This window comes from Lytechinus variegatus, chromosome 1 (genome assembly GCF_018143015.1).
Source record: "Lytechinus variegatus isolate NC3 chromosome 1, Lvar_3.0, whole genome shotgun sequence".
In the NCBI taxonomy this organism is placed as follows: Eukaryota; Metazoa; Echinodermata; class Echinoidea; order Temnopleuroida; family Toxopneustidae; genus Lytechinus; species Lytechinus variegatus.
The window spans coordinates 91,640,705-91,709,743 of record NC_054740.1 but is presented as its reverse complement, the minus strand read 5'-3'; the positions used below and the strand labels follow the sequence as shown (position 1 = coordinate 91,709,743).

At 34.7% G+C, this 69,039-nt stretch overlaps 3 protein-coding genes across 3 annotated transcripts in view; all 3 read left to right on the top strand.

The window, feature by feature from the left end:
• Positions 1-11,793: 11,793 nt before the first annotated feature.
• Positions 11,794-19,533, top strand: LOC121405638 (atrial natriuretic peptide-converting enzyme-like). Its single transcript, XM_041596545.1, has 5 exons — positions 11,794-11,856; positions 16,312-16,540; positions 16,940-17,080; positions 18,734-18,841; positions 19,361-19,533. Exons 1-5 carry the CDS (start codon positions 11,794-11,796, stop codon positions 19,531-19,533), a joined length of 714 nt encoding a protein of 237 aa, XP_041452479.1.
• A 1,658-nt stretch (positions 19,534-21,191) lies between these two features.
• Positions 21,192-29,221, top strand: LOC121406589 (G-protein coupled receptor GRL101-like). The gene is made up of 7 exons (XM_041597600.1): positions 21,192-21,257; positions 21,571-21,642; positions 23,126-23,200; positions 25,259-25,330; positions 26,057-26,128; positions 26,712-26,789; positions 28,055-29,221. The coding sequence occupies exons 4-7, from the start codon at positions 25,278-25,280 to the stop codon at positions 29,148-29,150; spliced, it is 1,299 nt and encodes a 432-aa protein (XP_041453534.1). The 5' UTR covers positions 21,192-21,257; positions 21,571-21,642; positions 23,126-23,200; positions 25,259-25,277; the 3' UTR covers positions 29,151-29,221.
• A 29,448-nt stretch (positions 29,222-58,669) lies between these two features.
• LOC121405622 (G-protein coupled receptor GRL101-like) overlaps positions 58,670-69,039 on the top strand; it is a 20,252-nt gene continuing 9,882 nt past the window's right edge. Inside the window, exons 1-5 of the mRNA XM_041596544.1 lie at positions 58,670-58,793; positions 62,032-62,257; positions 65,014-65,154; positions 66,684-66,791; positions 67,356-67,524. Of these exons, the coding sequence (XP_041452478.1) occupies positions 58,704-58,793; positions 62,032-62,257; positions 65,014-65,154; positions 66,684-66,791; positions 67,356-67,524 (734 nt within the window). The 5' untranslated portion in view covers positions 58,670-58,703. The remainder of the gene's footprint in view (positions 58,794-62,031; positions 62,258-65,013; positions 65,155-66,683; positions 66,792-67,355; positions 67,525-69,039) is intronic.

Here is a 69,039-nt window from a genome sequence, read left to right as displayed (position 1 = left end):
CTAGCAGTTCCACAAAGCTAAAGTTGAGAAACTCCGAAAGGATGTTACATAGTTCTCAATGAAATTTCTTTGATCATCACGACAGTTGAGATCAGTTGATGACAACTGGACATGGATTACACAATTTTATAATAAATGAAAGACTTTATATTTATCTCATGAAATATTTTGAGAACCAGAAGAAACTTGCTATGGATTAGGCTACCATTTCCCGTTTTAAATCTAATACAACGCTATTACTACATGAAACTTCCTGAAATGGTGATAGCGGTTAAAAATCTATGCTTAATTTATTTAGAATTATAATTATATCAAAATGAAACTTTGTTTTTGTAGATTTAATACACTTGCTTAAACCGTACAACCGCTACAAATCTGACGAGGAAGAGAGAAGTGAGAGAAGTGAGGTCAACATTGAGATGCACCCCCCCCCCCGATTCGGGGGGGGGTGCAGGTGGACCACTACACCGGGGTTATTATGATGAACCATCATAATAACCCCGGTGTAGTGGTCCACCTGCACCCCCCCCCCCGAATCAGTTATATCGGGAGGAGAGACCTGTGGGTCATATAGTAATTCAGTTCGCTTTTCGCCTCCCAGGCACAGGTGGCGGGGTGACGCCAAACAAATAATAATAATAAAAAACAGCGTTGTATTTAAAAAAAATCTAAATAGCGTTTTTATTGTGTGGTGGCGTCGTCTCTTCAAGAACAAGTCACCCTAGTATTCAATTAAATTCAGCACAAAGTTATATTTCAATCAATCTTGTGCCATTGTTTTCAAGCAATTTGTATTTTGTTATGATAATCATGTTTTGTATTATAGCATATATGCACTGTATGATTTTATATCAATATTTTTATGGTTGAATAAATTGAAATTAAAACACATACAGATTTAGATGCAAAAACACATCATGGGATTAGGATCCCCTGGAAGTAAAAAAAAAGGAAGGAGAAGCATCACCATGATACTTTTATATACAAATCATTATAATCATACAGAAAAAATAAAACAATAAATAACATTATCGCACAATGTAAAGACGCTGTCAAAAATAAAATGTTCAATTGCCGCTATACTCAGTTACGCCAAGGCACTCAAAGACAGCATGTTTACATCCATAAAACTAACGTCGCTTCAATTCAAAGATAGTGATCCAGATAAGAAACATCCAAGAAACTCACCCTCTCACGTGCATAACGAGTCTTACAATTCCATCTTTGCAACCATAGCAACCAGCGGGTACAAACCCCAAAAACAACATACACATTACTTTGGGATAAACCGGTCAAGCTATACTCGCACGATTGAGCCGGCGAGGTCTTTATGCATTGTCGAATATTCCATATTCAATATAATAATTTGATATAATTTTGGCTTGCAAATTATTAAAATGCTTCACAAACGTGAAAATACCAGGGGCGGATCCAGCCTTCGCCAATAGGAGGGGAGGGGGCGGAATATTTTTTCAGCCAAATTTTCCCCGATCGGCCGCTCGAAGATGATTTTTGTTTGTTTCTTTGAATGGGCAGTCGTAAAAGTCACTTCTTAGCTTTATTCTTAAATACAAATCGATTTTTTTTTTAAATGTATTTTTGTCCTAAAATTTGAACATTCTAGGCAATATTTGTTATCCTAAAAAAGATGTGTATGCAACTATATAATTACTACGAACGCGAAGCGCGAGCAGAAATTTTTAATACACGTAATACTCCTTTCTCTCCTCTCCTTCCCTCTTTTTAATTTTTTTTTTTGGGGGGGGCTCCGCCTATGGAGGGGGGGAGAGGGGCGGATCCCTCGGGCCCCCTTGATCCACCTATGAAAAACTACACGTCATCAATATTACGATACGGTGTATTTGTAACCGGAGAAATTTGACTCTAAAATTTCTCCGTGTTCTTAAGAAAGACTTGCTAAACATGCAGTAGAAAGCTAAAAAGGATTCACGGCGATCTCTACACCCAAATCGATAATCTACTCGTTTCAAATTACACCAAGTCCTACTCAAACTACCCCACGTCATCACGACCGCTATGCTTGCCTGACTTAGCATTCCTCAGTTGCCGTATCAGAAGACTTTTGACGCAGTCACATTTCCCCTACGGCGGTCGCAAAGGGAGTCGAAAACAGTTTTTAACATTTATTTGTAACAGCTACATAATTATAGGTGGTTTGAAGAAAAATGAATAAAGTGCTGTTTTCTACTCGCCATACGGCCGCCGTAGGAGGAAGGTAGGAGTAATAGCATTATCAGCTATACTTCCTAACGCTGGAAAATAAATTTCTGAAAGATGCATGTTAGTTCACGCATGGACCTAGAAGGTCCATGGTTCATGAAATAACCCTTTTCATGTTAGAGTTATATTACAGGGTATTCGCCCAATCGCCCGTAAGACTAACAATTGGAATGCCTCTGGCCGTCTCACCTGCATCACGCGATTCAACATAGCAGCTGCAGTGCTGACTTTGAAAACTACTATAACTCGCACAAGATGTTCAGTGATACCTGGTTACTCTTATTTCCACGTTTTATGAACTAGACCAATACACTTACAGAGATAGGATGGTACATGTAATTCAACAAATACCCCCAATGTGGCCAAAATTCATTAACCTCACATGACCTTTGACCTTGATCATGTGACCTGAAACTTGCACAGGATATTCAGTGATACTTAATTACTCTTATGTCCAAGTTTCAAAAGTCAGATCAATAAACTTGCAAAGTTATGATAATAATTTAACAGATACCCCAACTATGGCCAAAGTCCATTGACCTTTGACCTTGGTCAAGTGACCTAAAATGCGCACAGAATGTTCAGTGATACTTGATTACTCTTATGTCCAAGTTTTATGAACTAGACCAACATACTTTCAAAATTATGATGGTAATTCAACAAATACCCTAAATTCGGCCAAAGTTCATTGACCCTAAATGACCTTTGACCTTGATCATGTGACCTGAAACTTGCACAGGATGTTTAGTGATACTTGATTAACCATATGTCCAAGTTTGATGAACTAGGTCCATATATTTTCAAAGTTATGATGACATTTCAAAAACTTAACCTCAGGTTAAGATTTTGATGTTGATTTCCCAACATGATCTAAGTTCATTGACCCTAAATGACCTTTGACCGTGGTCATGTAACATGAAACTCTAATAAGATGTTCAGTTATACTTGATTAACCTTATGGCCAAGTTTCATGAACTAGGTCCACATACTTTCTAAGTTATGATGTCATTTCAAAAACTTAACCTCAGGTTAAGATTTGATGTTGACGCCGCCGCCGCCGCCGTCGGAAAAGCGGCGCCTATAGTCTCACTCTGCTATGTATGCAGGTGAGATAAAAACGTGGACTCATATCCATGAGTCAGATCATGGACCCTACTAGATGATTGATGTTGGCAAATCACAGACCTATATCAGATTTATTTATTTACCAACAATATCATATTCACATATTTACAGGTTACTATGAAACAAATCGCACAAAAATTAACACTGAAACATTACTTTGTGGGATCAGAAAATATCACATAATAACTAATCGGGCCTAAAGTCCCACGAATTTGGTGACGGAGCATGATGCTTAGACACATTTTCAAACATGTTGCAAATAATGACATCATTATCAATGAAAAATCATTTCAGATGGACCCTCTTAACATTGACACAACTTGTGCCAAACATTTGGTGGTCCAAATTGACTTCCAAAACACATTTGATACCGTATACCGAATCAACATCTTATTTAAAAGAAAACTAGACTAACCATTTAGAATTAGAGGAGATTTTCACAGATGACTATAGCAAAAGCACTTATCAACAAACTAGGATTAAAATGTCCTTCACGATCGCATGCTTCTTGTACAAAGACCACCAAATGAACATGCCTTTATATACCCCACTCACATTGGATGAAGAGATCATCTTCTGAAGAACGCAGAACCATTGTCTTTCAATGACAGCTATACTAGATAATACTCCTTAATAATCCTCGCATCATCAAGATGTAAAATCATTTGTTAGTTATTGGTCTTAAAGTTCTCCCAAATGTTCAATAACATCTCCACAGTGACCTTCTTCAAGGAGGTTACTCTACCTATCATCAGAGAGCGTTCTCCTCCTATTGGATCAAAATTACTCTACGATACAGTTTTATTGGAAACATCAGAGGCGTCTGGGGATCGCATTCCGTGAGGAAATTGTTTATTATTTATGATGAGTTGCATAATAATGACTCGGATTTAAGTTGGGATTAAGCTCCGGGGATGGGCGTTGTTCCTCTGTTTGAAAGTTGAATTTTCTTGTTGAAAATTATCATTTTATCCTTCTCTTTCTTTTTTTCTTCAAAATTTGGGTTCAAACCAATGGTCTATCTTATAATCTATTCTAGACACGCCCTCCCCTTGTGAAAAACATCAGTGATCCTACATGGGAAAATATTAACCTCTATTGTAAGTCGCAATGATTTATGGGAATAATTTTTTGGTGTGATAGGACATGTAGGACTTTGAGCAAGTCTACAAAAGTGACAGTCCAAACGAAATATTGATATATGATACATCCAATTAACTTATCCTTTGGAAATTATTGAGTGAGAAATAGTAAAAGAGATGAGTAAGAAATAGCTATGCTTTTGGGCGCATGCGCGGTACTTTTTTTATGCAAAAGAATGACCTGTTATAAAAGTGGTAGTTGCGGTCTTGATCATTTCATTTGATATTGCTCTATACTACACCTGGTCTCGCAAGTACAGATGTGTTGATTTTGATTGGATGAAACATCATGTTTACTCGATCGGATGTCCTGATGGTGATCTTCACCTTCTTTTGCTTTATCGGTAAGTTATTTCATTAAAATTGTCATTTGTTCTTTTTCGAAAAGACTAAATAAAGGATTGGGAATGGAGTAACAAAGTTCATTCCCCGGGTTTATTCTCAACTTATTAAGCCTTTGAAACCATCATGTCACTGGCGGAGACGATGGGGCTGAAGCCCCCTATTCATCACCAAAAATGGAAGGAGGAATTAAGGAGAGGAGAAAATGAAGATAGGAAGAAAAATGTGGATAAAACGAGAGGAGGGGAGTGATTGAAAGGTAAAAAGATTGCCTTCGTGGCCTTGGGAAGCGGGGAGCACCTCAAAAGATTTTTGTGGAGGTGCTCTTTGAAGTTGGTATGCTAAAATGTAAAATTTTGACAAAGAATATCCCTTATTTATTTTTTTATTTGCTTGTCAAATTTTGTCTGAGGTAACGTTCATGATTGCTGGGTATTGCCCCCCCCCCCCATTGGGCATGTTTTAAGGGTAAATCTCAACGCAACAGTGCGTAAAATCTACAAAAAAAATTACCCAACAAACATGCATGTTCCCATTTTGCAATATTGGGGAATTTCTTTTCTGTCTCATTCAAATTTATTCATCCTTTCATAATATCATTCTGACAATCATTGAACAACAATTTTTCTTCAAAGCTAACAGGGAATTATGGGATGTTCCTCAAAATAGATCTCTGAAGGTTATTCATGATGAAATTCGTCTCTTTTCATCAAACAAAAAATAAAGATATGTTCTTATTTATTTTAAAAATTTCGTGCACTTGTGCCTCGTAATTGACATGGTATATTTTTCAAACATGATTTATTTCAAGTTTGATTACTAAATTTTATGACACGTTATATTTGGGTCATGGAAATGAACAAAGGTCTACTACAACCGAGATGAATGTTTTTCTTTGATTACATTATCTGCAGTGCTTTTTACGAGATGAAAAGTCAGGGAGCTTTCAATTTCAATATAACATTTTCATCACTGTAATAGGTGTCAAAAGCAATCTGATTATACCTCTCAAATTCAAGTTGCAACACAGATCAAAAATAAAATTTCTGACATACGCAATTTATCTGATCTATGTATACACTGTAAAAAAAAAAGACTTACAGTGCTTGTATAGTGACTGCACTACCAGTGCTGATTTTCTAGTTTGTAATTTTCAAATTTGAACACAAATACCTTTCAAATAGATGGAAGCATTCATACATCAACAACAGTATTATTTTGCCGTTGTGAATCCTCTTTTCCACTTAACTATATTTCTTTTCTAACTATATTTCTTTTCTAAAACATGATAATGACAACCATAATTATGTATTTTATATTGTCTATATCTATTTCTATTGCTTCAATGTTTATTTCTTTTAGATATATCTTGAATGTAAATATGTTTTTATGACATTTAAATCTATTTATTTCAATGTTAATAATTATGTTTTTAAGCTATCGACTGGTGACAGGAGAATCTTTGAAAGGAACTGGTTTTTGTCTCACCTGCATAGCAGAGTGAGACTATGGGCGCCGCTTTTCCGGCGGCGGCGTAAACATCAAATCTTAACCTGAGGTTAAGTTTTTGAAATGACATCATAACTTAGAAAGTATGTAGACCTAGTTCATGAAACTTGGCCATAAGGTTAATCAAGTAATACTGAACATCATATTAGAGTTTCATGTCACATGACCGAGGTCAAAGGTCATTTAGGGTTAATGAACTTAGACCATGTTGGGGGAATCAACATCAAAATCTTAACCTGAGGTTAAGTTTTTGAAATGACATCATAACTTAGAAAGTATATGGACCTAGTTCATTAAAATTTGACATGAGGTTAATAAAGTATCACCAAACATCCTGCATGAGTTTCACGTCACTTGACCAAGGTCAAAGGTCATTTAGGGTCAATAAACTTTAGCCGAATTGGGGGTATTTGTTGAATTACCATCATAACTTCGCAAGTTTATTGATCTGACTTTTGAAACTTGGACATAAGAGTAATCAAGTATCACTGAATATCCTGTGCAAGTTTCAGGTCACATGATCAAGGTCAAAGGTCATGTGAGGTCAATGAACTTTGGCCACATTGGGGGTATTTGTTGAATTACAATTCTATCTCTGTAAAGTTTATTGGTCTAGTTCATAAAATGTGGAAATAATAGTAACCAAGTATCACTGAACATCTTGTGCGAGTTATAGTAGTTTTCAAAGTCAGCACTGCTGCTCTGTTGAATCGCGTGATGCAGGTGAGACGGCCAGAGGCATTCCACTTGTCTTTTGGCTATATCTCTGGCCTTCGGTCGATGGGTCTTTCAATTTTCTTGTATTTTGTAATCGTTAGTATTCCTTTCGCCAGAAATAGAATAAAATAAATATCTAAAAATTATCTTATTGTACGAGATCCACAGTCCATATTATTTTCATTGAAAATATACAAAACAAAATTATTACTAACGAGTACTGTACCCATATCCAGGCGGCTGGGAAGAATTTCAAAGAAGGTGTGCTGGTTTGGAAAGCAATGACAAGCCCCAAAATAGGGACGGGCAAGAAAAAATTTCTCTAGCTTTTCATTTCCATGGGGCGCCTCATGGACCAAAATGAATGTTGCTATCCCTAAAAAAAACCCTTTTAAAGACATTAGCGCTCAAATGTACCAATTTTGGTGTAGATACCGTCCCACGTGCTGTGTCTTGTGTTGGAAATATCATTTCTTGCAAAAATGCACCAAGTAGTTCTAAATTAAATTTCATTTCATAATCTAAACTTTAATATAGGCATCAAATAGCTTTCAACTACATATTCTCATATTTGGGGAGTAATCTTTCATTTTGATCATGTTAAAAATTGAATAATTTTGGGATATACTTGGCCATTTCCCTGCACAGCACTATGTAATAGTGCACATACATGGCGTGAAGGGGGGGGGGAGTGGGTCCAGTCAATTCATCTACGTTTAACGCTTCATGCCAACAAAAGGGGAAAGGACAAAAGCGAATCCCCCTCACTTCCGCCACCCACGTGGGAAAAAGAAGTGTCAGAACCTAAAAGAAGAGAGAAAAACACGGAGAAAACAGCACCACTTAATAACTGCACACCCAAGCTACACATTCACCAACAATATTTACATGTCAGTACACGCTCGAAATCAGAAATGAATTATTGATATATTCTTGATATCAAGAAATCTAATTCTTGATATCAGAAAAATAAATTCTTGAAATGCATTCTTGATATCAAGAAAGGAATTCTTGATGTCAAGAAATGAATTCTTGATACAAAAAAAGATTTTATTTTATGTGGTTAATAAATGGAAATTCTTGATATCAAGAATTGCATTCTTGACATCAATCAAGAAATCTAATTCTTGATATCAGAAAATGTGAATAAATGTTAAAACGGGTTGCCACAAGGGCGTCTACGGGAGAGGGTGTTGATGTTTTTTTTTCTTAAACATGTTAAATGTATCCCTACAAGAGTTAGGTAGATCTTTCCCCCGAATTGTAAACGGCTAACAACTCTTGCTTACCAGCATTGGTTCGAATCTTGTGGATATCGGTGCTGGTATGTATGTGTGTTCTTTTTAACTAAGTTATAGATAAGTAAACAAAAAATAGCACAAATATTCAATATTCAAATCTTCAATTCGCAAATTCATATCAGTCTTATGATCTCATCTTTCACAAATGCGTATTAGTACTTACTTATCTGACCTTGCAATCATCGGCGGAAATCCCAGGGGGACATATCCCCCTACAGTGGCGTGACTACGGGGGGCATGGGGGGCACGTGCTCCCTCCCCCAATCGGCTGGCAAAAAAAAAACGGGGAAAAGGAGAAAAGAGAAGGAGAAAGGAAGAGAAACGTAGTAGGGAAAGAAGAAATTATTGTTCAATATAATATTTTATATTACATTATGTTTTGTTATATCACAAAAAAAAACATTTTTTATTTCATCACTTTATGATACATTATTTGCTCAGGGCCTATGTCTTCATTGTTCGTGGTGCTCGCATAGACTATTTAACGAGATCTATAACCCTGTTGTACTAAAACCTCCCGTTTCAGTATCAATATACTGTACGCCAAATATATTTCCTCGCAATCCGAGTTTTATGTTTTATGTAGTGACATTTGCTTCTTTTCATGACCACTTACATGTAAAGTGATTGCCGTATTTTAAGGTCTTAATATAAAACATTTCCTGTCCGTGCTAACGTTCACATTAGTTGATTGGTGAGATATCTGCTCTTCATAAATTCTTAAATCAGTCCATAAAATGTGAACGTTTCTGATCTCAAGATAAAAATTTTCAGCTCGCGCTTAGCGCTCGCATCGTTTGGTAAGTGAAACACATACGGTCTTAGTGAATCCCTGCAAACAAGCCTCTTAAGGTCTGAATTTCCTAAATTTTCAGCTCGCGCTTCGCGCTCGCAGTATTTTATTAGTGAGATGCGTATGACTATGTCAACAAAATGTGCTGTATGTGTTTAGATGTAATTCTAACAAAATCAGCAAAGGATGGCACTATAGCATTAGATGACTATGATAACATATGTATACTCTTAATGGATTCCTAAAATATAGTCCTTAAACTGTCCCTGTTTGGGGTCAATATGTACAAAAATTTCGGCTCCCGCTTCGCTCTCGCATTGTTTGTTTAGCTAGAGGTACGTATCATGATTACAAACAAATTGCTCATAATGTCCCTTTTAGGTCCGAATGTCAACATTTTTCAGCTCGCGCTTCGCGGTCGCATTATATAATTAGTGAGATACATATCCGTTTAATGGCACTGCATGTCCTTAAAATGTCTCTATTAATTAGGTCAGTATACCCGGCAACTGAGCGCGCTTGGCGCGCTCCCTATTTGACTCAAAATTTTTGCTGGTGCCCCCAATGCCGTGACCCACGGTACGCCACTGCCCCTACCAAAAATATTAATATCAAATGTCCCCGTAATATTTCTAATGTAATATAATATTATATAGCACAATATAATGTGATAGACAATAATTTCTTTTATGATGAAGAAAAATACATATCTTCACAATCGAAATAATACATGTCTTTTGGACTAAATGACCTTACATTTAGGGTGAAAACCTTTGGTTTTTTTTTTTTTGGGGGGGGGTTTGCTTGTCAAATTTTTGTTTGGTTTAAAATGACCATATTTTGGGAGTAAAAACATTTTTTGAGTAAAAAATTGTAAAATTGTAACATTTTCCAGGCCCTGGTCCCCCTACCATTGGGGCAGATTTCCGCCCATGCTTGCTATGTATCAACAGTTTGAGAAACAGATATTGGCTTTATATTTACTAAGACTATCCCAGTCAAAAAGGTGAGCTTTTTGAAGATGGAGATTTTCAGAGGTGGTATCCATTTTGACCACCTAAACTAATAGAAAGATGTACATTCATTTAGACCTTTTGAGGGGTGTATGCCCAGCCTCATCGCATTTCAATTTGTCATCCATCTCCTGCTGCTTTTAAAATTTTGCTTTTACCACATAAAATCATTTTTAATTTCTTCCCGATGTAAATCCAGCTAAATAAAAATACGATTCTTCCCATCATTTTTAATACTTTTCCGTAAAAACGATTTTCCTTTACTTTAGAAAGCATTGTCCTTAAACAATATTCCCCAAAATGATCTATCAAAGCGCACTCCCATTCCAAGAGCACTTCTGTAAAAAAAAAATCTGAAAGCAATAAAGGAAGAAAAAAGAGAGAGAAAAATAGGCATCAGTATTCTTTCAATAGGCACTCTGTTCTCTCTCTCTCTCGCATGCTGGTCTGAAGAAATAATTAAAATGTCTGTATTCATATCAATTTTGAATGAAAAATAATGAATCAATGAACGATGAATGAACTGCAAACTTTACGATGAATTCTATGAACCTATATTCTTAAGTAATTTTAGAATCCAGTTTGATATACCTCAATAATAAAAATAATGAGAACAGAAAACTTTTAAAATGTTATCTGAAATTAAAGGCGAACATGAAGAAATAAAGGAAAGTAATATCACTTTTCAATTAAAATTGGGTGGTGTGGTTTCTCCATTTACAATTCATTTGTTAGCACAGTTAAAAAAAACCCTCTGGTCTATAAATAAATGAATTTTAAAAAATCGATTGCATCGTTGCTGCTAAATGTATGTTGTTGGATTTTAAAGTAAATTTTGAAATGTTAATTGTTACCATTTCCTTTTATCTTTTTTTTACACGGCGTGCGCTTTACAATGGATTGCATAAGATGCAATGAACATGGTAAATGAAAGGTAATATTTAAGTGCTTTTGTATAAGTTGAGCAATACACAATATGAACCGGAAAAGAAAAAAAGGAGGAGGCCCTTTATCCCCGTTTTATACTTTTCTTAATTCTTATAAGATATTTTATTCGAGTCTTTCTAACGTTTGAATGTACGTCACAAATACTAACTCTACACTGCGTATAAAAGAAGTTTACACTGGGAAAAAATTCTGTAAAATTCCGTATATTTGTAATATCCTGAAGATTTTTCCACATTTTAACATTGGCACAGATCTATTTAAGCAAATGACGATATAACTGTCGAAAAATATTTCCGCTTGAGTGAGCACCACTTACTTTTGAAAATGATTTGCGCAGAACTTTTATATAGTATGCGAATAAAAGTATAGACCTTAATCATGAAGATCACGTGGAATTTTGCTAGTAAAATTAATTTGAAGATATCTTTTACCTTTAACTTGTTTCCTTGCCCAAAGCATTTCACACCGAGCAAACACACCGAGGCCTTCGTGACGATATTTGCTTTACACTGAGCTGTGATTTACATGAAATGGCTTAGGCTTGATTTTCATTTTGTTAACCATTGTCAAGCTTGGGAAAAGAGTGGAGAAACAAGTATTCAACGAAAAATGAAATGTAAATCTTCTTTAAGTGATAAAACCTTAGTGAAAAAATGCTTGAAATGTCTGATATAAACTTTGGTTCAGATTCAGCTATGTCCTCAGATCCGGCTGGCACAAACAGGGTAAAGGTTGTGCTTAATACTAAGTGTGGGAATTTCAATTTGGGTGGCAAAATTGTTGCAAAATGCTTGAATGTATCCGTTTTATTTCAATTGACTAAAAGTGCAAGGGATATGTATGAGAAATGTTTCGCAGGGTAAGTTTGATTTCGCCCTTTCCCCTTGACATGATTTCTGCGCAAACAGATTTCTGCGAACTTTACAAAAATGGACAGTGCTCACTCAAGTGTAACATTCCGTCAAAACTTTTATTTTCATTTGATAGATGAGACACAAACCCAAGATTATATGTGAAAAAAATAACCACATGTTGTATCTTCTTTAATTCCCAGGTCTTTTTCAAAGTGTAAACTATTTTTGATACGCACTGTATAATTATATTTCATTCGTGGTGATGCATTACACGCGCAACTCAAGAATAATCTTTGTCTAAAAGCAACTTTCGACCATTACAGCATCTGAATCTATATCATTAAAATTTAGTTTCGCATAAGAATATTGCAATATGGGAGATTAAAAAAATGATATTCTTGGAGTGAACCAAACCCCTTTTGCAACCAAACTCTTCTGGGGAGCGTTTCATGAAAGGACTTGTCGGACGTTTTATCCGACAGTTACCATGGTAATCATTATCAAGGAAAGTTGTCAGATCTGACAACTTGTCGGACGAAAATGTTAATGAAACGCTCCCCTGAAGAGCTCATTTGTCAGAAGGGGTTCGGTTTATTTTTCATAAATTTTATTGTTTTCTGTTTCAAAACCTCTAAATTTTTAGTCGCTCTGATGATACCAAAGGAAATCTGAAATTCACATGAAAACGTAGCTAAGAAAAATTACCCTTTTTAACCAAAAGAAATTGGTTTAATTTCAGTTTGCTTGCAAGAGGGGATAGGTCCACGATGATATTTTTTTAAAGATATATAGAAAAAAGTTGAAGACAGGTAGATTTCTTTTACACGCAATTTTATGTTCACATGAATCTAGTGTCTCATAAAAATATTGCAATAAGTGAGAATAAAAACATGTTTTTTCTCGGAATGGTTGAAAGTGGACCTAACCCCTTCTACAACCAAGCTCTTCACATATATGAATCAAATCATATCAGTCTCTATAACACCTTTTCGATATTGATGTGTCTGTCTCTCTCTCTCTTTCTTGCTCTGTCAATCTGTCATGCTCTCTCTATTTTTTTTCTCTTTCACACACATGCACATCCTCACAGGCATGTACTGATAGACTTTATATACACTGTATAAACGCTGTTTAGAATTTGAAGCACGTTGTTTAAGCCCAACACTCTAACAACTATTGTTTAAATTTTTTAAACAACTGCTTAAAATTTTTAAACAACTGCTTAAACTTTTTAAACAACTGCTTTAACCTTTTGAACAAGTTGTTTGAAAAGTTTAAACAATTACGAAAAAAAAGTTTAAACAACTTGTTTTTAGAGTGACAGGCTTAAACAGTGTGCTATTTTTTACTGTGTATGTTTAAAAGCGAACAACACGAGTTGCCTGTTGTTGTTTTAGCTTATTCGGCGCGTATCATTCAACACTGAATATTTGCGACAGTTTTATTTCCCAATGTAGCCTGGATTACAGGCGCACGCCTTTTTTCGAAGCCAATCATATTTTCACAATTTCAAGTACATTTTTACCAAGTACAAAAAGAAGATTGCAAACTAAAACATGACTAAAAGCCTGACCTACTTTTCATTTTGGAGTACTGATTAAAAAAACACCTCGATCACAATTACACGAAGTCGATACTTTTTTCTTCTTTTTAAAAAATATAAAATTGCGTATATTACATTTTCGTGTCCCTTATTAAGTTTTCAATACTCTTAATAATATGCATGTCAATCTGTTCTATACTGACATTAGAATTGGGTCGTTGTGACTGCAGTAGTGAGTATATGACGACCATAGTTTCACCCGGCTTTCCCGACCATTATCCTTCTCTAACACACAAGGAATGGACTGTGGATATACCTCAATTTTACAAGGTTTGTTACAGGATAATAAAATATATTATCTTCCTCCTTCCCCTTTTATTCATTTTCATTATCATTTCATGAAGTTCACGAATCTTTGCTGCCTGTCATTGTATTTTGCTGTGAATTTGGACGTCAATAATTTATATCCAATTGTCTTTATTCCGGGTAATATCAAGTTTAGCTAGTGTCGAGCTAATTGTATTCTGTGTTAGGTCAATGTTTGTACGAGTATAACGCCAAACAGAAAATGAAGATAGCAGTCCTAAAAAGTTACTCACTGGGCATTCAGCTGTTAATTTTGTGATCTAAATCATTGTGTAAACCCAGAATATGTTTTGGCGCTAGGAAACACAATCTTTATTGTGCTTCCAACACCAAATCTGATGTGGCTGCTTCAGTTACTTGTACTTGTGCTATTACCACTACATTACTACGACTGCTACCACCACCTCTATGACATCTAATACTACTTCTACTTCTACTACTACTGATACTACTACTACTACTACTACTACTACTACTACTACTACTACTACTACTACTACTACTACTACTACTACTACTACTACTACTACTACTACTACTACTACTACTACTACTACTACTTCTACTTCTACTACTACTGATACTACTACTACTACTACTACTACTACTACTACTACTACTACTACTACTACTACTTCTACTACTACTACTACTACTACTACTACTACTATTACTGCTAGTACGGCTACTACTACTACTACTACTATTATTACTGCTAGTACGGCTACTACTACTACTACTACTACTACTACTACTACTACTACTACTACTACTACTACTACTGCTACTACTACTACTACTACTACTATTATTACTGCTAGTACGGCTACTACTATTACTGCTCTACTTCTTCTACTCTACTACTGCTGCTACTACTACTACTGATTCTACTACTACTATTACTACAACTACTACTTCTACTACTGCTACTACTACTTCTACTACTTCTACTTTTACTAATACTACTAATAATGATAATATGGCTAATTCTACTGCTACTACTACTACCAATTCTACTGCTACTGTTACTACTACTATACTACTACTACTACTACTACTACTACTTCTACTATTACTACTACACTACTACTACTACTATTACGACTACTACTACTACTACTACTACTACTATATACTACTACTACTACTACTACTACTACTACTATACTGCTGCTGCTGCTGCTACTACTACTACTACCACTATTACTACTACTGCTAGTATTACTACTTCTACTCTTACTACTACTACTACTACTACTACTGCTACTACTACTCTAACTACCTACTACTACTTCTTCTATTGTTACTGCTCATTTTACTACAATGCAACTTCTGCTCTTAGTTTTACTTCTATTCCCGCTACTACTAAGCAAAATACTACTACTACTGATACTACTGATACTACTACTACTACTACTACTACTACTACTACTACTACTACTACTACTACTACTACTACTATTATTACTGCTAGTACGGCTACTACTACTACTACTACTACTACTTCTACTACTGCTGCTACTACTACTACTACTACTACTACTACTATTATTACTGCTAGTACGGCTACTTCTATTACTGCTCTACTTCTTCTACTCTACTACTGCTGCTACTACTATTACTGATTCTACTACTACTATTACTACAACTACTACTTCTACTTCTACTACTGCTACTACTTCTACTTCTACTACTTCTACTTTTACTAATACTACTACTACTACTAATAATAATATGGCTAATTCTACTGCTACTACTACTAATTCTACTGCTACTATTACTACTACTATACTACTACTACTACTACTACTACTACTTCTACTATTACTACTACACTACTACTACTACTATTACGACTACTACTACTACTACTATATACTACTACTACTACTAATATATACTACTACTGCTACTACTACTACTACTATACTGCTGCTGCTGCTACTACTACTACTACTACTACTACCACTATTACTACTCCTACTATTACTTTTACTATTACTACTACTACTACTACTATTACTACTACTGCTAGTATTACTACTTCTACTCTTACTACTACTACTACTACTACTGCTACTACTACTCTTACTACCTACTACTACTTCTTCTATTGTTACTGCTCATTTTACTACAATGCAACTTCTGCTCTTAGTTTTACTTCTATTCCCGCTACTACTAAGCAAAATATTTTTCAGAGATCAAAGTAAGAGTAAGATAGGAGTATAGATTATAATCGTAAAAAGTTAACTAAATAATTAGTGAAAAGTAAGGTGCCAAATACTATAGAATAAAATAAAGACACTAATGTATGATTAAGCATCATTAATATTTTGTGTTAATGAAAAATAAAATTACCTTTCTTTTAAAGAAATATAATCTTATACTCCCGTCTCTTTTTTATATTTCTCTTTTAGGTCCATATAGTCGTCAATGTTCTCTCTCTTGAACGTGTATGGGACACACTCACATTGATACATATCCCACTTGCTCTCCCACATGATGGTGGTATTGAATTTCTATTGGTTAGTGCTAATGTGACGTCATTGATTTTACCTTCTGGATCGGTAGTGATCGAATTCTGTAGCGATGACCGTGTGGAAGATGATGGATTTGCGTTCGATTTCCGACTTATGCCAATACGCGGTAATATGAATCATACCTAAAGGAAGTATCCGGGGAAGAGGTTCGGGGTTGTTTAATGACTATTCTTTAAACGTTCAATTGTTTATATATCTTACATGGCTCCTGCATCCAGTCAATTTCAGTTGACCAAGATATAATACAATTTGAAATGTTCATATTCATGTAAGAATTCATTCATTTTGATAGTCTTTCGTTCTAAAATGTCAGGATGATGATTAGTGCTTAACGTGTGCAAACATAATGTAAATTTATTAATTTTCATTAAAACCTCAATGTCTTGCCTTTTCAGCAATATATTTGAAAGTGGAAAAGTTATGATTTAAACAGAGATCGATATCACTGCTTAGACAAGTGCTTTTCAACATTAAAGTTGTAATTTTATAATTCATATTTTTGTAGATGGTAATAACATGTCATGTGAAAAGATGGCTGAGGACACGGAATTCGCTTGCTCATCTGGAATGCAATTCGTCGACATCATCGCAAGGTGTGATTGGAAGGTTGACTGTCATGATGTTTCAGACGAAGTCGGCTGTGGAAGTAAGTATAAGTTAATAGAAATGAAGCAAACGTCTGATAAATCATTGCAATTTTTCATTTGTTTTTATTTCCCGTTTTCATTTTGTATGTCAATATCATTCTTAGAAGTCCAAATTTATTCAATTTTTTTAAGTGTATTATGACGCAAACGTCCAGACGTTTCCTTCCAGTAATATACAGACATGTTTAAACTCCAACTCTATTGTTATAAGATATAGCAACCGTAGCAAACAGTATAAGAGAACAATGCTAAAAGTAAGGAAGATTATTAGGGATGTGAAAATAGTCAGGGGCGATGTTCGACCATTTCGGACGTTGGCGGCAAATCCATCGAAAATGTCAAAGTCTGCATGTATTTTTTTTTAAAGGTGTACTCCGGGCCGAGAATATTTATATCTAAATAAATACACTGTTAGAAAATTTATCCTTAAACTAAAAGAAGTTCCTGCAGCAGAGTCTCGAGAACACCTGTAATCTTACCAGATTGCGTAATCTTACAGAAAATTGGTATTTGGTGTGTGTAATCTTACAAATTTCCTTAAATAAAACACTCTTTTCCCCTTTTTCTAACAGACCTGTTCTGTTAAATTGCAGAAAAATTCCTGTTTCATGAATTTAAAGAATGATTCTGGTATTGCTTTCTGCAAAATCTTCTTTTATTTTTCTGTAAAATCAGGTTTTTTTTAACAGTTTAGAGTAAAATTCACAAAGGAAAATGCTAACAATTTCATTAAAATCAGATAACAAATCATTTTAAAGTTCAGCAATATTTTATGAAAACAGTTATATTCACATCGTCATGAATAGTCATTAAGTGGGCTGATGATGTCACACCCCCACTTTCCTCTTTCTTATATTACTGTATTACATGAAATCACAATTGTTTCATTTTTTCATACCTTTGTAAATGGTGTGTCTCCATAATTTTTGATGAAACAAGCTGTAGCAATAAATAACTAATGCACTTAATCAGTTGTCAATCCAACTGTTATAGTTCGTGGTATGACAATTTTGAATAAACCTAACTTCATATTACAAAATACAAAAGTACAAGTGGGGATATGACATAAGTTATACCATCACCATCATCATTTTCATCATCATCATCATCACCATCATCATCACTATCATCATCATCATCATCATCACCACCACTATCATTGGTAACGATGATGGTGGGGGAGATGATGATGATGGTGGTGGTGACGGTGTTGGTGATGATGATGGTTGTGGTGATGCCGATGGTGTTGCTAATGTCGTTGGTACTGATGGTGATGGTTGTGATGGTGTAATACTGATGATAATGATGACGGTGGTGATGATAAAGTCATAGAGATGTTTTAATTCATTTTACTGGAGGGTATATGTCGGAAAGAATTATTTAGATAGGAGATCATCATCTGATGTCACTATCCAAAATATGTATTAACACCGGTACACCACTATAACTGTTTAAAAACCCGCTGTCATCTTGATTACAGGTTAACATCACAATTCCCTAGCCTTCATTTGGTCAAAGGATAAGTCAATGTATGATAGTACATTATTGTAGATAGCTTTCGCTTCTGATAGAGAAAGTGATAAGCGCTATATGAAAAAATGTTATTGTTATCGTATAATATATTGACGTTTTGCTATGACTACTCTATGCAGGTTGTCCATTGAATGGCTACCAGTGTAAAGGGAGTGATATCTGTCTCCTGATGGAGTTCCTGTGTGATGGTTGGTCTGATTGTCCTCTAGGAGATGATGAACACAATTGTAAGGAGACTTCATTTCTTTTCTTCAGTTGCGATGTTCTATTGGTTCTATATATAATATCATGTGAAATAACTCCCGACTTCTTTGACTTGTGAATGTGTGGAATGAGAGAGTGTGTGTGTTCTAAATGGAGAGTTTGTGTGTGGGCTGCGTGCGCATTACGGAGAGAGGAAAGGTGCATTGTGTATGTGTGTGTGTGTGGGGGGGGCGTTTGTGTGTTGTAGATGGTGGGTGTGTGCAGGTGTACTTGTGTCTTTTTGTTGGTCTATCTCTACCCCTCTGAAAATTTAGGTTCATTTTTAAACGTACTTGATTTATGTGAGATTGTGCGTATAAGTGTATGTTAATACATGCGAAGGTGTGTGTGAGGTCTATGTGTCGGTAAGCAAATTTGTGTTAATGTGTGATTCCTGATTTAATAATTTTAAGTCGGAGAGAAAATAAAAACAATAGTAATTGTAATAGCTGCCACACATTGCTGTTTGAAAACTGAAACCATTCATATTTTCATGATACGAGGTTCCCTTCAATGTCCCACCGGATACACGTGTGGTCACTCACCATATAACATCAAGTATGAACCGAGACACGACTGTGGACCATCAGACTGGTTACCTTTCTGGGTTAATGCTTCAAGTGGCTGGAGAACAGACTACGGTAACATCACCGCTAAACTTGCAATTATTCTGTGAGTATTTGTGAGTTACAATTCTCAACCTGCTCATTTTGACTTTTTCTCAGTTACTGATTGTTTATTATATATCCATCATCTATGTGAATATGTAATGGGTTTTAGAAGATAATTGAGTTAGTATTTTGTTTGTTTTTATTGTAGCAACCTCCGGGAAGTTTATCATGAAACGTTGGAAGTTGGAACATTTCTCGGTCTTCCTAATCTTAGCTTGCTGTAAGTTACCTGTTCTTATCTTAATTTATCCCCATATTATCTTGGCACAGACTCTCTGCAGACAGCAGTGTACTCTTGAATATTTATTGATTTGGTTTGTCCAAATTCGTCCATGTAGGACCCAAAGTCTTGTCCCTATGCCAGTTTATAATAACAATAATAATATAGGGTATATTGCGCACATATCCACCTTGTTAGGTGCTCAAGGAGCTCCTATATTACCCGGCTAAGCTAGGCGTTCATAGCGCACACAGCTTTTTAAGGAATTACTTCCTACCGGAATTACGAAATTACGCCATGGCTGGGATTCGAACCCACGACCCTCTGTTTCAAAGTCCAAAGTCTAATCCACTGGGCCACAGTTATTATTCTAATAGTTTGAACCAGGAATGGAATTTTATTACAATCACTGTAATAAGTGTAATTATAATGTCTATATCACAATACCCTTAGTATCATACTAGGTTTCCAATGAATTGAATTATTAAGAATTCGATTCTTATATCAAACTATACTAATTAACGTATGTCAATGATGCATCATGATCCCGGGATCATGATAAACATGCAATCAATTACTGATATCGATGAGTCATAAATCATATATGTAAGAATAAAATGATATTCTGCACAATAATTGAAGCCTGGTGGAAGGGAAATTGAATACAACATAATGTATTTATTTTATATCAATGTAATGTTTCATTCCAATCAGTGATATGACACATTGTGGATTAACACACCTAACCCCTGGAGTTTTCGATGGCTTAGTCAGACTCAAAAAACTGTGAGTGCTCTATCATCATCCTTCATAACGCACTATTCTGTTTCTAGCTATACACCTTATTGGCGCCTCCTTCCTCCAAATCATACTCATGTGATTAATTTTATTAATTAACTTGTGATTAATTAACTATACCATTGCACTCTCTTACCCTCTCCTCCCCTCTCTCACCAGGGCCCCTGGGAATTATTATTATTTTTTTACAGGGGGTGCTGGTTTAGATTTGACAAGCCCCCCTCCCCCCCAAAAAAAAAAAATGTCGTTACAAAAAGAAGGTAATTTTATTCCAGGACAACTTTGACAAGAAAAATAAAAGGTTTATGTAGGTTACTTGGTTTCATTTCTGCCATGAGCATTACTTCCATATTTCCAGGGTGTGAAGCCTATGAAAAATAAAAAAAGAAGCACCGCCTCTTTTCAGCAAGGCCTTGTCTCTCTTTATACTGCTTTGCGTCTTCTTCTTCTCATTCCTCTAAGAATCTTTGTTATAACTTGTATGCTTTTTGCAAATAAATATATTTGCTTGACACGAAGTATCACCATATGCTAATAATGTCAGTCTTTACATTTGAAAAGTATGTCATTTAATTATACATGCGACAAACGTTGGTGATCATAATGTATGAAATTAATTATTTATTTCGATCTTTACAGAATCCTGGCGCACAACAAACTAACTTTTCTTGAGGCCTGGACGTTTAAAGGTCTTTCTTATTTAAATTTTTTGTAAGTACATTTTCCCTTCTCAAACATTTCCAAAGAAGAAAATGAAAGTCTAAGTACAAGAGGCATAACCGTATTATGAGTATAGCCATAGTAGTATAGATAAGTGTCAGTATAGTGGCAGTAGTAGCGGTGGTGAAGTAAAAGCATTCTGTACTTTCATTATTTTTGCCCATATTCGCCTCACGTTTTAAAAATGTACTCGCTCCATTTAGTGTGATTAAGAGTGAATGTACATGAGTGCGTACAGCAATTGTTCTTTTGTCTGTTGAATTAATTTTCTCATTTATATTCTAAACTTTTCTTTCGTTCATAGGTACTTGGAATTTAACGCGATTCATGAATTCAGTGACGATTGTTTCAAAGGCCTCGCCCGTATAAGGTCTATGTAAGTAACGATACCTTAACCAGTAGATTGTTATACTTTTATTTCCAGCGTTTTTTTTTTTTTTTTTTGGGGGGGGGCTAGTTTTTACTGTGAATTAATTTGTGTTGCATGTTCGTTTGACAAATCGGCTCTTTGAATACCGATATATTGCCCAGTTTTATATCGATTTAAAATTCGCACTAACTCCACAATAAAGTTTAGAAATCTGACTTTGATCGATAATCCCTCCTCAATTTTAGTAAATATCAATGTGTAAGTAATATTAATGAATAGAGCATCTAATTTTCTTTAAAATGATACCCTACATGATATGATTAAACTTCACATGAATGTAAAGTGCCTTGAAATGTGGGGCAAGGTCAAAATTCAAAAGTTGCAAAATGACACAATATTGAAAGTCACTGATCTTTCTTTTCAGCGGTGATGAGTGGGTTTCTCATTGGTTTCTTTTGATTATTTTCATGCACCTTAACGTCAACATTAATATGGAAATCAAACAAAGCTCTGCACAAGCAAACACATAACAAACAAACATGCGTGATGATTTCAAACCACGACTCAAACCATGTTATATTACAGTCACAGAACCATCACTACAGAGCAGGGGCTTGATTTGAATGGATTTTCATATTGACACAGACTAAGGAATTATGACTATTTCTGCTCGTTTTGCAGTTTTTTCAATTCAGACATCATCCAACACTTTTGAATCCTGCTCTTTTTGTGATGGCATGATCATAACAAGCATGATATCATCTTAAAAAGAATTAAATGATAATTCGAATGATATCAAATATGTATTGTGCAATATTGGTAGTTGGGAGAAATTAATGGCCAAACTAAGATTTCCAATTTTTTGCTCGTTTTGCAGCTTTTCAATTCAGACCTCATTCATCACTTTTGAATTCTGCTCTTTTTGTGATGGCATGATCATAACAAGCATGGTATCATTTTAAAGAAAATTAAATGATCTTTTGAGTGATGTAAAATATGCATTGTGTAAAATTGGGAGTTGGGAGAAATTAATGGCCAAACACAGATTTCCAAACTTTTTTTGAGGGGTTTATATATAAACTTTGAAAAAATGGTTAGAGAATGAAATTTTAGAGAAAGATATTTTCATTTGCGACTTTTTAAGGTAGGTGTGGTATGTTTATAGATACTACAAAAACACAAAACATGCCTCACACACGCAAATCATATTTTACACACACACACACACACACATAAATATTTTTCTTATCTTCGTATTGTTACGATTTAATAATGAAGATATTGTTGATAGCTCGCAATACAAAGAAAAAAATCCCTGAGAAAAAAGTATATCCTTGAACATTTTTCTGTTTTTTTTAAATATAATTATGACTACGTTTGATTATATATTTAAATGGACATATATTGAGGAATCCATATATGAAGGTGTCTAAAACTGTCAACAATTATTATATGGAGTATAACAAAAAAACATTCCTTTTCTATGTAGAGACTTGGAAAACAATACAATAACTCATGTCAGGGCTGGTGCCTTCAAAGATGTTGGTCAAACACTCGAAAGATTGTAAGTATTCATCATCAGCAGCAGCAGCTAAATTATCTTCTTATTTATTTATATATATATCATAAGTCTCAGTCTTATCTTCGTCCTTCCCATGTCATAAGTTTGTTATAACATTCTTCGTCTTCTTGTTCTTCTCTTCTCCTTCATCACCTTATTTTTCACCTTTCTTCCCCTCTTCTCTTTCATCATCATCATCATCATGGTCATCATCACCACCATCATCATCATCACCATTATCATCATCATCACCACCATCATCATCATCTCCTCCTCCTTCTTCTTTCACTTCTTTAATTTTGTTCTTCTTCTATGTTTTTGAAAAAAAAAATTCCCTCATCTCCATATTCATATTTTGTTGTTATGGCGAATTATTTTCATTTGCCACAAACATTATTCGTTTGTAATTTCAATCATTTCATTTATTTCTTCTCTTACATTTCTTTTACGAGCAGATGGATCTTGCATCTATCCTAAAACTTCCTAATATAAGATGTGTTTTAAGATAATGAGATTATTAATAAATTGCACTTTTGAAACCATATCACACGCCGGGCCTTGGATAAAAGAAAATTTGATGCCATTTACTCTCTTGTGATTCTCAGGGACATATATTTTCCCCATTATCCTCAAATATTTCATAATCCAATTCTATCGTACACCGCATTTTCCCCTATCAACTACATTTCGAATAAAATCCATTTGATTAATTTGATCAATCAAATTAATTTGATTAATCTGATTGTCATGTAGCTATATACCATCCTGATAAATCGATTTCACTCTCCTAAGATGTGGTGTTTCTTTAAATGAAAAAAACCCCATAGTTTATCCCTTATGTTATTTTTAGTCTACCATACTGAAGAAAGGAGTATCGCGGATCAAAATTGATTGAAGATCTAAAATCTGTTTTGAAATATCTTCGATTTCGTTCGTGCTGCAAGGACAAATCCAAATAACAAAATTTCCCTTCCAAACACGTGCTGAAATAAAAATATTTCAATATTCATTATTTTGTTGATCAAAATGTCTCGTGTCTTCATTGAGATGTTTAATCGATTTCTCACGCGAGCTTTGAAGTTGTAGGTTGAAGAGTACAATAGGGTGAATCTGACCATTATTGCACCCCCACCATAATATAATTCTTATTTGAGATGTAATAAAGCCAACACGGGATTAAAAATGATACAAAAATGTAAACAAATTCTTTGAACATTGTCTTTTTAAAAAAGTTTTCAATATAATTGATAAAAATTGCTTTTATTTGACAAGCAATATCAGATAGGTATTTCATAGAAAAATACATTATTGTTCACACTATTAAATTTGAAAGGGTAAATTGCTTTTTTAAATTGAAATTAAAAAATATTTTATTCAGACAAGTATAAATCTAACATTCTCTCGGGGAAAGATAATTAAGATTGAATGACCCTTACAAAGTTGCTTCCATAAAAAGTAGAGGCTTACATATTAAATACATATACATTAATAATTTTAAACTTAAAACATACATAATAAGCATAAGTATGATAAAATATGCATATATCATTAATCATTAAGATTTTTTTGTAAGAATAGTATTCATATAGGAGATTGTATGATGGGGATAAAATGTTTTTTTAAGTCTGTATTGAGTAAGAAAATTGAAGTGATCTATTTCATGGTATATTACTTATTCTCCTTGTTTAATGCGACCCTCTCCGCCCCCTCTCTGTCTTTCTCTCTCTCCCTTTCTTAAACCCCGTCTTTGTTGTTGTTTATGTTGTTGTTCTTTTTCTTCCCCTAGCTTTAATTGTGCCATAATTTGGGGGGAGAGGCAAACACTTAAACTTGATTTACATTTTTTCATAGCTGTAAACTTGTCGTTTGTTTCTGTTGTTTATTTAGGCTTTAAAGCGCATACCATTCAAATGTGAATATGTATCCCGATGATTTCTTTCCAAACTTCCTCTTCTGCTCCTCTAGTTTATGTATATTGTCTGCTTAACAATCTTATTCTTTTTATGTTTAAATTTGTCTACATGATACGTAATCCATGACGTCATCACGGTTACACTAAAGCCTACTGCATGGAAACCTTATGACTTCAATTAATGCTTCAATGTTTACTGGCTTACGAAACCTACAGAGGATGTAAGTAACATTGCTAAGAGGCAATAACCATGATAACATACATAAAACAATGCATAAAAAAACGTGAGATGAGTGAAAAAATGTTCTTCTTCTGATATTCAAAATTTCGTCGTATATAATGATAATTACATAGAAAATCGTTTTAATTACAAGCTTTAACATGATGATATGTAGTTGAGGGAAATTTATCAGATAATTTGTTATTTTGCGCGAATATTGTTAAAAAAATTATACTTTTAATTATTGCGCGAAATTACTTGATATAAATGTCTTCGAATAAATAGCCTAAATATTTGTTTACATAGATTACAATGAATAATAATTTGATTCAATCTGTTTTTCTTGATTATAATTTCTAATGTCACTTCATTTAATATCTGATTTCCCCACCCCCTCTTCTGTCTTCCCCCTCTTTTGTTTTAAGCCTCTATGTGAATATTAATTTTGTAAAGTTATGTTTAATATACAAGTATTCATGATCACAGTAAAAATGATTTCTCTAGAGAATTAATGTAATGTAAATGATTTGGAATTAAAGATTTAAATTGAAATAAAAACTAATTCCTTTCCATCTCTCACTCCTCTCCAGATACAAATATTTCCTCTTTACTGTGTTTTCTCTTTAGAAAAAAAGAAAGAAAATGTTTCACTCTGAATAATTAAATCGTCAAATTTTCATTGTAAGCTTACTCCCTCTCTCATATGGCATTTTATTGTTTTAAACAGAAATTTTAACAACAATCAATTAAGATACATTGAACCGGGAGCCTTCCACAATCTATCTACTGTGACTGATTTGTGAGTTTTGACCGAGTTATTCAGTCTGTGTGATTTATTTACGTCTTTTAAACCACATGTGATCATCAAGATCTTACTGTTATTAATCTTTGTATACAACAAAAGACGAATCTTGATAAAGGGGGTTAATTTACATAGTTGCAACTGAAAAATCTAACAATTTAATCTTTGAGAGATAACGCAATAACATGCATTTGCTATTAAGTGTATCCTCCATTTCCATAGATATTGATGTTTGACAAAAAAATGCTCTGAAATTTTGTTTTCTTTACTGATAAACTAATATGTAGATTATATACAAAGCATCTCAATTCATAATTTCTTTTATGATACACATTGTCATTGTATATATATCACTTCATATTTTTTCTGGTGAAAATGGAATAAACATAAATCTAAAATGAATTTTAATCGCGGTGGTACTGTCCTCAATCACCAGTAAAATAAAGATCACGCCTCTAAACGCTTCTTCATTGCGAATTTGTTTGTAGGCGACAACAACAACAATGATGATACGGTTGGATTGTCCTTCTCTCTAAACGTTTCTTCTGTTTTTGCCCCTGTTTTTCCTCTATTATGTTAGAGTAATTTCATCGCTGAGTCCAGAACCATACCTTCTTTACCCCGGCATATTTGATGGACTGGATTCCTTGACGGCTTTGTAAGTACCTTTTGAAAATATGTTGTATATTAATGATTACATCAGTGGTTGAGTCGAAGCAATATTGACCAGGGGCCGCGGAAGCGGGGGAGGGGGGGGGTGCTAGGGGGCGTCATCCCCCCATTTTTTTTTCCAAAACCGTGTACAAAAACGTAAAAATTACCATATGATTGTGATTTTTTTCATGATCAGCCCCCCCCCCCCACTTTAAAAACGGTTTCGCTGCCACTGTTGACCTATGCCTGCATGATTGTCCATCTGATTCACATGTATTTAAAGGTGACAATTTTATAAATCCACATGGGACTCTCATATTCGACACTCAGCTGTTCAAAACAAAATACTCGTCGGTTCAGTATAACTCTAGAACTGCTTGATTGATTGATTGATTTTATTTGTCAGGTAACTATGAAAAAGTACTTGAAAATATGAACAGTAGTGTATACCTTGACAGGATTGCCCATGAAAGCCGAGATGTCTTATTTCCAATGGGGTCCTTACATCAGTAATTGACAACAATGTACATCTATGAAAAAAACACCTATAAAAATCTACAAACTACATCAATTAAGTCTAGACAACTAAATTTACACGAAGAATTGTAAAACTTAATATATAAAAAGACAAAAACAAATAAGTTTGCCATGAAAAACCATTTACGCAAAATATGATTAAAATAATTGTAAAACAGGTTGAGTAAACGATCAGTACTTCAAGGTTACATATGAAAATTATACTATAATCAGTTTTTAAGTAGCGCTAAATGCATCGTAACTAATACAAGATATAAAAAAGTACAAATAAGTTTGACATCAAACTTTCACGCAAAAACAATAGATGATGAAACAATGTAAAACAAGTTGATAAAATAAATCATAACTAAAAAGTTATATATCAGACTACATGATACACATGAAATTAGAAAGAATATTTAACATTACAGAGTGGGGACATTTTTTAAGTGTTGTTTCAATACTCTTTTAAATTGTTTAAAAGTCTTAACCGATTTAACATGATTAGTCTAGTGCAGTTGACTCTTCTCACTTCTGATTTCACGTGCAGCCTCTAAGAAGTGGTTTCAATATACCAATCAATCCGGTTAATGGACTTGAAAAGTTAATGGGCAAGATGGGAAAAATATACAAACAGATTTCCTCCACGAAGTCACTGATGAATAAAGAACTGTCAGTTCGATAACTTTTGTTGTTTAATTAAAAAAAAGTTTTGAAAGTAATGTATGAATTTTCTTTATCCTTGCTTTATAGATATGTATATGATCAGCGTTTATGCTGCCTGTTACCGACTTACGTTCTTTGCGTTGTCCAGAAGCCTGCTCACCCTCTCTTCACCTGCCGAAAAACCTTTCTTCAGAACACAACCATCAAGGTTTTCATATGGATCCTTGGTTTGAGCGCCCTTTTCGGTAACATCTTTGTCATCACCTTGAGAATCAGAAGCCGTTCAGTGACAACGGTTGGTAAGATCCAGTCCATGTTCATCACTAACCTAGCTGTGTCTGACTTCTTTATGGGAATCTACATGGTACTCATTGCAGTCATGGATATCTACATTGGGGAATCCTATTTCTGGGAAGGTCGTGCTGATGAATGGCGCTCCAGTGTCACTTGCCAGATTGCAGGATTCCTATCTGTCCTTAGCAGCGAAGCATCGGTCTTTCTCCTGACCTTGATAACAGCTGATCGTTTCATTTCCATAGTATTTCCCTTCAGCCAACACCGCCTTAGTACCACATCTGCCCGTGTTGCTCTTATTGTCATCTGGCTAGTCGCAATTTCTCTAAGTCTTATCGGTGTCCTGCTGAACAATGTTATACCCGATGCCTATGGTCTCAGTGATGTCTGCGTTGGTCTCCCATTCATCAGGAAGTCAACGGACATCTCTACTGTGATTGACCTGCGTTCATCTGCCCAGTACAACACAGTGACCTACAATGTTGCATCAGGATCCACAGTCTCGACATGGCAGTTCTCCATTTTCTTGTTCCTTGGAGTAAACCTCTTAAGCTTCATCACTATCCTCTTCTCTTATATCATTATTTTCATCAAGATTCGTCTGGATCAGGCCGAAGTCGGTCGCAGGGCAGAAGCTTCTAACGAAATCAAGATGGCCTTTAAGATGTTCGTGATCGTTGGCACCGACTTTTGCTGTTGGATGCCCATTATCATTCTTGGTATCCTCGTCCAGACGGTTGGGGTCGATGTTACACCAGATATCTACGCCTGGTTGGTGGTGTTTGTTTTACCAATCAACTCGTCACTCAATCCCTATCTATACACCATCATTCACATGTCATCGAAGAGATCTGCAAATGAAAAGAGCAAGCAGACGGCTAGGATTTAACACAATGACACTAAGAGGCACATGTGATTGGGAAGGGGCGCTTGTGGAGCATGGAATCTCACCCCCCCCCCAAAAAAAAAAAAAAAGAGAGAGAAGATTTTCATGAACCAAATATAGAAAAAGGGAGAAAATAGAAAGAAAGGAAAGGTAAAAGGGTGCATTTTCTGGACATTATGTCAAAATTAATCACGAAATTATGTTATTATACGCCACCACTCAGAGAAATTATTCGTTTGGATATAACAAGTACTACCATGACTACTAAAATTGTGTTGCCTCATTATTATTTTCGGTGACTATTTAACGTGTTCTTGTGTTTACTTAAAAAGAAAAAAAAATAGTTCATTATTATTAATAGCTTGATTGATTTTACATCGTATAAATATATTCAATTTTATAGACCATATATGAGTCTTAAAATGCCGTATATGTCAATATTGTTCATGAATTTCTTAAATTATTTTCTGAGTTTTCAGTTCAAGCGTTTTTCTCATGTATGAAATGAGCATTTGGAAAATACAATATGAAACATAACAAAAAGTGGTATACTTCAATATTGGAGTAAAATTTGAGTAAATTATTAATTAATCTTAGATACATATAAAAAATCGATAGCTTGTTACACATAATTGAGAAATGAGACATTAAAAAAAAGCAGAGCTTGTAGAAAATTTAGTGCCTCTGAGATTAAATACCATTTCTAAGTAATATAGTCAAAATAAGATTGTATATACTGTATATAAAATTGTTGATCATTATACATTGCCTTGAAAAAGGAAAAATATCAATTTAAAAACAGAGGGCTTTGAAAATAAATATTTAAAAAAGACGAGAAAGGAAGCAAGAAAGAAAAAAAAGATTAACAAAAGATGGAATGTATATAATTATATGTGAAGAGAAGGATTACCCCACGTGTCAAACATTCATTTTTGAAGATTGAATAGCAGTTGTATATTAAAAAAAGTATTGGATGTACAGAGGGCTTTGAAAATTAATAATATTTTAAAAAAAGAAAGGAAGCAAGAAAGAGAAAGAAGATTAAGAAAATATTGAATGTTTATAAATTTATGTGAAGAGAAGTATAATTCAAACATTCATTTTTGAAGATTGAATAACAGTAGTATATTTTGAAAAGTACTGGATGTACTATTGTATAATTAATCGTTTTAAACTTTTTTTTTATTAAGGGAACGATCGTTTGAATCAATTTGACAGTTTGATGAATTTCAATCCAGTGTGGTAGGTCCATGGTTCCCATAAATACTATTTTTTTTAACTTTTGGGGCAAGGGATGTCCGCAAGAGCGGAGAATGAAATTGATCAAATTGCCTAGCGGGATATGATGGAATTTCATATTCTTGTGAAAAAAAGGCGCAAGACGAGAGGGCAGTGGAGTAGACTTTGTGACAGGAAAAAGATGACAATTCCTAAATGCCAGTTACAGAGATCTTTTATCTCTAATATTTCATCGTTGAAAAATGAAGTATCGGTATGAGAATAAAAATGAACATTACGTATTATTCTGGGGATTTTGTAAAAGAAGCGTGTTATTTCTTTTTGAGGTCATGGTACTTGGTTGTGGTTCCTCCAAAATACTCCTGTGGCCTGTTGCATAAAAATTTTTACCTGAGAAAACTCTGGTAAATACTGAAAAATAAGGTTAGTCTGTTTTCTGCCACTGACTTTAACACAGGGCAAAAACTCCGGTAATAACAACCTGAGTTTTCTAAGGTAAAAAGTTTTATGCAACGGGCCCCTGGTGGAATTTTAAATGGAGGTTGTGGTGGTTGAGGGTGGATTTAAGGAGTTTTTAGAATCGCAGCTTTGAATTTATCTGGGTCGGTTTGACATACCAAGGTAGGCATGGTAGGGTGGATATCATTCCCGGGGATCATTCCACGATGCAATTGTGCGGGGGAAAGAAAGAGTTCTTGTACACATCGAGCCTGGAAGATGGTACCTCAAACTGGAAGGAATGTCCCCGTCTGTTCCTGTTTGGCTTAGGTTTAGTGTTTGCCCGGGCGTCTATATCCAGTTTGCAATGTAACATTTTGGAAAAACAGCTTAAACGGTGTGCTTCGCGTCTCTCTTGGAGAGAGTTCCATTTGAGTGAATTTAGAAGTTGGATAACACTTGATTCTCTTTCATATGTAGGGGAAGGCGGGGTAAGTTGAGCATAGGGGCAAGATGAGCCACCAGCCCCAGGCCAATAATGAATGAGTCAGACATTGTGGTGGTGTCATATATAGATGACCCACAGCATAACCCCTAACCCCACCATATTGTTTTCAACTTTGAAACAAAAAGTAGTTTTTTTAGAAGGAAAAATATGAATTTCAGTCAAAAAAGTAAAAAAGAGTGTGAAATAGATAAGTGCTTCATAAACACATACGTCTTTAAATATAATAAAGACATGATAACAACATTATTAGTCCAGGTATGGATCTTCATTCTTGTCATAGTCTTTTATATGATGGATGCATAATAAATGTGTGGATACAAAATTATCGCACTAAGTTAGGACTGGGGTAAGTTGAGCCAAACAGCATGGGGCAAGTTGAGCCATGGTAATTCCTATGGTAATGTATCTTTAAACAAACAAACCATAAAAATCGATTGAAATGCTGGCTGAAAGGAGCAAATTTACATGACTGCTCTTTTCCTTTTAAAGGATGTTAGTATTTATAGAGAATTAGCAAGTGAAAAGACCTTAAACAAAAAATTGACATGCTGGTTCTCCCCTCATACAATTTGTACATAGTTTTTGTGGCTCAACTTACCCCAGAAGGTGGCTCAAACTTACCCCATATATGGGGCAAGTTGAGCCATTTGACATCGTTTTTTTCAAAGGTCACGACGACTTTCAGTGTGGGGATAGAAAGTTATATATAGGTGGAAAATATTTCAAAAGAATTAAATTTCAAGGCAAGGTACTTATTTCGACAAGATTATTAATCATATCAATTCTAACATGCAAAAAGCAAAAACTGTCACAACTTACCCCGCCTTCCCCTATTTGTTACTAATCGGGTTGCTTGTCTCTGGACTCGTTCAAGGGAAGAGGTCATTATTTCCGCCAGGCTAAGCGACAGGGATTCCACCCTCCCCGTCGCAGCTCCCGTCATTCAATTTTGCTATTAATAATAAATTGCACTGTGTGTGGGATATAGGTTCACCTAGGAAATACGTTGCGGAGTATTTATATCTTTTGAGTGTTTTGTTTAATAAACACCGTTTGTTAGATTTAACAGTTATTACTCGTGCTTGTCTTTTCTTTTCATGGATGTGTTAGTTAATATTGGTTTTGATACTGTGTCTTTCGAAAGCATAATTTATAAGCGCGCTCCTTGCTCCATGTATAATTTATCTTCGATTTATTAAAAACCCGAGTAAAAATATAAAACAGAAGAAGAAAGAAAATGGTATCTACATGAATATCCAAATGAGAATCTCCAGAGATATTTTTTTCCCTTTTTTTTCCTTTTTTTACTATTTTCTTCTCCTTTTCTCCTCCCTATTGACATAAAAATCTATACATAGGTCTATCATGGGACATAGAAGTACAAAATCAGCCTAATAAATAAGCCTGAATACAAATACACACAACAATAAAATAGTACGTAACCAGCCTCGTATACACATGTATTATTACATTCTCTACAGTTGGTTATATTTTCCGCTGCTTTTTTGTAAAGGCTAAAATGGCCGGAAAATTAAAAGTGACATGGTTTTTATGACCTACAATATTTTATAAATTTATTATTGTGACCGGAATGTTTTGTAAATTAGTGGCTGATTTTGCTGATAATTCACACTGTACAAATTACAAACTTATTGCAATCATTGCTTAAAATTTGTTTCTATTCAACATCAATGGATTATCGCGTCATTCATTTCATATCACTCAAGATGTATCGATTTCATTCATTTCATTCCCTTATTTTCTTAGATTAAACTATTTTAATGTAAAATAGATTAGGTTGATGAGATGTTCAATATTAGAAATGAATCTAACATGGACTTGAATATAATATTATGATACATTCTTCTGCAGACTCATTCATTCCCGGAGATTATCGTAGAACTTAGTGGAGTGTGTGCTACAAGGGTAGAGTGCAAGTGCAAATTATATACGGTGCAAGTAAAATAACACTTTGAATACACCGTTCTTCTTAAACAAAACAATACCGCGATTACATGTACCTTAAATAAAATAAATGCATTATTGATGTAACATATTCACATTCCCTATCCCTAATACTAGTAATAGAAGCTATAAAATAGAAGCTATAAAATAAATGAAGAATATATTCATTTCAGAAATATATATTATTTCGAAAATCAAAAATCAAAAGGATACATAGAAAAATATCAAAAGTAAAAAAACAAAAACAATAATAATTAACCGAAAAAGCAACTATCCAGAAAAAAGCAATTGTTAACTTGGAGGTTAACCCTCATCCCATTAAAAACACGTACACGTCAACAGATTGTGACGTAAAAAGTTTATTGCAGTACGCAACCTCAAATCTGTGCAACACTATGACGTAACAATAGTAAACTTCACGCAATGTGCGCATGCACTCTTAAATTAACGGCAATCGCTGATTGGTTGAAAGTTCACCTAAAAGATCAGTTCAGGGGACTGTTTCATGAAAGTTGTCAGCACTGAAAAGTTGTCTTTCTCCGACTGTTACCGTAGTAACTGTCGGAGACCAGTGTCTCTCAGCCAATCAAAACCAAGGATTTCACTAAAATAGTCAGCACTGACAATTTAGTCAGTGCTTACAACTTTTATGAAACCCCCACCAGTTCAGTTCATTTATTTTCCACTAAAAACTCAAATCAAATACATACAAAACTCATGAATAGAAATCGGAAGGACCCCAAGAAAAGCATAGCATGCGAGGATGGGACCCGGTACAATACAATAATTGACAAAACAAAACAGATCTTGCATTGTTAGTTAAAGTGTAAAGCAGATAAAAAGAAAACATGCCCTCATACACACACACACACTTACACCAGCATACCAACACACACCCATATTGAAAAGTTAACAGAGTAAGATAGAAAGGAAGCGCTAGCGGAATATGAAAATAAAAGGAGAGGTAGGGAAAAAGAAAAAGGGAAGAGGGAGATCGAGAGGGAGAAAAAATACCCTCTACTCAGTGCACATCAAACGATTAAACAATAATTGTTTACATAAGCATTTGAATCTCGTTAAAGTTGAAGAATTTTTCACAATGTAAGGTAACGAATTCTAATCATGAACACCCTGAAATCTTATTGTATGTTGGGTAAATGAGGTACGTGCAAAAGGAATAAGAATTTTGATTTCTATCTCATAAGAATGCTAAAAGTAACTTGTTTTAAACATATCATTGAATATTGATGGGAGCTCTTTATGAAAATTGAACATAAATATTAAATTGTTTAGTGTAATAAGATTAAAATAACTGGCAAACATTTCAGGTCACAAAACAGAGGAGTGCTTGGTGTCATATAGTTAGAATGAGTAATTATACGAACAGCACGTTTTTGAAGAATATGAATTTCATATAGGTGTGTCTTCTAAGAGTTGCCCCATATCATATTACAATGATTGATATGTGGTAATATAATACTGTTATAAATAGTTAATAAAATATTTTTGGCAATGTGTTTCTAAAGTGTGTTATAATACCAACCCCCTTGAGATTTTAGAACAAACATAAGAAATGTGATGAGAACAATCAAGTGATTCATGAAGTTTGATGCCTACAAATTCTACAATTTCAGATTTCTTAAGAGTTTATTTTTTAATATACACGGGAGAAACTTGACAAGAAACTTTTTTCTGTTTGGAATAAAAAATTATGTAATGTGTTTTATCAACATTTAAATTTATATCTTTGTGATATGAAATGACAGCAGTATCGTCAGCAATAATGAAAATTTAAGAATATTTAAACTATGTATAATGTCATTTATAATACAACTAAAATAACATAGGCCCAAGCACAGATCCTTGTGGAACACCAGTATTTATATATGAAAAATTAGATGCTACACCATCGACCATCACGTACTGTTTCCTTTCAAATAAATAACTTCTAAACCATTCAAGAGATACACCTCTTATACCATAATAATACAATTTTTCGAGCAGTATGTGATGGTCGATGGTGTCAAAGGCTTTTCTGGAAAGATCCATAAAAACCCCTCAGCAAGATTTACCTTCATTAAATTTACGTGATACATGTATATAATCTATAGTTTTTAATGTGCTTAAAGAAGTAGACTGTTTTTACGGAAGCCAAATTGCTCTGAAACTAGAAGATTATTTTTGGATAAAAATTTATCAATTCTTTTATTCATAATTTTTCGAGTAATTTTGAAAAAGTAGATAAAAGTACAATGGGCCTATAATTTTCTATACAATCAACTGGGCCTTTCTTATATAAAAGAATAACTTTGGCAATTTTAAGTTTTTTGGGGGAATACTCCTGATACAAGAGATTTATTATAAATACAACACAGAGGTTCAACAAAAAATGTGTATACATTTTTTTCAAAACAGAAGTTAATACATTATCTGGGCCTGTTGCTTTAGATGATTTAAGTCCATGACAAAGATGAATAATTTCATATGGAGAGGTCGGATTCAGAAACAAAGAGGACATGGAGGGTGTAGTTAAAAAGTCTTTAAATGACTTAGTTGAATTAGAAATTGATGCTGAAATATTTTTAACCATATTGGTTGAAAGCTTGTGCTTTGTCTTTAGATGAATGGAAAGATGAATTTCCACAAAACAGTTTTTGTGGTAGTGAGTTTCGTTTATTTTTCCAAGTAAATTATTAATTTCTCGCCACGTTTTAACCATGTCCCCCTTGACTGATAAAAATAACATAGAGTAATATTTTGCCTTTGACGCTCTAATTATGGAAGTTTATTTCTTATAATCATAATATTTCCTCTTTTCCTTGTATTCAATATATTCATCGTACCTTTATACATTCTTTGTTTATATTTTATTGACCTCAATATACCATTTGTAATCCAAGGTTTCTTAAAATGTATTTTACTACTGCGTGGTTTTACAGTACAGACAAGAAAACATTCCACATACAAAATTTGGAAATAAAAAAGTCGTAAAATAATATTCACATCATCGTTACTATAAACCGTCTGCAAATCAATTACTGTACTAAGTTTCTCCTTAAACATTGCTATTCCTTTGTCATTTACTAATCTATTTTGATGATTCTATTATTAATCGGTAAGACAAACTTTTCTCCATATTTACATACACAGAATATTGTGAAATAATCGGAGAGATCTGAATAAATGAGCCCTTGGTATTTACTTTTTTTAATTGAATTAATAAAAATGTTGTCTATTAAAGAACCTTTGGAAGACGTAATACGTGTAGTTTTAGTAATCAAGGGATACATATTAAAAGAAAACATTAAATATAGAAAGTCAGTTGTTTGGAATGTGTATATCATAATTCAGTAAGTCAACGTTGAAGTCTCCCATTATATAAACATCTCTTCGCTCACTTTCCAATTGTACCAAAATTTCATTCATTTTATCATGGAAACAATAAATATCAGTAAAATGGAGGTCTATAAACACAGCCAACGAAAATCGGCTTTGTTTTTCCTTGTATTTCAATCAAAAAAGTTTCATATTCTGTTGCATTAAAAGAAATGTCAGACCGAAATTGTATATTCAAGTCTTTTTTAACATAAAGTGCAACTCCACCACCTTTTTGAGTGGCTCTACTTGATTGTACAAGATTATAATCATCCAACTTAAATAATGAAAACTCTGTGTTTTTACTGAACCATGTTTCAGATATACCAATAATACTGAAATCATAAGAGAGTGAATGTAAAAGTATTTGAAATTCACTGAAGTTCTTCTTCAAGCTCCTAGCGTTCAAATGAAGTATTGAGAACTTTGAAAATTCAAATATAAAGTTGCTACAAAAATCATCAGCGAATAAGCATTTACAAGAATTTGCAATGTTGATTGAATTTGTATCAAAAAGTGACTTTTCATTCTCAGATATTGTCATGAAATCTGTTTCAAATGGTTGATGACTATAACTTTTACATGTCTGTCTAATACCTTCTTTTATTTGAATTCACATAGTAACTTAATATGTGAATTCAAATGAAAGAAGGTATAGACAGACATGTAAAAGTTATAGTCATCAACAATAATAATGGAAATATAATAGAGTTACAATCAATACAAAATGAAGACTGAGTAGGAGAGGTGAAAGAAGTTCTGCAATTAGCACAAATACATAACCCAGACATTTCACTACACACTCGCACACAAAGAATCACACACAAAAGATAAAATGATCCAATTGTACACATCAAACCTATATTATAAAGAAGCTATTTGATGAAAGCATGAAGTAGCCAAACATACTAAACAGTCAAGTTCATGCATCAGCAACATGATCAATTTCTAAAGATACAAGTCTATTTACAAGAGTTCTATCAGCATCATGAACATGCCTACTGATATAAGTCTATGTACAGGAGTTCCATCAGCATTCTTATCATGTCTAATACAATTAGTCTACTTACAGGAGTTGTAAATCATCTTGATTTCGTATCAGTTTTCGCACAGATTTTCCTCCACTTGTTATTGACACAAAAATGCGACCATCTGATGACCAAGCTATATTATGTGTGCCCGAGACTTCGCTAAAAGTGATTGCTTTTTAACGGTCAGGTCTTGAACGATGAAGATATATGTATATATATTCTTGTTAGTAAAGTGTTTACTTTTATCATGAAATTGTTGAGTATATGCTTATTTAAGGCTCCCATAATATATATATATGATATATATATTGCTGAACATCAAAATGCCTAAACAGATACCTATTCATGAGCATAAATGTTTAATGTTTCATTTGTGAACTGATGAGCTTAATTTCTTATCATGTGTTTGCATACTGTGACTTAAGATTGGAAGAAATCATGTAACTGGTGAACACTTTACTAACATGAATATCAGTATGTGGGACTAGAGTGAAATTTCATGGTATCTTTGGAAGTTTTAAAAGGTGAAGAAATAAAATATCATCATTGGTTTTAACATATTTTGTCAATATCATACAAATAATTAACATACACGAAAATCAAGTCAAAAAATTATTTGTCCGGGGATCAAATTCAAGGTCAAAGTAAAGGTCAAGGGTCATTACCATATAAATCGCTCTAAGACATTATTTGATGCATGTTTTGGATTTCTCTCTGAATTTCCTATTAAATGGTACCAGTTTCGTGAAAATTGGTCAACACGTTACGATGCAATGGCCATTGAAAGTTGAAGGTCACGCCCATTTTTGTCAAAACAATTAAGGAGAAAAGGGGGGCGGGCGGTAGCGCGAGAACCGACGGACCGATTTGACTATTTTTTTTTGTTTTGTGCGTGGGCCATGGTGAATTTTATGTGTACCAATTTACAACGAATTCCGAGAGGGTCGGGTGCAAAATTGCACTTTCATTGGGTGAATTGGCATGGAATACCCAATAATAGATCTTGGTCTGGCAGTGGTGGTTGTAGTTCTTGCTGACTCGATGCGATGTAGTCGATCAATGTCACGTGATTCATCGAAGGAAACTCCCAGCTTTGTTATGATTTCTTTTACAACCGCTTCTGTGTTTTCTCTTTGTTTCTCTTCAACTCCAAGGATTCGGATGGATGAGCGTCTAGAATATTGCTCCAAAGAATCAAGGGCAACATTCAGTGATGAGATTTCTTCGGACTGATCAGCTTCAGCTTTATTCAACATGCCAATTTCATTGTCCTTCGCCGAAATACTTTGTTAGAAGATCACAAATCTTCTTTTCTACTGCATAGAATCAAGTAGATTAAAAACTCTGTGTTCTTGAGTAGCTCCGTGACAACTTGAACAGTAACAGCAGAAGTATGTCTTGTATTCACGGTTGGAGAAGAAGAATTTGACTAAGACATTATTGTGCACTAGTTAGCTGAAGTGACTGAACCAAACAATGATTCAAAAACTTGTTACAAGTTTGGGCAGCAAGAAACACCACACCAGAAGAAATGTATGGGACACTACAGATTCATAGCACAAATCCAATCACACACTTTCCGAAGAAACTGCAGTCCTGGTTACTCCAATTCGATATATTTCCAGATAAAGTAACATATTCCAATATAATCCACACGGCAGGGTTTAAAATGTTTGATGAGACGTTCTTATGTTGATACAGTATTTTCAAATTGGAGTGAACACTTTCTATGTATTAAAACACTGTGCCACACCGTGCTACAATGTTGTTAGGAGAACAAAAACACCGATGCAGTTTTGATTACAGAAGAAGGAAGAGCCATCTCGAAAACACTGATAGAGAAGATCTTCGGTAAGTATATTTTATTTAATACTACATATATTTTATTTTCTTGCAAGATTAAGTGCTTTCATTAACTAATACACCCGTCTTACAAAGAGTTAATCCCCAATTTTCGCCTGTGCAACGCAGACGGACTTTACGACGGCATATTGATTTTGGAAGAGACTTTTGGGCCCGTCGACAGGATCGTAAAACTCTGTCCTGCAATGCAAATTGTGTGACATGAGAATTTTGTTCGTTTCTACGGAAACTTATCTAACTCGCCAAGGCGCATTGTTCTGGCCAAAAAAGCCCGGAAGGCGGCTCGCCAAGGCGCCTTGTCTGAGACAAGAAGGCGATATGGCGACTTGTACAAAGTCGCCAATGCGCCTTGTTTAAGAAGGCGACTTGTACAAGGGCGCCTTGTCTAAGACGGGAAGGCGTGAAGGCGACCTTGTTTAACATGTTCGAGAAGGCGAGATGGCGACTCGGTATATACTGTTTAAAAAAAACCTGATTTTACAGGAAAAAAAACGAAGATTTTGCACAAAACAATAACAGAATCATTCTGTAAATTCATGAAACAGGAATTTTTCTGCAATTTAACAGAACAGATCTTTTTGAAAATGGGAAAAGGGTGTTTTATTAAAGGAAATTTGTAAGGTTCCATACATCAAATACCAATTTCCTGTAAGATTACGCAATCTGGTAAGATTACAGGTGTTTTCGAGACTTTGCTGCAGGAACTTCTTTTATTTTAAGGATAATTTTTCTAACAGTGTATAAACTCGCCAGGCGCCTTGTTTGGCGAATTGTATAAGTCTTATCCTCGCATCATCAAGATATGGAATCATTTCTCAGTTATTGCAATAACATCTCCACAGTGACCTTCTTCAAGGAGGCTTCTGTACCTATCACCAGAGTACGTTCTCCTCCTATTGGATCCTCTACGATACAGTTTTATTGGAAACAACAGAGGCGTCTGGGAGGCGGGAGGGATCGCATTCAGTGAAGAAATTGGAGGGGGGCATAGCAGGCAGAAGCGGGGGGGGGGGGGGATGGGTGACAGATCCCCCCAAAATATTAGGTGGGTGGGACCGTCCCCCCTAAAGTTTTAGTTCATAACCTTTTTTTTTGTTTTTTTTGCTTGTCAATTTTGTTTCCTGCGTCCCCCCCTAAATTCTGGAAACCCCCTTAAAATGTCTCTTGTCCCCCCTAAAATTTAGGTTAATCACTATTTTTTTCTGAATAATTAAAAGCGCAATGAATATAAGGCTATGTAGTCAATTTTGCAAGCACTGCAAAATAAACGGGGAAAATGTGATAATGTAATTATATCAAATAATTTATTTGTCGTATAATGTTATTCTCCCCATTTTGTATATCATGTTGCTTTGGGTTGGGGGGAGGGGTTATGGGATCTTTTGTCGAACACAAATATTTTTCCCCATCTTGAATCTTATATGAATAATGTGTTAGAAAATAGGAAGAGAGTGATGGATAAGATAGCTATGTATTGTAACAAGATATTTCCACATTTTGTTTTATACGAAGTTGATGTATGATTCAAATCTTTAAATTCTCAAAATCTTAAATAAATTACATTTAATGACAATAAGGGATCGAAAGAGGTGTTTTTCGATTTTCCCCGTAAATACAAGTTCAAGATAGACGGTTTAGATAAAAGATTTACCAAGGATATCGGATCGGTTTCAATTATTTGATCTCTATCCAGGTATCGATTTAATATCCGTGAAAGAGCACAATGTAATGTGTAATATTAAAAAAAAATACACTAGGAAACCATGGCAACATGAATTTACAATATCAAATAGAAATGAGACCTTGATTTGGTGACGATACTAGGGTTTGCTTGACTTTTGTCGCGTATTTATGACGAGATGTATAATAATGCCTCGGACTTAAGTTTGGGGTTTATAGCTATATACGGGGGTGGGCGTTGTTCCTCTGTTTGATCAACCTTTTTTGTTCAGTGGATGCTTATTCCATTCAAACATCAATTTATTCTTTACGCTTTGAAAGTTGAATTCGCTCTAACAAAAATATCATTTTTATTCTTCTCTTTATCTAATTTCAAAATTTTGGTTCAAACCAATGGTCTATTCTATAATCTATTCTAGACACACCTCCCTTTGTGAAAAACATCAGTGATCCTATACATTGGAAAAGATTAACCTCCTTTGTTAGTCGCAATGATTTATGGGAATAATTTTTTGTGTGATAGGACATGTAGGACTTTGAGCAAGTCTACAAAAGTGAGAGTCCAAACGAAATATTGATATATGATACATCCAATTTACCTTTCCCTTGGAAATCATTGAGTGAGAAATAGTAAAAGAGATGAGTAAGAAATAGCTATGCTTTTAGGCGCATGCGCGGTACTTTTTTATGCAAAAGAATGACCTGTTCATTATAAAAGTGTTAGTCGCGGTCTTGATCATTTCATTTGATATTGCTGTAAACTACACCTCAAGTACAGATGTGTTGATTTTGATTGGATGAAACATCATGCTTACTCGATCGGGTGTCCTGATGGTGATCTTCACCTTCTATTGCTGTATCGGTAAGTTATTTCATTAAAATTGTCATTTTTCTTTTTCGAAAAGACTAAATAAAGGATTGGGAATGGAGTAACAAAGTTTATTCTCAACTTATAAAGCCTTTGAAACCATCATGTAACTGGCGGAGACGGTGGGGCTATAAGGGGGCTAAAGCCCCCCTATTCATCATTGAAATAAATGGAAGGAAGAAAGGAGAGGAGAAAATGAAGATGAACTAGATTTTAATTCGTCACGAGGACGAATTAGGTGGTCTGTCATGATTTTTCATTCAGTGTCGGCTGATGTTGTATGAAATGATTTTTTTTTGCTATGATTGATAATCTTGATCATAGACATTATAGGAATAAATTTTTACCATTGCTAAATGTGATTATTAATGTGGTGATGACAACCGTCATGATTACAATGATAATGCAATACGGTAAATACGACATGAAGTTTGGAGCACGTAAAATTCCTTAAAAACTCCTCAAAAATTTGATACGATTTACCGAAATTGGCTTTCCAAAATTGCGCTATGAAAGGAGCCTTCTATTTCAGAGCAGCTAATTTTTAATCTACAGTTTCATGTTTTGTATGCAAAATCTTTTTAAAAATTCTTTATTCTGTCAACAATTTTTCTTTTAAGCTTTCAAAGAAGAATTTTCACAATGTTCAAAACTTCTGGTAAATTTGAATTGTTTTTAATGAGAAATTTCACAATGCTACAATTTAACATCATTCACTTCAAAACTCATTAGTGATGTATCTGATGAAAGAATTAAGTAGATTTTTTTTTTTTGGGGGGAATGTTTGCAAAATCTCTGAAATTCCTAAACTTTTCACATTATTTTTTCCGTCAAGCATTTCAATATCCATTTATTAATTGTGTATGACTTTAGCATTAACTTGAAAATTCTTACTTGATGACTTTACAAAAAAAAGTCAGGTGAAAGATTCAAATACAGGCATTTTTCCCGCAAATTTTCAGAAAATGTGTATTTAAGTAAATTGCATAATTTTTAATTTCACAGAAGGTAACTGAAAATTTGTTATATGTTATATTTAGTGAAAAGCGAATAAAAAAAATCAGAAAATTTCCACAAAATGTCCGGAATGAAAATTTTCAACACAATAGCGTTTCAATATTGTAGCGTTTACTAAGAAAATACATAAACGATGTTTTACAATGTTAAAATTACCTCTTAAAAAGTTCCGGAAAAACTACGAAAAATATCCTACGTGAAAATCCGCAAAACCAGTTGGCTTGAAATTTATAGGAAGACCGTAAAATTGATTAATAAAACATTTTCTCTAAAAAATTCTCAAAAATTAGGCCCAGAAAAAATTTGCAAAAACTTAAACAGGTCACAAAACATTGATGCTGCGTTATTTGTAGATAATTTTTTCGACTACATCATATCAAAATTTGAGAGAAAACTGACCACTAATAACGAAGATAAGGTCAAATATGCATAAATACGTTGACATATGTTGCGAAAATGTGCAATTTTTATTTTTTACGTAATTTTGTGATATTTATGCAATTTCCAGATGTGATATTGACTATATCGACGAGTGAGGAAAAATTGGGGGTCAACGGACTCCCTGAAGAGCTACAGTGAATTTTATATTGGCATATTTTTGCCCACTTATGACTTATTTTGCGAGTTTGCACGCGCGTGCAATGCAAATTTGAATGGACGCGCATTCCGGTATTATTGGTCGTAAGAGGCTTAATAAGGTATCAAATTAATCAGAAGATCATGGACGATGGACAGACACAAAATAAATGACAACTCGAAGAGGCATAGCGATGGTAGGATCAAGAACGCGCACGCATACCTGTGCGCGCGCAAATTCTTGACATGCTCAAAATGGCCTGAAACGTACCCAAACTTGACCACGGTTGATTTGGAAAATTTTTAAAATTTGACGCGCGCGTACGTGCGCGTCGTGACCTTTGCATGACCTCTGTTGACATGTCCTGATGACCTGTCACCTGAACTTGATATGATGCAAATATGGATGATTTTTGATGATTAGTTGCGATGATATGATCAATCATTTAATTTTACAAAATGGCGCCTAGATGACGTCATCATGATTTGATAACCTTGAAAAGTTTCGTTTCGCATGTCCATAATGATTGCCATACATGACATGAAAATCAAGAAAATTGACAAGCCCGATATTGAGATAAAGTGGTTACTAGCTTTGGCAATAAAAATAAAGAAAATTCTGACGAATATAATAGGTGATCTGTCATATTCATGACAGACCACCTAAAAATGTGGATAATACGACAGGAGGGAAATGATTGAAAGGTAAAAAAAAAAGGAGAGGAGAAAATGAAGATGAAAAATGTGGATAAAACGACAGGAGGGAAATGAAAAATCGCACAAGTTCACAAATCGCACAAGTTCACAAATCAAGTCCTACAAAATTAAGAATTTTACATTGCCTTCATGGCATTTGGAAGCGGGAAGCACCTCCAAAGATTTTTGTGGAGGTGCTCTTTTATACACCATAGGACAACCCCGAAAATCAAGTTAGTAGGCTAAAATGTAGAATTTGACCCCCCCAAAAAAAAAAATCCCCCTTTTTATTTGCTTATCAAATTTTGTCTGAGCAAAATCATCCTCATTTTATTTTGGAGAGTTAACCCTTGTTTGTTTGTTGTTTTTACACTCTAAATACAACGAAAAAAAGCTCAATATTCTGTAAAAAGGAAACATGCATTTTTGCTGTGTATTTTTCCCTAATATCTGGCATAATGCATGTTTTAAGGGTGAATTTTAACGCCACATTGCGCCAAATTTAAAAAATATTTGGTTTTTTTTACCCAACAAACATGCATGTTCCCATCTTACCCAACATTGGAGAATTCTTATTAGAGTGCATGTGCTTGTCTTTTTTTTCAAAACCAGAATTCCTCTTCGAAAATTGTCCCCAGGCCCTTGGCATTACATAAGTATATTCCAATTCTGCTGATAGTGAACACAGCAACAATCTCAATATTATTATTATTATTTATTTGGCCATAAAAACATACAAAAATTGTACGATGTAATACATAAATACAATTTGAAATTGAATAATTAAATATAGATAAAGTAGAAATGAAAAAGAAAAGAGTAAGAAAACGTTTTTTCCATGGGCCAGGGCTCGCAAAAGTAAAATTCAGTACTATTGCCCAGAGGCATGCGAGCCCTCATGGAAAAACCGTTGAAGGAATATTGCACATTCAATATATAAAATTACACATTATTAAAATTCAAATAAAACACATTGACAAACATTATTCTAAAAAGTATGTACATGTAACGCCAGGCAAGATACAGTAAAAGAAATAAAGACGGGTATTGGGAAGAATTTGAATACCCAATCCGGACTGATTAAGGAATGTTTGTAATGCTTAACATAATAAAGCACAAAAATAACTTTGTGTGAGGTACTAGAGCCCGAAAAGCAACAATGAAATGAAATAAGGAGGAATGCCCTAGACAACAGCAAGAGCATGCCTCCACATTCATATTAATGGCATGTGTACTCGCCAGGCTCCAGCACCTAAATCATAACAATCATAGAGACAACAAATAGTAAAATTAAAGGAAACTCGCCTCCTTTGATAAAGAAAAAGAAGAGAAATTAAGAACTGCATAGTAATAATAATTCAAAAAATATAGTAAAGATATTGATATTCTTAGATTTTTATGTGCCCCCAACAGTTTTGCTAAAGAGGAATAAAAAAAATTAAATAAAAATCTGATGTACCAAATGGATATAACAGATCATACAGCCTCTACTACTTGAGCATTATTCTGAAATATTAATTGAAAAAAAAGAAGATTTAATTATACATTAAATCCTTACTGACAGATAATTGAATCAAATCACAATAAAGGAAACACAATTGTTGGATGCACATCATAGAATGAAATATGCAAAGTACATGTAATTATTTAGGTAATATGGCAGCATATCAAATTACAGGAAAAGTGTAATGGCAAAAATTAATTTAGTATAACTGTTCTGGAGGTAATAAAGGTCCAACTAAATAGAGGAGAAAAGAGGGGGAAGAGATATATGCACTGATATTGCAGCAGACAAAAATAATTCTTAAAGAAATGTTGTTGGAATCATAGCACAAATAATGAGGTGGTAAAAAGAAAGCAAATAAAAAAAATGGAAAGAAAATGGAGGTATTTATGAGGTGGACAAGAGTGCTCCCTTTAAAGAAGAAAGAAATGAAGAGAGGGAAGTTGAAACAGCATTATCTCTTACACTTAGAGGAAGAGTGTCCCAAAGTCTTGGAAGGCGCCTAGAGGGTGAGTAGAAAAAAAAACTGAGTTCTGGAGGGCAGATGACGGAAAGAAAGTGTTTCAGGATGGCGGGGGTTGATATAGATATTTGCACTGAGCTGTTCACAGTTACAAATATAACTATCGTCGTGACATTTGGAAAAAAGTCCAGGAGGAGTAACAAAAATGCATTCATAAGCACGCTCTCTGTCTGTCTGCCCCCTTCTCTCTCTCTCTTTGTCGCTCACATTATGTTCTCTCATCATTTTCTTCTCTTATCGTAGATATTGATGTAGTCCCAATTTAAGTACACATAATGTTGCTTCTTAATGTAACAGGATAAAATGGAAATGAAAGACGTTAAGAATTTATGAGTAAAACACAAGGCCAGACATTCGAATCGATCTCGTATTTGTCTCATTCAAATTTATTCATCCTTTCATAATACCATTCTGACAATCATTGAACAACATTTTTTTTCTTCAAAGCTAGCAGGGAATTGTGGGATATTCTTCAAAATAGATGTATAGTGTTTTACAATCTCTGAAGGTTATTCATGATGAAATGCGTCTCTTTTCCTCAAACAAAAATAAAGATATTTTCTTGTGTAAACATTTCATGCACTTGTGCCTCGTAATTTATATGGCATATTTTTCATACATGATTTATTTCAAGATTGATTACTAAATTGTATGACCAGTTATATTTTGATGGAAATGAACAAAGGTCTACTACAACCGAGAGATGTTTTTCTTTGTTTACATTATCTGCAGTGCTTTTCATGAGATGAAAAGTCAGGGAGCTTTCAAATTCAATATCTACCCATTAACGCTTAAAAGAATAATAAAAATTTCACCACTGTAATAGTTGTCAAAAGGAAAATACAATATGATTAAGAATTGTTTATCTCTTGAATTCGCTGTCTTTATTATAACATTGCGAATCTTTAATGAGGAGGTATCTTTAATTATGGTAAATACTGTGTTGGCACACCAAAATTTGATTGTACCTGTTAAATTCAACTTCCAACACAGATCAAAAGTAAAAATTTCTGTCTGACTTTGGCTATATTATTTATGAAGAATTTTTTCTGATCTATGTATAACAACTCTAAATTTACGAGTAATAGGGCCTACTGAAATTTTAAACCAAAAATAAAAACACTAATCAGTTCTCACATACGAACAATGCTTTATAAATAGTCTGTATACGTATGGAACATTTTTTGTTATAATTTTGTATAGGGCTAATACAAGTGCTTTTTAAAAGGCATGTTTTAACACAGATTTGAATATGTTGAAGTCAGATAGATTTCAATACAATTCCTGATGCATGAGCTTAAATATCACAGTAACTTAGACAAAATGCAAATTGTGTCTAAAAAATGTCATTTTACATTTAATGTAACGTTATATATATAGATAGTATCGATTAAAGATCCTCAAAAAAAAAAAAAAAAAAAGGTTAATTGCTTTATCAACATGATGTGATTTTCTTATTAATCTTATTAATATACATATACTGTATACCATTCATGCAAATAGATGGAAGCATACATGCATACATCTACAACGGCATTAATTTGCCTTTGTGAATCCCCTCATATAACATATATACTTTGAAACGGAGAAAAGATAACCCTTCTCGAAATTGATTAGATTCCAGAAGATGAAATATCTTTTGGGTTAAACTTGAGAATTATGCCGCTTCAAAACTTCAGGAATACAAAATAAATGCTCGGAATCCCACAAACTTTTCAGAATTTGTATATTCTAAGAGGAAATTCAAAAGAGTCATTGAGCAAAAGATAGGATGAATTTATTAGTCTCTGCGAAAATATGAATTCAAAGAAACACTTTACACTCATAAGCATCTCAGTACTACTGATGAAACATACTCTAATGTACCGCAGTTTTTGTAGACCTATATTCTGTAGAAACTGATTGGGGTAACATCAGACAGTTACTAAGAATGTCACTGGAACTCATTTTTAATGGCATGGTCGTTTCATATTCTATGGATAAACATTCGTGCAGAAAAGAAATGGACTGAGAATCAAAAAGGTTTGATAGAGATAGAGCAACATCAAACTGTTTCCTTCGAACCAAGTTCGAAGCCACCAGCAGAAACTATAATGTCAGGCATGTCAGGCATGTGCTTATTCCTTGCAAATGGGTGGACCAAAGAATCCGACATGACTCCATACCAACAGGTCATGCAGAAAGTCAAATGAAATAAGCCGTTCTGCTGATTAGTTTTAGCTCCACCTCGGTCGGATAATTTTTAGTCCATAAGGTAAGAATTCTATAAGCGGTTTTCGAAAAGAAATAGCTATATATATATTTTTTTAATATGACATAAATTTACTCGACTGTCAATGTACATTTATGCGAACTTACCTGACTTATGAAATTATTAACAACACTATTCTAAAAACCGCATTTTAAATGATATTTTGTCGGAAGCAATTGAAAAGGTGTTAAAATCAGGTTTCTATAAAGGTCAAAATCTTACGGAAAAGTGTCAAAATCTGGTTTCTAAAAGGTCAAGATATTTCTCCACTAAGTAAAGGTGACTTGATATAATCCCGCTAATAGTGGCTTGGAAAATGAGGTTTTATCAAGTACTCAAATTCCAGTTTGTTAATACAAGATGAAATATTGATAGAAATATTTATTTACAAAATCACTTTTAGGTTTTCCCTGTGAAACTGGCGGTTTTGAACGGTGGATATCAAACATTACAGCCGTCTTGTGAGAACAAAAGAAGGCATGATATTATCATATTTTGATCTTGTCAACTGCTCTTCTTCTTTTTCTTTTTCTTCGTGTTTTGGTGGAAGAGGGAAGAGGACGAATCCTGTCATCTCTCCTCCAAGGTCTTTACAAATTGTCTTCTTAAGCTACGTTCAAACTGATATTTAGTTCAGTGTATTTTTTTTTCTTTTCAACCATACTTCCGTTTCGTGTATTATTGTGTCCCTTAATCATACCTCAGTCACCGTGGTCACATTTGCTCTACGGCGGCTGTACGGCGAGTCGATAACAGCAGTTTTAACCTTTTTTTTACCAGTATACGGTGGTAGTAGCGTACTGTGGGTCACGACATAAGGGGGGGGGCACCAGCAAAAAAATGTATCACTTAGGGCGACCGCACACCTTACGATTGGTCTGCGACCCGATTTCAGAATAAAATGTAGTAGAATTTGATGCTAATATTGAGACTTGGAATATCTTACTGCGTCATGTTCTTAATCATCATACGAATACCTGTGTTCAATCTGTGACTGTGCTATCTTCCTTCTTAGAATAAAAGCGAATTTAATATCTAGTCGTAATGACGTCATAGCAGTCGTACGATTGCCTACGATTTTAAACTAATTTGGCCTTTATTCTAAAATAAAGGTTTGTAATCTTTCAAAATGGTTATATTAGTTTTCTTTCAATCAATTATAACCTCGACTAAAATGATATGTTCCATTCACTTTTTTCAGAAAATGAGCAAAATGCGATTTGTTCCAAAATCGGATCGCGAACAGTCGTAAGGTGTGCGGTGGTCTTTAGTGGGCGCATAAAGCGCGCTCAATTATTCTGACCTACATTTTGGGGACTGTGCTATTTGCCACCCCCAATAAAGCGCGACGATAAATTTGGACATTTTTTCTGAAACATACATCAAAGCCACTTTCATCGAATGAAATGGTGAAATAACGTAATTTTATTCCTAGGGTTTAATCCTTCAGGCGATGAAATATTCCATGAATCAGTCAAGGGCTTTTAAAGATGCTGCTATGGTCAAAATTACAAGATCATTTCATGATCGCACGCGACTTTGCAATTAAGTTAAATAGGATTTAATTTAATCCTATTTGAAAAAGGATGGACATTGATAGCGTGTCCATTATCTATGACCAAGGAGCTTCCAACATCGATTGTGTCCTGTTGGGCAGGAGCAGCGCTACGTGGCTTACGGGGGGGGGGGGGCGGCGCCCAATGTGATTCGACGAGTAGTGACGCAAAATATAACAGATTGATAGAAGAAAATGGGAAGAGGAAGGAAAAAGAAGAAGAGTATTTAAAAGAGATGTGTCATGCAATTATACTAACCCATATTATTCAACTTAGGAAATAAAATTTTAGGTCGCCCCCGGCCCCCTGAAGATCATAATTGCCTGGCATACTACTCTACTCAATCCACCTATGGCCAAAAATGACCAAAGAGTTCATATTACTAGCAAGATTTTTAAAAGGACAATGCTTTGAGGATGCATGCTTTTAAGTCGCATTAAAATGGATTGTGGTGACCGTGATACCAATGCTATCCTCATCATCGGGTAACTTGAAAGCTTGCTAATATCCGATGTTAAATGGTTATTGCTAACACGAGCTTCCCTAACGCTGACCCAAGCACGTAAGCCTACTCTTGTTACCAATAATGTCTCCTACTTTTTTCCCATTTGAAGTGAAATGCTAAATTGACATATTTTACAAGATACAAGATATCTTTTTTTGTCTTCTCAAACATGATGATTACAAAGAAATTTATTTTCCACTGGTATAATTTAAGTAAGATAATGGACATGCATAAACAAAACAAAGAAACAAACTCGGGTATCAAGCAGATACAATAAAACATTTACAAAAGTTTGAGCCGTCCAGAATATTATTATAATAATTATTATTTGAATATTAATAATGATAATTCATAATAATAATAATAATGATAATAGCAATAATAATGATATTAATAAATATCATAACTAGTTGACTACGATTATCATGAAACTTTCCCGGATATCAGTACATAAGTGTCATCATTACGCTGAAAACAGAAGTTTGATTAGCGTTGAGCTTGTGAATTGAATTTTATGAATAGAGTCGGGTAGAAATAAAGTTATAAAACTGGAAAGGCGGAGTGGAGTGAGACGAAGTCTTATGCCAGAACGATTGAATGAGTATTGATGATTGAGGGGATGTGAAGTGTCTTTTATGATTGAGCTGACTTTTCCTGTGATTTGATCGGTACAGTGGGATTCGATGGAGGCCAAATCTTCCCCTACTATTTTTGCGCTATTTTACGGGGCCTTTCCATTTTCATCATGTCTTCTTTTGAGAGACTGATAAAGCAACACTTTGAAAAGAAGGGCACTTTAAATGACTGAATCATAGAACAGAGTCAATTCCGTGTTTTCTACGTTGAAGGATGTTAATTTCTCTTATAATTTCAGTTAACTTTGTCGGACTCGGAGCAGAACGATACTACGACATTACGACACTACGAGATCCCGCATATTATATAGTTTTTTTTTATAAGGATTCATTAATACGAATTTTACTGCTCTGTTATTGTTTAATAACAACTGGGTCGTATTTCGTCAATTTGATCTTTGTAAAAATTTAATATAGGCCTTTAATGACACAGTGCCATCAATTGGTAGGCTCATGTTCTACGAACTGTTCTTCGAGATCACAGTGAGTTTATTGCAATATAGGCCTGTGTGCAGCTGCGTACCGTGGGTCATAGCATAGGAGGGGGGGGGGGGGGGTTGCAAAAATCTGAGTCACTCAGCAAGCACGCTCATTTGCCAGGTATATATAGGCCTACTGACATGACTGACGATATCGCTGATAAAATAACGCGAGCGTGAAGCGCAAACTGATTTTTTTTATATTCAGACCTAAAAAAGAGAAAAAGCAGACTAATTTTTTGCAATCATGATATATACGTGTATCACAAAACAAACAGTGCGAGCGCGAAGCGCGAGCTGAAATTTTTGTATATTTTGACCCCAAACAAGGACATTTATGGTTTATTCTAATATAAGAATTCACGAAGAGCATACTATCTCAACATAGTCATCTAATGCGAGCTCCAAGCTTAGCGCTGGCAAATTCTTTTTAGAACAGGCGCATAGCCGAGGGGCAGTCGCCCCCAAGAAACATCCCCTAAAAAGAAAAAAAAAGAAGGGAAAAGAGAGGAGAAAAGGAAAAGCGAAGGAAGGAAAGGGAAGAAAGATATCTTTGTGGGTTTTTCTTTTTATTCTTTAACTTTTTTTCTCAAAAGAAGTAGTACTTTAACGAAACTACTTCACCCTCGCTCTAAATTTTTATGTGTAAATCTTGCTTCTGCGCTTTGCGCGGTTAAATGACAATATTGAAGTTCTCTTTTTTCCCCTCACCCTTTCTCTAATCCTGTTTTTTCTACCTCAGATATAGGACTTGTGTGAGGCCTAAGTTTTGGCCGAAGCATATGAAGTTATCTTTTTTTTTCAAATTGATCACGCAGCACTTCCGCGCTTCTGATCGTGCCGGCCCCGGGCGGGTAAAATCTTTCTTTAAAAAAAATAAATTTCCGCCGTTACCCCCGCTTGTCAGCTCATTACTAAGCAACCATGATTTTTTTGGCGGGGGCAAACAGTTTCCTCAATTAAAAAGAGGAAGATGTAAAATTCGTGTCTTATTAAATAAAACAAGGACAATATTAGATTCTTTGAAACTTTATGTCGTTTCCCCGCACATAAATCTACCGTCTTATTTTGCGCCCTCAGTTTGAAAGTTTGAATGACACTTCAGTTTTTTATCGTTCAAAGTGAAGTGCTTCAGGAAGAGTCGAAGAAAATTAGTCGAATATAGGAGCGCCTTGAGCACCTAACAAGGTGGATATGTGCGCAATATAAATACCCTATATTATTATTATTATTATTATTATTATACACCACATTTTTTCATACAATTTCAATAAAGCATACAAATTTTTATATTTTGCTCTCTATTTTCCTTGTGATGCGGTTCAATAATCTTATAAAATCAATTGAATAAGAGCAGATGGGGTATTAGATATATCTGCATTTGATGAAACGTCCGCCCTTTGAAATTTCAGTGTTCCATTGCTCCGCGCGGGGAGGAATATTTTCCTCGCAGTATATGCCCATCTTCTCTGTTTTGCAAGTTAAAGATATGCACTGTCGCTAAATTGTTTGTAATAAAATCTGAAGCATTTTATATAACTTAGAGAATACCCTTTTCTTTAAAAAAAATGATTAGGGTTCAGGTTCCGCGCTTCGCGTGGTGTAATTATTTTGATTTCCTCCATTTTTATCCCTTTTTTGTGCGTTCACAATCACTTGTGAAAACAAAGTTCAAAATCACAATAAGATCAACTGAATTGGAGCTGATATAGGTACTATAGAGACAAGAGAGACGGCTCCTTTTCATCTTAATTCATGAAACGTCGAAAGATTCGCGCTTCACGCGGAAAGGGAGAACCCCCCTCCCCCTCTCCATTCTCTCCCCGCTATGTAAGCAATGTTGAGTGTTGGCACACTTCGCGTGCATTTACCGCCCCTCCAAAATGAAATCCTGGCTATGCAGTTGTTTTAGAATTTCACCTTAACTCATAAAGTACTTTTTGTAGTTTTTGTAATCATGAACATGATACGTATCTCACCAATCAAACATTGCGAGCGCGAAGCGCGAGTTGATTTTTTTATAATTCAGATCTGAAGAGGGGCGTTCTAAGGCTTGTTTTTTAGGAATTCATTCAGACTATACGTATTTCATTAACCTAACGGTGCGAGCGCGAAGCACGAGTTAAGAATTGTTGATATTCAGACAAGAAAAAGGGATATGTTCAGGACTGCTTTTAAGGAATTCATGAAGAGCAGACATATCTCACTAATACACTAATGCCAACATAAGCACGAATTGGAAAAGTTTTTCAGACCTTAAAATGGGGCAATCACATTTTAAAGTGATGAAAAATCATATATTACTACATTAAGTAATAAACACTCGAAGAGCGAGGATATTGAAAACGGGATGTTTTAGTTCCATTTAATTCCCTTGAATAGCAGGGGCGGATCCAGGATTTTGAAATAGGGGGGCGCCAGCGACGAGGGAGCGGCGCGAGCGAGCGGGGGGAGGGTGTGGGAGGGGGATACCCCCCTCCCACGGCAAGGACTTTTTCAAAAAATCATGTCCAAAAGTCGTATTTTGAGAGCACCTTTAGAAGAAAAATGCACACTTAAATCACTGTAACTTCATGAATAAAAGACACATACTGACTCATTTAGGAGCTGGTTTCCAGTCACACACCGTATAAGCGGTCATTCAAAACATACCTTGGCAAAGGCTCTTCACTTGCTTGCATCGTGTGATTGAAACGTCAAATTTAAATGATACGAAACTGAGACTTGTAATCGATAAGTTCCGAATAATCCATTCTGTTTATTGTCATTTGTGTATTTACATTGTGTGTTTCAAACGAGAATTGTTTAGTCGTATGGCAACATGCATAAAATTTGGTTCTTTTTTCCCCAAAATGCACAGTAAATTGTTACAAACTACAGAAAAAAAACGACATCATCTTCTGGTAATCAACCTTTTCCCTCGTATTATTTTCAAATCATCTTCAATAATCCAGTCATTCTGCACAACCTCAAAGTAATATAATGCTTCTTAAGGGGATTCTCATCATTTTTATTGTTTACGTTTTCGATTTTGCTGGCAATTTTTTTTAAAAGATATATTGTAATCAGCAAACCTATAGATTATCAAACATTAAAAATGGGGTAAGGGGGGGGGGTTAATGTCACAATTTCTACTTTTTAACAATACACAATGTGTCCTCGGGACGTTTTTCCCCAGCACGAAAGTATTTTCATTCTCCCCCCAACCCCCACCCCCCCCCCCCCGTCACATAAAATCTTCGCTCCTTACGCTAACATATAGCTGCCTATACACAGCAAACGCGGAGTGGGGTCGACTGGTGATTGAGAATATACAATTTTGCTCCTTGATAATTCGTTGGAATGATTGCTTCGGCGAACTTAGTTGGGGCGCCCTGGATAATATGCCTCTGAATCTACCAGAAAGTGTAAAAGTTAGTTTACATTAAATACAAATATGTCTGACCTATACATTTCAGTGAAAACGTACATGACCAAGGCAGAATGATAATGCTGCGCACGTGGCGCCCGAAATAGGGCTTCATCTTTGAGTGAAGAATAATCTCGGGGATAGACATTATCATTCGCATCGTTGACACTTTCTCTCGCGATCTGTTACTTACAATTTACATGTATTTGCCATAAAGACGGATAAACGCATGTTACAAAAAACACAAAATTTCGGGAAAAAATGATATCCAATCCAACATCTTCACACTGGTCACTGCACTGCAACTCCCGATTACAAGTGGTGCAACTTTCCAACCAATCGACTTGCGCGCCCTGGAATTCCGGAATTTACATATTGCAATACAGTATGACAGAGGTGCATTTGTGCGAACACAAAGGCCATGAGCGTAAGTTAAAATATAGTTTTGACTAGATCTAGCCCTTGAAATTGACTACATTGTACCAATCCAGTAAATATAACCATCCAAAAAAAATAAAAATAAAAAAAAAATCCGGCGAAAATAGGGGGGGGGGGCGCGCCCGGGGCGCCCCCCTCTGGATCCGCCACTGAATAGGATTATTCATCTCATTAAACTGACCATGAGAGCACAAGGAGCGATGAACACATAGGCCCTAAGCAAGCTATATTTCGTGATATAAAGAAAACCCTTATGTAATATAATATTATATATACATACTATTATATAACATATAATATAGTATGATATAAAATAATTTCTTCCTCCACCACGTTTTTCTTTCTTTCGCCCTCTTTTTCTCCTTTTCCCGTTTTTTTTTTTTTTTTTGGCCACTGTATGTATGTTATATTGATAGTCTAAATAAACTTTTTATACAAACATAATGTGAGTTTCGACCGAAAACAGGAGAGAGGGTGTTGATTAGGTAAACTTGTTAAATGTATCCCTACAAGAGTTAGGTAGATCTTACCCCTTTATTTTAAACGGCTAACAACTCTTGTTTACCAGCATTGGTTCAAAACTTGCGGATATCGGTGCTGGTGTGTGTGTTCTTTTTAAGCTAAGTTATAAATACGCAAATTAAGAATAGCACAAATATTTCATTTTAAAATATTTTTATCTTCAATTTGCAAATTCATATCAGTTTTATAATCTCATCTTTCACAAATGCATATTCTGGTATTAGCAGTTACTGTTATCTGACCTTGCAGCGTATCAAAATATTGAAAAACACATATTTGCTTTATATTTACAAAAACTCTCCCAGCAAAAAAGGTGAGCTATTTGACGATGGAGATTTTTCAGAGGTGGCATTGACCACCTAAATTATAAAGAAAGAAGTCATGTTTTTTTCGTCCATTTTAATTTTTTGTAAATTCTGCTTCCGCCACTGGATCTTTCATTTTGTATTTCTTCCCGAGCAAAATCCAGCTAAATGAACATACGATCCCCCACCATTTTTAATACTTTTCCGTAAAAGGATTTTTCCTGTACCTTAGAAAGCATAGTCACTAAACACTATTCCCCAAAATGATCAATCAAAGGGCACTCCCATTCCAGTAGCACTTTCCGTTAAAAAAATATGAAAGCAATAAAAGAAGAAAAAAAGGAAGAAAATGGGCATCTAAATTCTATCAGTAGGCACTCTCTTTCCTCTCTCGCATGCTGATCTAAAGAAATAATCAAAATGTCTGTATTCATATCAATTTTGATTGAATAATAATGAATCAATAATGAATGAGCTGCAAACTTAACGATGAATTCTATTAACCCATATTCTTAAGTAATTTTAGAATCCAGTTTGATATACATCAATAATGAATTAAATAACAACAAAGAACTTTTTAAAACGACATGATTTCAAAGGCGAATATGAAGAAATATAGGAAATTAATATCACTTTTCAATTAAAATTGGATGGTATGGTTTCTCCAGTTACAATTCATTTCAGTTGAAAAACTCTGGTCTAAAATGAATGATTTAAAAATCGATTGCATCGTTGCTGCTAAACGTATGTTGTTGGATTTTTAAGGTAACTTTGAAATGTTCATTTGAACCATTTCTTTATATCTTTTTTCATACGGTTTGCACTTTACAATTGATTGCATAAGATGCAGTGGATATGGTAAATGGAAGGTTAGATTTAAGTGCTTTTGTATAAGTCGAGCAATACACAATAATGAACCGGAAAGGGAAAAAGGAGGAGGCCCTTTATCCACGTTTTATACTTTTCTAAATTCTTATGATATTTTATGAAAATCGTTCTAACGTTGGAATACGTCACAAATACTATACTCATATTATGATATTTTATTCGTGGTAGTGCATTACACGCGCAACTAGAGAATAATCTTTGTCTTAAATAAAAGCGACTTTCGACCATTGCAGCATCTAAATGTATAGGCAACACTCATTATACTCTGGCTTGATAATAGTTCTGACAAGTTATTGCCTTTAAATATAAGGCGCGATAGCTCAGTCGGTAGAGCGGGGGATTCGTATTCCGGTAACCCGGGTTCGATTCCCACTTGGTGCGCTAGTGCCCTTTGGTAAGGCATTAATACTCAGTACCAGGTCCTTCGGAGGGGACCTTAAGCCGTCGGTCCTCTGGTTGCTTGCTTAAAAGCATTCATGCTTTCTTAGCAATCAGGTAAAAAAATCACCATCACCAAATTAACCACAGTAATAAGCGACGGAGAGTAAATGGATATTGATGATGAATGAGATGCTTCATGTGACAACTATAGTTTGTACGTTCTTTTCATTTTATATTGTTGTCATACTTTGGTATCACTTTGAATTAATTGAGCGTATAATTCCTCTAATTCCCCCTAAAACTTCTCTTCCATTTCGGTTGTATTAAGAAAAAAAAATCATCAATCTTACTATGCTTATAGCGTGGTATACCATGCTTATAACATCTTAAAGCTATTGATTAACTCGTCTCGATATTAACCTGTCACTCTCTCTCTCTTTCTTGCTCTGTCAATCTATCACGCTCTCTCTCTGTTTATTTTCTCACACACACACACACCCAAACGCACATTCTCACGGGCAAGTACTGATAGACTTTATAATACACTGTATAAACGCTGTTTAGAATCTTAAGCAGGTTGTTTAAGCCCGTCACTCTATTGTTTAATTTTTATTCGAAGCCAACCATATTTTCACAATTTTGAGTACATTTTTACCAGGTACAAAAAGAATATTGCAAACTAGAACATGACTAAAAGCCGACCTACTTTTCATTTTGGAGTACCGAGTCATAAACACCTCGATCAAAATCACACAAAGTCGATACTTTTTTCTTAATTCCTTAAATCGCGTATATTACATTCTCTGTGTACCTTATTTAGTTTTCAATACTTCTAATAATATGCATGTCATTCTGTTCTATACTGATATTAGAATCAGGGCGTTGTGACTGCAGTAGTGAGTATATGACGACCATAGTTTCACCCGGCTTTCCCGATCATTATCCCTCTCTAACACACAAGGAATGGACTGTGGATGTACCTAAATTTTACAAGGTTTGTTACAGAATAATAAAATATATTTTCTTTCTCCTTCCCCTTTTATTCATTATCCCTTCATAAAGTTCACGAATCTTTGCCGCCTGTCATTGTATTTTCCTGTGAATTTGGAGGTCAGTTGATATCCAATTGTCTTTATTCTGGGTGATTTCAAGTTTAGCTAGTGTTGAGCTTATTGTATTCTGTGTTAGGTCAATGTTTTTTCCATTCAATTCAATTCGTAATTTATTTCAATCAATCAATCATAAAAATACAGGTACATGTACAAAGTAGGTAAAAACATGGGATTGGGAGCCCCTAGAAGTTTTCATTAAAACAACTTGTGGGTGGGGCACCACCATGTTACAATCAAATACAATTAATATAATGCATACATAAAGAGTGAAAAACAAAAAACATTGAAATACAATTTAAAAAAAAGAAAGAAAGAAACAATGGGCTAACATAGGGGAAATAAACAAACAAGAAAAACTAGGAGTAATAATTTTAAATCATAGTGACCTACAGTGAGCTATTGGGAGGAGTTTTTATACTGAGCAAAAAATTCAACTTTCAAGAGTTTTTTAAACTTATTTAGGGTTTTACTTTGTTTAATATCATTATTTAAATCATTCCACAGCTTAATTCCTCTACAACGTAGAGAGTTTTGGGTAATTTTGGTTTTGGAAGATATTGGTGAAGATCTGCTGAATGACGCGTAAAGTATGAATGGAAAGAGGCATTTGTGTTAAAGAGATTATTAAAAATATTTGGCAAGAGATTTGAATGGTAATTGTACATAAATATATAAGTATACATAAGAACCAAGTCAGAAATTTTCAATATTTTACAATCAAGAAATAACTTGTTTGTGTGACTATTGAAATGAGCATTACAAACTGTTCTGATTAACCTTTTTTGAATAAGAAATAATCTATGTAAATGTGTTTTGAATCCATTCCCCCATAGCATACAGCAATAAGTGAGATGTGGTAAAACCAAAGTATTATAAAGTGAAATTAAGACATGTCTGGGTAAAATAAAATTGAGTTTGCGGAGGACACCAGTACTTTTTGATAAACGAGTGCATAATTCATCAATATAAGGTTTCCAGGATAGAAATTCATTGATCTTGATACCTAAAAAATTTATATTTGATACCTGGGAAATAATCTTGCCATCCATAATAACTGGAGGAATGTCATTACCAATTTTTTTAGTTTGTGTTTTAAATAGTACAAATTTAGTTTTTTCAAGGTTCAGTGACAGTTTATTGCATTGAAGCCAGACAACGACTTTACGAAGTTCAATATTTATGGTCTTAATGAGAGGAATAATATTTTTTGAGAAAGAGTAATACTGGTATCATCAGCAAAGAGTATGAAATTAAGAATTGAGGAACAATTAACGAGGTCATTGATATACAGAAGGAAAAGCAAGGGGCCGAGGACGGACCCTTGCGGAACGCCGTGTGATACATGACTGAAAGTTGACTTGACACCGTTGACCACAACATACTGCATGCGATTCGATAAATAATTGTCAAACCAATCAAGAGCGAGACCTCTTATCCCATAATGTTTCATTTGTTTAAGAAGTATGTCATGGTCAACGGTGTCAAATGCTTTCGAGAGATCCAAATATATACCAATGGTGAGATTACCCTTATCTACTTCTTGCATTATACGATCATACATGTGAAATATTGGCATGTACGTTGAATATCTTTTACGAAAACCAAATTGTTGTGAGATTAATATATTGTTATGATTCAAAAAGCTGTACAAACGTTCAAAAACAATTTTTTCTAGTATCTTTGAGAAGATGGGTAAAACAGAAATTGGTCTATAGTTAACAATGTCTTTACGATCACCCTTTTTGAAAATTGGAACAATTTTAGCTATTTTAAATGCATTAGGAACTTCACCATATTCAAGAGACATATTATATATATGGCACAGTGGATGGACACATTGATAAATACATTTTTTCACAGTAGATGGGATAATATCATCAGAGCCACAGGAAAACGTTGATTTCAAGGAGGAGCGGATCCTTCGTATTTCATTTATATTGGTTGGTTTAAAAAACATTGAATGAATATTGTTGTTTCCTAAAAAAGACATGAAATCTGTGTGGGAGTCGGGATGACTTGAGCAAGATTTTTGCCCAAATTTGCAAAATATCTGTTGAAATAATTAGATTTCATTTGATTGGTAAGATTTCATTTGATTGGTAGATTTCATTTGATTGGTAAGATTTCATTTGATTGGTAGATTTCATTTGATTAGTACGAGTATAACGCCAAACATAAAATGAAGATAGCAGTCTTGAAAAGTTAGTCACTGGGCATTGAGCTGTCAATTTGTGATCTAAATCATTGTATAAACTCAGAATAGGTTTTGGTGCTTGGAAACATAATCTAACTTGTGCTTCAACACCAACACCAGAAATGAAATCACCCACTGTATTGCACGAGAATACATTATACTTTTTACTTGTGACTGATGTTGCTACTTCAATTACTTATCCTTCTATTATTCTCCTCCTCCTCCTCCTCCTCCTCCTACTACTACTACTACTACTACCACTACTATTATTACTACTACCACTACTATTATTACTATTGCTACCGCTACCACTACTATTACTACTTCTACTACTACTATACTTTTACTACTACTACTACTCATTCATCTACTACTACTACTACTACTACCACTACTACTACTACTACTACTACTACTACTACTACTACTACTACTACTACTACTACTACTACTACTACTACTACTACTACTACTACTACTACCACTACTACTACTACTACTACTACTACTACTACTATTACTATTACGAATTCTACAGCTACTATTCTTCTATTGTTACTTCTGCTTCTACTACTACTACTACTACTACTACTACTACTACTACTACTACTACTACTACTACTACTACTACTACTACTACTATCATGCCACTCTACTCTTTTACTTCTATTCCCGCTACTACTATTTAAGATATATTTCAGAGATCAAAGTAAGAGTAACATACCCTCTGTGATAGGAGTAAGATTGTAATCGTAAAAATATTAAACTAAATAATTACTGAATAGGAAGGTGCCATAAACCATAGAATAAAGTAAAGACACTGATATGTGATAAAGCATCATTAATATATTGTGTTTATATAGTTTCCTTTCTCTTAAAATGAATATAACCTTATACCCCTCCTCTTTTTTATATTTCTGTTATAGGTCCATATAGTCGTCAATGTTCTCTCGATTGAACGTGTATGGGACACTCTCACATTGATACATATCCCACTTGCTCTCCCACATGATGGTATTGAATTTCTATTGGTCAGTGCTAATGTGACGTCATTGATTTTACCTTCTGGATCGGTAGTGATCGAATTCTGTAGCGATGACCGTGTGGAAGATAATGGTTTTGCGTTTGATTTCCGACTCATGCCAATACGCGGTAAGTATAATGTATGAATTATACCAAAATGAACCATCCGGGGAAGGGGTTCGGGGTTGTATCTTAACATATACAAATGTGTTTGATGACTATTGTTCAAACGTTTAATAATATGCATTCAAAGTAGGAATGCAACAAATACCTTCATAAATTGTACATTGGTGTGCTATTTTAGTCACCTGGTCTATTCAATTTCTTCATCCTGCTATGTATGGCAAGATTACGTAATATCTTGCTTTGAAATCTGCCTCACGTCATAATGAAAGAAATGAAAGCTCATTTGACCAAAATTGTCCATGAGGTAACTACGAACTAGTCTATTGAATTCAACTTTTTCTCGGCGTGGTCTATAAAATAATATTAACTACGTCATGGCTCCTCCACTCAGTTATTTAAGTTGACTGAGATATCATACAATTTGAAATAGTTTCATATTCATTTAGGAAGTCATTTATTTTGATAGTCTTTCGTTCTAAAATATTATGATGATGACTGTTGCATAACGTGTGGAAATATGCACAACAAAAAAAGTAAGTCCCCCCTTAAACAAACATCAATACTTTCCAAACCAATGTGAGTTTTTAATATATTTTTACATGAGCGTGTAGGTAATTTTATAAGCTACCCTCTGAGTAATTGTTATGGACGTATTTTACGTCATGCTTCAGTGAGCACCGTCAGAAAGCAAAAATGTAACTTTTCAAAAGTCACAAGCCAAATATCATGGCTTTGATTCCATTTTATTGGAACTTACTCCACATTCTCATCATGAAAAATAGTCAGAAGGCTTATAAAAGGTACTTTCTAAAAGACGATAAAACTTTTTTGGTTAAATTTCACGGTTGAATAAACAAAAGTCCAAATTTGCTATAATTTGATATTTTACACGTTTGTATCAATACAAATGATGTGATGACAGTTATTTTGGGGAAGAGTTTCTTCAACAGTATTCATCGTTTAACGGTTCAATGAACATTTATTGAAAAACAAATATGATTTTCAAATATCATAGGCAAGTATTGTTTCATTTTGGTAACTGAAAATGATGTTTTCTCAAATTTTTCGTTGTGTTCATGACCAATTAACATGCTTCAATGATTCAAAGGCGTTTAATTAAACATTCACGCTTGAATGAACATGTGGAATGTGATTAGCTCTTTTTTACGTTATTGGAAAAAATGCAATTTGTAACTATGGATATCTGTCACAAACCTCCTTGCATAGTTCATTTGATTTGATTTTTGTGAAAATCCCGATGTTTAATGCATCAGTGAGCACACAATACTCGAAAATTATGCAAATGAGAAGAAAGTTCAAGGCCTTGGCCCCACTCTGTGCCGTATCGAATGGTTATTTTGGTGTGCGCACCTTTTGGATAGTGTTACTCTGAAGCCATGTGCGAAGTTTCATGAAATAACTGTTGGCAGAAGTAACAAAAATCGTCCATGAAACAAACCCTCATTTCAATTTTGACTTCCTCTCTCATGGACTTGTGTACATTATGGGTGCATATGTTTACGAATAAGTAACCCCTTATTTCATATGGTGGAACTTTTTTTCAAGGGTGTCTTGAAAATGTCGTTGGCAGTAATGTTTATCAACCTATGGGCAAAATTCTGTGCAAAACTGAAATCGATTTGTTTATTTATGGATGAGTGGGCACGCATCAAAGTGAGAAAATTGGTATTTTCAACGTCACAGACGCATTTTAAAGGATAATAAAATGATTATAGGGGGCAACTTCTGTTTCAAGTGTTACTTTAATTGGTGTTGTTTTTATCATCCATCATTTCTATCACCACACACTTTGAAACATTTTCATGGTTGAGCGAGCACAAACGAAAATTAGGAATGAATACTCTTTATACTGCATAAATGTATTCTTTCCCTAACAAGTTCTCAGGATCAGTTGAATGTATGGACAAATCAGTGGTGGATCCAGAATTTGAAAATGGGGGAGGGGTCTATAATCGGAGGAGCCACCAACATTTTCAAATTTTAACATGATCTAACAAGTTGTAGGGGATACTACCATAAACCCCTATGAGGATACGTCAAAATTCAGGGGCCGCGGAACGGTTTTCAAAGTGGGAGGGGGGGGGGGAGAGACTGAGCCAAAAGTGAGGGGGGGCTGATCATACAATAAAATCAAAATCGTATGGTAATTTTTACATTTTTGTACCTGCTTTTGGAAAAAACTTGGGGCTGAAGCCCAACCCCCCCCCCCCCGCTTCCGTAGCCCCTGCAATACATTGTGCTCACTCAACCATCAACAAACGATATCAAAATCTGGTCTGAAGTGGTTGAATGATGGATAGTAAAACAGCATGATACCATAAAATTCACATGAAAAAAAACTTTTGCCCAACTTCGTATTTGAACAAACTAATAAACGACTCTTGTGACTTTTATAAGTGGTCATTTTTAATTCAATCTTTAATTACTCATGCATGACTCAACCGATCGATCTAATTTTTCATCAGAAGTTGCTTAATTAGTCCAGAAAACTACCTATGAAATATCATATCTCAAACTAATTCGGTTCAAAAGTTACAGCAATTTGATTTAGGGGACTTACTTTATTGTTGTGTATATAATGTAAATTTCTTAATTTTCTTTGGAACCTCAATGTCTTGCCCTTTTTAGCAACATATTTGAAGGTGGGATTATTATGATTTAAACAGAGGTCGATATCACTGCTTAGACGCGTGCTTTTCAACATTAAAGTTGTAATTTTATAATTCATATTTTTGCAGATGGTAATAACATGTCATGTGAAAAGATAGCTGAGGACACGGAATTCGCTTGCTCATCTGGAATGCAATTCGTCGACATCATCGCAAGGTGTGATGGGAAGGTTGACTGTCATGATGTTTCAGACGAAGTCGGCTGTGGAAGTGAGTATAAGTTAATAGAAATTGTGCAAACATCTGATAAGTCGGTGCAATTTTTCATTTGTTGTTATTTCCTGTTTTCATTGTGTATGTCTATCCGCCCTTTACCCGATAAAAAAAATCGCAATTTGAAAGATGATTCCAGTGAAAAATAAGGTTAATGACGAATATTTAGCACGTGTGATACCAAATTAGAACATTATTAGAATCACGAACGCTAATCACAGTCACCACAGTCATGATTACAAGAGCAATCATCTTTACAATGATGATTAGAGATGTGAAAAGCGAAGTTTATAACGCGCTTTTCCTACATGGCCCAAAGCCCTCACAATTTCAGTTAACATATTTATACAAACAAAAATCAAAATGACATATTAAATTAAGGCAGTTGCCTCGAACAAAAGAGGACTTCTTAAAACGAATCACAGAACAATGCTAAAAGTAAGGAAGATTATTGGGGGATGTGAAAGTAGTCAGGGGCTTTGTTCGACCCTTTCGGACGTTGGCGGCAAATCCATCGAAAATTTCAAAGTCTGCATGTAATTTTGGTTTTAATAATAAAGAATATAATTATGCTGTAATTGCATCTCGTTCATTATTTAGGAATTCGATTACATGTTACTTTGTTGCATCTGATTCAGTAATGAATCATTTTCTATTAGAATATCAGAGGAAGATAACCATGTATAATATAAATGATGATCATGGTAATTGCGGTAATGGTGCAGATGTTTATTTTAATTTTGATGGTGATGATGATGACGATTGCGACGATGATAATAGTATTGGTGGGATAGTGGTGTTGGTGATGATGTTGGTGGTGGTGGTGGTGGTGACGATGGTGGCGGTGAAGCCGTTGGCGGTGATGGTGAACATGATGATAAAGACATAGAGATATTTTTATTCATTTTACTTGGGTGTATATCTGTCGGAAAGAACTATTTACATAGAGACATCATCATCTGACGTCACGATCCAAAATATATAACTCACACCACTATAACTTTACAAAACCCGCTGTCATCTTGATTACAGGTTAATGTCACAATGCCCTAGCCTTATTTGGTCACATGATCTGAGCTTTGATAAGTCATTGTACATTATTGTACACTGTTAAAAAAATTGTTATTATAAAATAAGAAATTCATGTCGCAGAGTCTTGAGAACACCTATAATCTTACTGCACTGTGTAATCTTACATGTATTTGTGTGAAATTACAGAAAATTTGTATTCGGTGTACGTAACCTTACAAATTGATCGTAATAAAACTGTTTCACCCTTTTTAAAATAGACATGTTCTGTAAAATTGTAGAATATCTTTTTTGTTGTAACAATTTACAGAATGATTTGGTTATTTCTTTACTGTAAACTCTGTTTTTTCTGTAAAATCTTCTGGGTTTTTTTTCTAGCAGTGTAGATAGCTTTCACTATAAGAATATAGTGATACGCGCTATATAAGAAAATGTTATTATTATTATTATCGTGTAATTCATGTATATTGACGTTTTGCTATGACCACTTTATGCAGGTTGTCCATTGAATGGCTACCAGTGTAAAGGGAGTGATATCTGTCTCCTGATGGAGTTCCTGTGTGATGGTTGGTCTGATTGTCCTCTAGGAGATGATGAACACAATTGTAAGGAAATACGAGACTTCATTTCTTTTCCTCAGTTCCCAAAAGTGGTGATACCTAATGTCATTAATCAAGTTATGTTAATATAAGTTGCGATGTTCCATCGGTTATATGTATAATATACTCCCGACTTGTGTATTCGTGTGTGTGTGGGTGGGTGTGTGTGTGTGTGAGAGAGAGAGAGTGTGTGTGTGTTTTAAATAGAGAGTTCGTGTGTGAGCGGCGTGCGCAATTCAGTTTTTAGGGAGAGGAGAGGTGCGCTGTGTGCGGGTGTGTGGGTGTCTGTAGAGGGTGTGTGTGTGCGTGTGTTTTTCCGTTGGTCTATCTCTATACCTCTCAAATTTTAGGTTCTTTTTTTTAGGGATAAGTACGTGATTTATGTGAGGTTGCGGGTAGGTGCGCGTTAATACATGAGCAGGTGTATGAGGCCTATGTGTGGGTAAGCAAATTTGTGTGTGTTAACGTGTGATTCCCGATTATGAATAATTCGAAAACAAATAGTAATTGTAATAGCTGCCTAATATTGTTGTTTGAAAACTAAAACCATTCATATTTTTATGATACGAGGTTCCCTTCAATGTCCCACCGGATACACGTGTGGTCACTCACCATATCATATCAAGTATGAACCGAGACACGACTGTGGACCATCAGACTGGTTACCTTTCTGGGTTAATGCTTCAAGTGCCTGGAGAACAGACTACGGTAACATCACCGCTAAACTTGCAACTATTCTGTGAGTATTTGTGAGCTACAATTCTCAACTTGCTCATTTTTGTCTCACCTGCAAAGCAGAGTGAGACTATAGGCGCCGGCGGCGACGGCGGCGTCAACATCAAATCATAACCTGAGGTTAAGTTTTTGAAATGTCATCATAACCTAGAAAATATATGGACCTAGTTCATGAAACTTGGACATAATAGTAATCAAGCATCACTGAACATTTTGTGCAAGTTTCAGGTCTCATGATTAAGGTCAAAGGTCATTTAGGGTCAATGAACTTTGGCCGAATTGGGGGTATCTGTTGAATTACCATCATAACTTTGAAAGTTTATTGGTCTAGTTCGTTAAACTTGGACATTAGAGTAATCAATTATCACTGAACATCCTGTGCGCATTTCAGGTCACATGACCAAGGTCAAAGGTCATGTAAGGTCAGTGAACTTTGGCCATGTTGGGTGTTTTTTGTTGAATAACCATCATATCTCTGTAAGTTTATTGGTCTAGTTCATAAAAAGTGGACATAAGAGTAACCATGTATCACTGAACATCTTGTGCGAGTTAGAGTAGTTTTCAAAGTCAGCACTGCTGCTATATTGAACTGTGTGATGCAGGTGAGACGGCCAGAGGCATTCCACTTGTTACTTTATCCAGCGTGTACATTTCTTTCTTCTCAGTTACTGATTGTTTCCTATACAGTGCGTATCAAAAAAAAGTTTACACCTAGAAAAAATCCTGTAAAATAATCATTTGTAATATCCTGAGTATTTTTCCACATTTTAACATTGGTACAGATCCATTTAAGCAAATGACGATATAACTGTCAAAAAATATTTCCGCTCGAGTGAGCACCACTAACTTTTGAAAAGTTAGTGAAAAATAATTTGCGCAGAAGTTTGACATAATTATGTGAATAAAAGTAGACCTTAATCATGAAGAATGCGTGGAATTTAGCTAGTAAAATTGATTTTAAGATATGTTTTACCCTTTTTTAACTGTTTCCTTGCTCCAAAAAACTTCAAAGAGTGCATAGCGCCCCACCCCACTTTCCCCACACACGGAGGCCATCGTGACGATATTTTTTTTACAATGAGCTGTAATTTACATGGAATGGCTTAGACTTTATCTTCGTTTGTTTACTTATTGTCAAGCTTGGGAAAAGTGTGGAGAAACAATTATTAAATGAAAAATGAAATGTAAACCTACTTTAAATGATAAAAACTTTGTGAAAAATGCTGGAGATTTCTGATATAAACTTTGTTCAGATTCAGTTATGTCATCAAATCCAGCTGGCACAAAAAGGGTAGAGGTTGTGCTTACTAAGTGTTAGAATTTCAGTTTGGGTGGCAAATTTGTTACAAAATGCTTTAATGTATTCATATTATTTCAAATGACTAAAACTGCAAGGGAAATGTTTCGCAGGGTAAGTTTGATTTCGCCCTTTCTCCTTGACACAGCGTGAAAACAGCATTTCTGCGCAAACAGATTTGTGCGAGCTTTACAAAATTGGACAGTGCTCACTCAAGTGTAA

Bases quoted from the DNA above. Each gene is read 5' to 3' on its own strand.
- LOC121405638 (XM_041596545.1), top strand. From the start codon at position 11,794: ATGTCTGATATAAACTTTGGTTCAGATTCAGCTATGTCCTCAGATCCG. The intron at 11,857-16,311 runs GTAAAGGTTGTG...TTTCTCTTTTAG, and splicing joins ATCCGGCTGGCACAAACAGG to GTCCATATAGTCGTCAATGT. The intron at 18,842-19,360 runs GTAAGGAGACTT...TCATGATACGAG, and splicing joins AGGAGATGATGAACACAATT to GTTCCCTTCAATGTCCCACC.
- LOC121406589 (XM_041597600.1), top strand. From the start codon at position 25,278: ATGACTTCAATTAATGCTTCAATGTTTACTGGCTTACGAAACCTACAG. The intron at 25,331-26,056 runs GTAAGTAACATT...TGTTTTAAACAG, and splicing joins TTACGAAACCTACAGAGGAT to AAATTTTAACAACAATCAAT. The intron at 26,790-28,054 runs GTAAGTACCTTT...CTTGCTTTATAG, and splicing joins CTGGATTCCTTGACGGCTTT to ATATGTATATGATCAGCGTT.